A 72,089-nucleotide genomic window follows, 5' to 3' on the forward strand; every position below is an offset into this window, starting at 1 on the left:
TCAATCCCAATAATTCATACCGAGTGACGATAGTGATGACAACTGATTAAAACAGTGAAAAATATTGTGAAAATAGGTAAAAATAGCCAAATATCATGTTTTGGCAAAACTTGTGCTTAACTAGCATTGTTTTGGAAATATTTAGTGTTGGATTGTGTGGCCAAATAGCCCACAATATAAATGTTGAATTGCGTGGTTAAATAACCCACAATGTGTATGTGTGTAATTCTCAAAAGAAATTACCTTTCACAGTATTGTACATGAGATGATTATTATTAATAAAATTGTTTGAATAATGGAATTGCATGTTTTGGCCATGATTGGCTATGTGGGGTTTGACATGGTCAAATATGCAGTTGAGATTTCTTAGGGATATTGAGTTGTGAATAGGAGCAATGAGATGGATAAGACATCTGATTTTAACGTTTAAATAAACATTAGAGACTTGAACGTTCATGTCCTAATTTGTAGGAATTGAAATGAATTTTGGCAACTTTTGTGAGTCTTTAAATATCCCACTTTAGATCTCTAGATAAGATAACCACACAAAAATCTTGTAGAGTAAAAAAACCCACTGCAACCCAAATACTATTTGACTCTTATCTCTTCCATTTGAATATATGTTTAAGATATCTACTCTCTTAGTGTCTTAGTACGTTTCAGATATAAGTGTTTTAGTTGAATAAGAGTTCTATTTCAATTTTGCTTCATTGGAATCAGAGCTTTGAAGCAAGTCTACTTTCCTAGTAAAGCCGTGCAACTCTTTTTCTGATTGGGTGGGACTCTTGCTACGTGGTGGAAGGCAATTCAAATTACCCCAACATACAAAGGATTTCTTCATTTTAACGTGAAAGCTTGGCTGAGCCAAAAAGGGAGTGTTGGAGCAAACATCAGTACAAATTTGGTACACACAAATTTATTTTTTGGGTTTCTCCATCACGGTCAGCTTTCTAAACTAAAATCCTTTTAATTCTTATTGATTGATCATGACTAGTAAAGCTGTTAGTCAAGAATTAAGCAAAATTGAAAATCAAATGGGGCTAAACATTCTGTTTGGAAACATCGTATCCGTCACATAGTCTTTCAAGACAAGGTTGAGTATGTTATTGATATCGACATTCCAACTCCACCACCTGAAAATTCTAATGCTGCTGCAAAAAGAATGTATGAAAAACATGTAGAAGATAAAACTGCTAGAAATATTTTGCTTACATTCATGGAACCTAACATTGAAATTCTTTTTGAAGAATATACACATGCTAAAACCATGTTTGATGCTATTACTGAAGCATATCGTGCATCTTTTGAAACATACATTCAACTTTTAATTGAGAGATTTAATGGAACCATGATGAATGAAAGTGATATTGTCATTGAACATGTCAATAAAATGTTAGTAATTGCAAAAGAGTTAGCTGTCTTAGGAAATCTAATTCCTGATAAGATGCAAATGTCTACTATTTTGCATAGTTTGTCTGACTCATGAGATTCTGTAGTGGTAGCTCTAAACTATTTTGCAACCCCTGTAAACATGAAAAACTTACCAACTCTTTTGGGGATAGAAGCAAAAAGAAGAAATAAAAAAGAATACATCTAAATCTCTCTTTACCATTGCTTCCACTAGTCAACCCCAAAAAATGAAACTCCTAAAAATGACAAGAAAAACTTTTCTAAAAATTTCAAAGGCAAAGGAAAGAATTTCAAGAACAATGATAAGAATAAAAGGGGTAAGGGAAAGTGTTTTAAGCGTGGAAAAATTGGCCATTATCAAGCTAATTGTCTTGAAAATAAAAACAACTAGTCGCTAATCCGTACGATGTATAGGAAAGTTCTTAGAAATGCTAAATAATTTTTTTTAATCAAATTAAATGCATTTTTTGTCGGGTTGAGAGAAATTTAGTCAACTTAAATGAACCTTTTCGCTTTGGATTTTAAGGAATAACTCACACAAAAGGGAATATACAAATTTCATAAGGATTTGAGTTGGTCAAACAAGGTAGGTGTATGTGTGTGTCTCTCTCTCTATATATATATATAGTGACCTTGTCAAATATTTCTTAATTTGCCAACAAAGCAAATTATTGCTCATTTGAAGCAATTTACAATGTTCATTCTAGGCAGAAGCTTACATAATTTTTGTTGTTGTGATTTACAATTTGAGTAGATGAAAAATAGTATGATGTTCTGTCACTAGTTATTGCCTTCACAACAAAAAGGGTAAAATTTCAAATCAAAAGATTACATATCACATTTAAAATAAATACTAACAGAAAGTAAAATATATGACATGCACTAATAACAAATGATCATAATATTCAAAGAGTTTTGTAAATCAACAACAAAATCTTATTAAATTACTGGGGGCAGCTTCACTAACTATATTTTTATCAATAAAAATAATTTTCTTCATAAGACATGTTTAAGTTATCATATTAAATATGAGAAAACAGATGCAAGCATATTGTTGTTGACTCTACACTGTATCACAAAGAGTCTCTCTTGGATTGCTTCATTCTTCTCTCTACTCTACAACTAAAGCTCCCCCATCATAAGCTTCCTACCTTGCAAAACTATGCAGACAAAAGCATAATTCTAGAATTTTCTTCCATGCCTTTATTATTAAAATTCTCAATATATACACCATTAGCATAGATACAAATTGATTCAAAAGTAGCCTTTCTTTTAAAAACACCATAATGCATAAATATCACCAACAAATAATCGTAATATTTGAAGAGAGATGAATGAAGCAAAATAAAAATAATTAAAATTCACAAAGTGAAGAACCAAATATCAAGAACATAGAGGAAGATTGTTGGAAGCAGAATTAACAAACCTAGCATAAATTGTTAAGATTTTAGACTTGATTGGAAAGGAAGTAACTCTAAAAGTTTTAGCTTACCAAGCTTTCTTGCGTTGTTTTATACCTCCTGGAGCAAGGATATCAAGGGAGTTACAGGATGAGCGGATAACAGACCAAACAAATCGGCATGTATATCAACCATCAATAACACACCCAAAATTATAAAAATCTAAATAGATTAAAATGTTAGATTGAGAAAGAACTTAATTGTTTATTTATAACTACCAAAAATGTTTAAGGACTTCCAAAACTACTAAAGTTTGTCAGGGTTAACAAATTTTATACACCTATGGGAATCTAATTCTTTTCAATCCAGTCAAAGAATTAGATAAACAAACAAAAAGAATAGAAAGATATAATACCTGTTTTCAAAGTTTTCAAGGGCTTTAACTAATTCCTCATACTTATATTTCTTTCTCTCCACGTCTACCTCTACTTTCTCCACCACTCCTTTACCTTTTGGAATGCCAAAATAACCCAACGACGTCGTTTAATGCAATATCTTTTAAATTAAAGCATGGACACAATAAAAATGAGTGAAAAAGATCATAAATTTATCTAAACATTCAAAAATTTGGGAATTTTGATTCAGATTCTGTAATAAGAACAAAACAGTCAGGTATATTTTCTTAAAGGTGTTGTCTAACAAAACAGATTGGGTTGCCGAGTTGTTTGGTTTTTCCTTTGCAGATGATGTACGGTAGCTGTTTTTCCTTTCTTTCCCACTAACAAAAGTAGTGTTGTTTATGAGAAAAAGTTTGAGTTGAAGCCAAGAGAAGAATTTTTATAGATACAAAATATTCAAGGGCAGGTTGTATGATTGAAATCAAATATTTTACCTTCCAACCATTTAAAAGAAATATTTTACCTTCTCACAATGAATTATTGGAAAAACAACTAAAAACAATTATAATGAGTATAACAATCGCAATAAACAATATGTTCTAACCGTTTAAAAGAAATATTTCTTTTATTTTGTATAACAACTTAGTTGAGTTAAATATACTTTTAAAAAAATTTTAAAATGAAAATAGTCTAAAAACAAAAGAGTCTTTTTTTTGTTTCTCTTTTTTCTTTTATTTAGCAAGTAAACAAAATAATGAACAAATATAGATTCCATAAACAAAACTATCTACATCAGACAAATAGTGCAATACATGTATTAGTGGCAAAGCAGTAAATGATTTGATTAATGGTTTTATATTGACTATTTATATATAACTTTTATGCAACAGGAACTTTTTAAAAAAAAATTTTTACAAAAATTGTTAACAAACCTTGAGTCGATGCAGAACCTGCAAAATAAGTATTTTTTTAGTTTTTTTAATTAAAATAATTTGTAAAAAACAAAATAACGAAGATCAATAATAGTGCAATAAATGAACACCTAAATCAAGTTAATACCTACTCACAAAAGCAACAGCGAGAGAATTAACTCCTACATCCTTTGCAACTCCAAGCACGCAAAAAAGAAAGTAACATAATATATATTTCTAAACCTAGACATGGATCAATGTAGGTTTGTTTGTTTGTGTGTAGTACCAAAATGTTCAGTTTCTCAGAGAAAAGAAGTACTGGCTTTGCAATCTTTAATAGTTGGAAACTGATTCACATGCTCAGGTGCATTATGATTTTAGAGGTACAGAACTACAGAGATTGCAATCTTTAGGAGGTAGCAAACAAATGTGCAAGATCTGGAAGACAACATCAAAAACAGGTCATTCTAAGCTTTAGTAGTTGGAAACAGATTCACATGCTCAGTAGCTAATGTGATATTAGAACTAAAATCAAAAGTCATATCAAGCATAATTTAACATGAAATAAAAATTGCAAAGTGGAAACAACATTAGAAATTAAGATACCATAAACAAAAATATAATCAAAAGAAATCATAATACCATCACTTAACTGGGAAGAAGCCCAAGTTTGAAAAACCCCACTAAAGTATTCGATTTGTACCACAATAAGACAAAAACAATAAATATATTAGTAAGTATATGAAAATTGATAATCACAATCAAATTCAAAAATCAAATGGAAAGACATGTCAATCTCACTGTCCATAGGACTGTTTTTGTAAAGAGAAATGCATGTTTTAATTTGCTGTGTAGTTTTAGAGAAACAAAAAAGAAAAAAAAATAGTTCTAGACAATATTAGAGGACCTTAAACAATCATATATTATGAACATTCTCTGTTAACAAAAAGAATTTTTCTTTCAAAAAATCACATGCCCAAACATAAGCCTAAATTTTTGATAAATCCAAACATAAGTCTAAATTAAAACAAATTCAAATAAAAAATGATATTAAAAACTCCAGCAACCCGAAACTGAAACAAACCCTAGCAGCAACCCAAAATAAATTAATTAAACAAACCCCAGCAGCAACCCATAACTATTTGCAACACACAGCCTATACATAATTGAAGACATATAATTAAAACATAACTTTGAGGCTCTGTTCCATTTAAATCAATTTCAATATTAATTTTAACCCATATCAATCAAATAAAATTGAAACTTGAAAAAGATCAGATTGGAATTCTTCATACCTGAAAAATCGTCCAACATCAGAAACAAAAAAGGATCCAAATTCGTCCAACATTAGAAACGGAAAAGGATCCAAATTCTTCAAGTCAGTCCTGAAAATCAAATGCCCAGAAAAGGGGCCAAAAAATAATCAATGCCCAAATGATAAAAACTCAAGAACAAAATAACCATGAATCAAAATTGACATCAGCCAGAGGAGTTGTGGCTGAGAAAAGGAGGGAGCTGCATTGAATGAGAGAGTTAAAGAAGAAGAAGGAGATGGGAGTGAGTTTGAAATAGAGAGAGTTTGATCAAGGGTTTTGTTAGGGCTGAGTTTGCGTTTGAGAGATAGGTTTAAGATAGTTGCGGTTGAAACTTGCATTTAGGCTCCTCTTGTAGTTGGGTTTTAATAAGAATCGGGTTTGTAATTTGTATTTGGTGAGAAAAAAAAAGATTTATTATTATTTATATAAGTATTGCTAACATGGAAAATTGTGGGAGTTTCAAAAGTTTCGGATATATATATATATATAGCAAACCTAATTATGGAGGTTCCAAGGATATTAATTTGTGTGGTATCTGAATCTCTGTTAACTGATGTTGACTCCGGAGCAAGGTGGGTAGACTCTGCATCGTCACGCCATGTGGCAAAGATGAGAGATTTCTTTGTTGACATGAAAAGGTTAAAGCCGGTGATCATCGTTTGTACATGGGAAATAACAAATATTGTGATGTGTTAGGTATTGGAACTGTGAAGATCATGATACCTGGAGAAAGAAACCTCTATCTGTCAGATTTACTTTTTGCACCCACCATGAGACGTAATCTCATTTCTATCCCTTGCTTGGATGAAAAAGGTTTTGAGATTCGTTTTTGTTCTGGAAAAGTGTCAATTGGAAAACATGGTAGAATCTTAATGTGGGGAAATAAGATGGATGGTTTGTACTATCTTAATGACATTTCTTTTGCTAAAAATAATGCAATAGTTGGTTCTTTTGCTTACTTTGATACGCCTATTAATCATTCTTATGCTTATGATGATGCTTGTTTATGTATGGATGATCCTTATATATGGCATATGAGATTAGGACACATTAATAAAAATAAAATGAAAAGGAAGATTAATATGGGGTTAATTCCAAACATGAACATTGTTTTTCCTTCTTGTGAACCTTGCATATCTAGTAAAATGGCTAAACTTCCTTTTCCTAAGGGACAAAGATCCAATGAATTATTAGCTATTGTACATTTTGATGTATGTGGTCCATTAAATATTAAAACTCATAGGGGTATGTTATATTTTGTCACATTCATTAATGATTTTTCTCGATATGGACACATATACTTGATGCATAAAAAATATGAAGTTTTTGAAAAATTTCAAGAGTACAAAAAGGAAGTTAAAAATCAATTAGGAAGAAATATTAAGATACTAAGATTAGATCGTGGGGGAGAGTATATGTCAGATCTATTTAGTGATTTTTTGAAAGAAAATGGAATAATACATCAACTTACAATGAGCTATACATCACAACAAAATGTTGCTGCTGAAAGACGTAATAGAACCTTGTTGGATATGGTAAGGTCTATGTTAAGCCATTCTTCATTAGGTTCTATTTTTTGGGGAGAAGCTATTGTAACTGCTATGTTCTTGCTTAATCTAGTTCCTACAAAAATTCATAGTAGAACACTACATGAATTATGGATTGGAAGAAAACCCAATCTACAAAATTTAAAGGTTTGGGGTTCTTCAGCTCATATATTAATCCCATCACATTTAAGAAGTAAGTTAGATAGTAAAACTATCAAAGGTACATTTATTGGATATCCTGAAAATTCTAAGGGGTATAGATTTTTTGTTCACCATAGTGGTGGAACTATTAGTGTAACTGAAAGTAGAGATGCAAGATTCTTAGAAGAAGAAATTGATACAAGAGATCCCAATAAATTAGTAGAATTATTTGAAATTTCTAAGGAGAAGGAAGTGGTTAATAATGAATATGTTATTGTTCCTAATAGTGAAAATCCTCATGATACACTTAGTAGGATTCAAAGAGAAAGAAATCCCCCTACTAAATTAAAAGATTATTTCACTTTTAAAAGTGAAGGGGATGTTGAAGACCCTTTAACAATTGAAGAAGCTTTGTCTGCCCCAGATTCATTGAAATGGAAAGAAGCCATTAAGGAAGAATTAGATTCAATAATTAAAAATAATGTGTGAGAATTAGTGGAATTGCCTACAAATAGGAAAGCAATTGGTAGTAAATGGATATTAAAGAGAAAGTTTAAGTGTGATGGTAGTATTGAAAAATATAAAGCTAGATTAGTGGCAAAAGGATTCACACAAAAACCTAGTATAGACTATGAGGAAACATATTCTCCTGTTGCTAAATTCACTTCCATTAGAATTTTAATGTCCATTATTGCTGCCTTAGATTTAGAATTATATCAAATGGATGTTAAAATTGCATTTCTAAATAGAGACCTAAAGGAAGAAATTTTTATGCAACAACCTGATGGTTATAAAGTTAAGGGTCAAGAAAACAAAGTGTATAGGCTTAAGAAATCATTGTATGGTTTGAAACAAGCATCAAGACAATGGTATTACACTTTTCATAATGCAATTGGTAAATTTGGTTTTAGAGCTAATGATTATGATCATTGTGTATATCATTGGAATAGTGGGAGTGATTTTATAATTTTATCTTTGTATGTTGATGATATTTTGATTGTTGGTAATCATGTTGAATTTATATGTGAAGTTAAAGATTTTCTAAAATCCCAATTTGAAATGAAAGATTTGGGTGAAGTTTCCTATGTGTTAGGAATTCAAATTATTAGAGATAGAAAATCAAGAATACTTCAATTATCTCAAGAACAATATATTGATAAAATTTTAAAAAGATTTTATATGGATAGTTCAAATCCAATTGATACTCCTATCCATAAACAAACCAAATTGTCTAAGAAAATGTGTCCTATAAATGATGAAGTGAAAAGAAAAATGGAGCACAGACCTTATGCTCAAGTTGTTGGTAGCATAATGTATGCTATGCTATGTACTAGACCTGACCTACGCTTTGCTATAAGACGTGTGAGTAGATTTCAAAGGAATCCAGGTGAGGCCCATTGGGTAGCTGTTGAAAGAATTTTGAGATATATTAAGGGTACAAAAAGTCATAAAATGACTTATAGTGGGAAACATTTGAAAGTTATTGGAAATTGAAATTCTGATTTCTCTGGTGACACAGATGATGGGAAATGCACATCAGGTTATGTATTCCTCCTTGGAGGAGGAGCTATTTCCTAGTGTAGTAAAAAACAAAGTTGTGTAGCTAAAAGGACTATGGAAGCAGAATATATAGCATGTAGTAGTGTTATATCAGAAGCTGTTTGGATAAAATGCTTTCTTAAAAGTTTAAATATAAAAGAAATACTAGATGAGCCTATAAAAGTTATGTGTGATAACCAAGCTGCAATATGCACCATAAAAACCGGTGAGCTTGGTACAAGAGGTAAACATATTGAACGTCAGTATTATTATATTTTTGATGTGGTACTGAAAAATGAAATTCTTGTAGAATATGCATCATCAAAGGAGATAGTGGCGGATCCGTTGACAAAGGCAGCTGCTGCAAAGAGTTTCAAGGGACATGTCCGTACTATGGGAGTTATTGAATAATTATTGTACATCTCAAATTATTTGGCCAAGTGGGAGATGTTGGATTGTGTGGCCAAATAGCCCACAATATGGATGTTGAACAGTGTGGTTAAATAACCCACAATGTGTATGTGTGTAATTCTCAAAAGAAATTATCTTACATGATATTGTACATGAGATGATTATTATTAATAAAATTGTTTGAATAATGGAATTGCATGTTTTGGCCATGATTGGCTGTGTGGGGTTTGACATGGTCAAATATAAAGTTGAGATTTCTCAGGGATAATGAGTTGTGAATGGAGGCAATGAGGTGGATAAGAAATCTGATTTTAATGTTTAAATAAACGTTAGAGACTTTAACGTTGATGTCCTAATTTGTAGGAACTGAAATGAACATTGGCAGCTTTTGTGGGTCTTTAAATATCTCACTTGTGATCTCTAGATAAGATAACCACACAAAAATCTTGCAGAGTGAAAAAACCCACTACAACCCAAACACTATTTCACTCTTATCTCTCAATTTGAATATATGTTTTAGATATTTACTCTCTTAGTGTCTTAGTACGTTTCAAATATCTCTTAGTGTTTTAGTTGAATAGGAGTTTTATTTCAATTTGAGTTCTATTTCAATTTTTCTTCGTTTAGTAAACTAACACTTTTTTAGTACTCGAATTCAGTGAACTCGAGTTCCTAGTGAGTCGCTAGCGTGACACTCGATATTATTGAAATCAAGTACTTCTTTATAGTACTCGAGCTTCATACAGTCAAGTACCTTGTTTTTTTTTTTTTTTTTAATCTCTCGTAGGAACTCACTCTCACATCTTCTCTCAAATTCACCAACTATTTATGGCCAAAGTTCAGCCGAAATATCAATAGTTACACCGACATGAAACTTGTCAAGTCAAAGAAAATGGCAAGCATTTATGGCCAAAGTGTCATCCATTTCGGCCAAAAAAGAAGAAGCATGAATTTGGTTTGCATGTCAGGTGTTGGTCCTGGCCATCTTCTTTGACAATTCATGAAGAAGATTTAATGCAAGCTCTTGCATTTCTTCACACAAGAAACTTCTTGAATATCATGCATCTTCCTGACATGGGCATGCAAGCCATTTAATGGTTTGTTGGCTAATGTCAAGCCACTAAGTTTGATTATTTAAGCCATTCCAATAGAAATAAAAAGTAGAAAAAAAAAAAAAAAAAAAAAAAAAAAAAAAAAAAAAAAAAACAAGATACTCGACTGCACTAAGCTCAAGTACTATAAAGAGATACTCGATTTTGCTAATATCGAGTACTATATTTTTTTTTTAATTCTAGGTCAGTAGTTCCACGTTGGCGACTCACTAGGAACTTGAGTATTATTTAGAACTCAATTTTGTGGAACTCGAGTATTAAAAAAGTGGTAAATTTCTAAATATTTTCGAAATAGTGTTAGTTTGCCACAAATTTTGCCAAAACGTAGTATTGGGCTATTTTCACCTTGAAAATGTGTAACCAACACAAAAGGTTCAAAAAGAATGTTAGCTACTTTGAGGTACTCTTACTTATTATCAGTCTTATATTCTATATTTATATTTATATAGTCTGTCATCAATCCCAATAATTCATATCAAGTGACGTCAGTGATGACAACCGATTAAAACAGTGAAAAATATTCTGAAAATGTGTAACCAACACAAATGGTTCAAAAATTGCATATTACGTCCAAAAGTTTTGTGTTTGTTTTTCAAATTTTACTTTTTAATTCCCCACCTTTTCCAAACCAGCTTACCCCCACCATTAAATATAAATATATATATATATATATATTTATATATATCTTTTTTGATAAGTATAACCAAACCTTTCATAAAAAAAAATAAAAAAATAAAATAACCAAACCTTGCCAAAGGACAAAGTTTAACTACAAAACCAGTTGTAGCCTATGGCTACAAACTGCTCTAATAAACTCACATGTGTACAAAATGGCATGTGCATTGTACAAGATTACTTAAGTAAACTTAACCCAACTAACCCTAATTAACTACACCACCTATTAAAAAAATAAAAAAATAAAGACTAAAAAACTAAAACACCTTTCTCTCTCTCTTCGACTTCTCTGTAAACCCAAAAACACAATCCCTCTTCTTTATAAACCAAAAACCCAGTCCCTCTCTCTTTCATCGACTTCTCACCACCGATCATCCTAATGCCTCTTCTCCCTCCACCGCCGGTCACACCAATCCATATATTTTAAATAGATGAGACTTACTATTGTGCAATCATCAGAGAAAAAAAATGTCAGTAAGAATTATTAAACCAAAGCACTGATTTCCATACCTTAAAAATGAACTGTTGTTTGTACCTCATCAAAATCTTTGTTTGGTTGGTTGTAGGTTCTACACTCTTCTTAAGGTGGTGATTATATTTGATGGGTTGAAGCTTGTAATTGAATTAGTTTGGTCACAACAGCGAGTATGCCATAGAACCTGATTACTTTAATACTGATTTGAAATTTTATTGGAATTCTTGAAAGCAGTTCCACGTGTGATGGAGGATTTAACAAATAAACTACATGGGCATTCTTTATCGTAAGGATTTCAGTGCCATTGTCTCTTTTCTTCTATTTCGTCCACCATAAGCACTAATATTGAAACAATTTCAGGGCTGATCTAAATTGATGACAAAAACAAATATCTAAAGAAAATTAATTTAGATATTCAAATTTATCCCAATTATAATTTAAACAAGTACCTTTTCTTTTATTTAAGACCTACTACCATTCAAATTTTTCTGAATGGCGAAATAGGGTTCATGCAGCTCACTCAAAATTGTTTGGATCTTAGTTTCCCTTTCAATCTTCCTTCGATAATAATAGTTGTAGAATGGTGACTACAAAATTCCACATTTTTGGACTACTTTAGAATGGTATTACCGTATTATTGCATTGGAGGGAGGAGGGATTAAGGTGACCAGTGGTGAGAAGTTGATGAAAAAGAGAGGGATTCGGTTTTTGGGTTATAGAGAAGAGGGATTGTGTTTCTAGGTTTAGAGAGAGAGAGAGAGAGAGAGAGAGAGAGAGAGAGAGAGAGAGAGAGAGAGAGAGAGAGTACGTATAGGTGTTTTAGTTTTTATTTTTTATTTTTTTAATAGGTGGTGTAGTTAACTAGGGTTAGTTGGGTTAAGTTTACTTAAGTAATCATGTGCAATGCACATGTCAATTTTTACACGTCATTTTATTAGAGCAGTTTGTAGCCTTAGGCTACAACTAGTTTTGTAGTTAAACTTTGTCCCTTACCAAATGCAAATCTGTCAACAACAATAATAGAGGTGGATATCCAAGTATCCAACTATAGTTTGTTATTATATAAATGCTTCTTTCTAAATTTGTGAAGTAAAATGTTACTCTTGCATACCTTATTATATAAAACCGAATCCTTTAACTTTTGGTTGACCTTTCCACAATTTTCCACATCAGCATTTTTTATTTATATTTTTTAATTTGATTTAGTCCTTTCGATTTTATAGCACCAAATTGTAGAAAATTAATTAAATTTCTTTAAAAAAAATTAAATTTAGTTATTTGGTGTCATACAATCACTATACTTAAAGGAGACCTAAATTATCACCTAATTGGGGAATTTTTAGATAATTCTAACAAACTATATAATAACTCCATTAATATAAAATCTATCCTAAAAAATGGAATATATCTCTATTATTTTGATAATTTCTACATTGATAACATTTTTTTTTTTTTTTTAAATCTATCATATTTCCTTATATCTATCAATCACGTTTTCTTTCTCTTCTTTTTCATTTTTTTATATTAACATTCATTATTATAATTTCAATAGGATTTAAACTCTAGAATTATATCAAATGAGACTCAACAAATATATATCATTTTTAATTTCAATAGGATTTAAATTTTATATCAAAAGGACTCTACCAACATATTCATCCTTTAAAAAATAAATTATATAACCAAATTTGATTAGGAATCCATAACCCTATATTATATTATAAATAGTTTTCTTTTAGGGATTATTTGTTACAATTTCAACTCGGCTTTTCATTCCTATATTATATTTTAAATAGTTTTTTTTTTTTTTTTGGGATTATTCTTCCAACACCACTCTGATGTTGCATTGATTTTGGTTCTTGGATCGCCTTCAAAACAAAAGGTATGTAAATTTTTCTTATTAGGTTTAATGTTAACATATATGAGAGATATTTTGGTCAATTATAAAAAGTTTGATGAAATTAGGCAAAGACTTTTGGAGATCATTGATTTTTTTTGTGGGGGGGGGGGGGGGGGGGGGGGGTGGGGGGATTCTTTACATTCATGTATATATATATATGTGTTGGGTTTAATTAAATTGGAATTATCTTTGAAACTTTGGTTTTGATTGAATAATGAAAATGACAAAAGAAGTATGTTCCAATATTTGGAGTCTTATATATATATATATATATATATATGTGTGTGTGTGTGTGTGTGTGTGTGTGTGTGTTTTTGTAGTTTAAACTTGGTATTTGAATTGTTAAATTGTTAATTCACAGTTTCATTATTCATCTATTAATCATGAATAATAACATTGCTATTTGCAACCATCATGATATGGTATCAATGATGTGATCATTCTGAATGCTTTCCTTTAGAGTTTAGATAGAGTCTATTTTATGATTAAAAAAATTTACAATTAAAAGACTTTTGAAATTACATTTTTTTAAAGAAAATTTATTGGATATGTTGGATCTTAAATGACTTCTATTAAACTTCATCTTTTATGGCATTATTAAAAAGAAAACTCATATAGATAGGTATTAGGATATTATTTGGAACTATCAATGGACTAACGTATTGCACATGGTATAGATCTAACTGTAACATCCTATGCTATAAAATAAAAATTGGGCCTATGGTTATCTTCTCTTTGCCAAAAATGGTTAAATTCTCATTAATTGTGATAGTTCACTTTTAGGTAAAATAGAAACTTTATTAACTAAATTTTAAGAAAATTAAAATTATGTTTCAAAAAATTTCCAGAACATTAGATTTTATTTTAATTATTTTAATAATTTTGTATTGTAAAAGAATAAAATTTATACATTATATACAATCATTACTTCAGTTACTTTCTAAATGATAGAGTATATGAGAATGCAATTTGTAGATCTACTATCAAGATAATATAGATTAGATTGGTGGTGGTTAGTAGATTTAATTGCAATTGAGTATTGTGTGAAGTCATTACTATAAAATAGCACACGCCAAGATGTGTTATGTGGAATCAATAATATGAAAAAAAAAAAAAAAAAAAAAAAAAAAAAAAAAAAAATTTCTAAACCATTATATTGAACAAAAAATTACTTATTTTCATTCATTTTCAAGTTATACATTTTTTTAAGTCAAGTTGTAGACACTTGATTTTGCACCCATAATTTAATCTTGGAAGATGACTAGAGTGACCAATGTGGTTGCACCTCCTACACATGATTCTTCAAATTTTGTTCCCTATAATCCCCCTCCAAAGAAGAATCTTGAGGACACTTTGCAACAATTCATGCAGACTCAATCCACTATTAATAATTAGACCTCACAAGCCATAAATGACATTAGGAGCACTCTTACTAAATTGACAACATCCTTGAGCACAATAGAAAAGGGTAAGTTTCCATCTCAACCACAACCAAACCCCCAAGGTCAATTTTGTGTTGATGATTGTACTTCCTCTAAAAATAAAGTGAGTCAAGTTAAATCTGTAACTACTCTTCGTAGTGGGAAAATCATTGAAAAAAATATTCCTAAAAGCAATACACATGATGAGTCTTCCAAAATAAAGAGTAATGATGAAGTCCTTGAGCCTAAATCTAATGAAATTGAAAGGTGTCCTATCCCTGCTCCTTTTCCCCAAAGGTTGATTCCCCCTCAAAAAGTAAATCAAAATTTTGAAATCCTTGAAGTGCTTAAGCAAGTTAAAGTGAGCATTCCTCTTTTGGATGCCATAAAGCAAATTCCATCATATGCTAAATTTTTGAAAGATTTGTGTACTGTTAAGCGTAAGCTTAATATACATAAGAAGGCATTTTTTACTGAACAAGTTAGTGCAATCATTCAAAACAATAGACCTCTAAAGTTTAAAGATCCAAGTTGTCCCACTATTTCATGTGTGATTGGTAATTCAAAAATAGAGAGAGTTTTGCTTGATCTTGGGGCAAGTGTGAATCTTTTGTCATATTTAGTGTATGAGCAATTAGGTCTAGGCGAGTTAAAACCCACTTCCATAATTTTACAACTTGCCGATCGATCTGTGATTGTTCCAAAGGGTGTTGTTAAGGATGTTTTGGTTCAAGTGGACAAATTTTATTTTCTTGTTGACTTTATTATTTTGGACATGCATCCTGCTTCGAATGCTAATTCTCAAATATTTGTGATTTTAGGATGCCCATTTCTTGCAACTTCTAATGCATTGATAAATTGTAGAAGTGGAATCTTAAAATTATCTTTTGGCAATATGACCTTTGAGCTTAATATTTTTAATACTTGTGAGCAACCTAGAGATGAAGAGGATGTGCATGAAGTTGACTTAATTGAAACACTTTTTCAAGAATAATTCAACAAAACATGTTTTTTAGATCCATTAGAAGCTTGTCTAGTCAATTCATGTGATTTTAATTTTGATGAGAATTCTGAAATTGCATACATTCACTGTCTTTTGGAATCTACGCAGGAATTGGAAGTGAGCAATTGGAAATTGAAATATGAGGAGTTGCCACCTCATGAGATAAAGTTGTCGCCATCTAGTGAGCAAGTACCAAAATTGGAGTTGAAGCCCTTGCCCGTTGAACTCAAGTATGCTTTTCTAGGAACTGTCATGACTTTTCCTGTGGTAATTTCTTCTAAACTTGACTCTTTGCAAGAAGGTAAGTTATTAAATGTTTTGAGAATACATAAGAGTGCCATAGGAAGGAACATAGCTGACATTAAAGGAATTAGCCCATTGGTTTGTACTCACAAGATTTATTTAGAGGACAATGCTAAACCATCTAGGGAGATGCAACATAGGTTAAACCCTACAATGAAAGAGGTAGTTAGGACTGAAGTGCTGAAATTGTTAGATGTGGGTATCATATACCCCATCGCAGATAGTAAATGGGTAAGTCCTACTCAAGTGGTGCCTAAGAAATCTGGAATAACTGTGGTAAAAAATGAGAACAATGAGTTAATTCCAACTCATATCACCACAAGTTGGCGCATGTGTATTGATTATAGAAAATTGAATGCAGTCACTAGGAAAGATCACTTCCCTTTACCTTTCTTGGATCAAGTTTTAGAGAGAGTATCAGATCATGAGTACTATTTCTTTTTAGATGGGTATTCTGGGTACTATCAAATTGAAATTGCATTTGAAGATCAAGAGAAAACCACATTTACTTGTCCTTTTGGAGGATGCCATTTGGTTTATGTAATGCACCTACCACTTTTCAAAGATGCGTGATAAGTATTTTTAGTGACATGGTTGAACATTATTTAGAGGTTTTCATGGATGATTTTTCTGTGTTTGGTGACTCTTTTGATGAATGCCTTTCTAATTTGCAAAAAGTCTTAACTAGGTGTGAAGAAAAAATTTACTACTAAATTGGGAAAAGTGTCATTCCATGGTCACAAAAGGGATTGTATTAGGCCACATTGTTTCTTCAAAAGGCATTGAGGTGGATAAAGCAAAGATTGAGTTGATTGCTAATTTGCCTACACCTAAGACTGTTAAAGATGTGAGATCATTCCTAGGACATGCTAGATTTCTATGTGTAACCTCTTAACAAATAACACTCCCTTTGAATGGACCCAAGCTTGCCAAGAAGCTTTTGATAAGCTAAAAGGCATGCTTACCACTGCACCTATCATGCAACCACCAAATTGGACTTTACCTTTTGAAATTACGTGTGATGCAAGTGATTATGCGATTGGAGCTGTTTTAGGGCAAAGAAAGGATAAAAAATCTCATGTAATTTATTATGCAAGTAAGACTTTGAATAAAGCTCAAATGAATTATTCTACAATTGAAAAAGAGTTACTTGCTGTGGTATTTGCCTTAGATAAATTCCGTTCATATATTCTTAGCTCTCTTGTTGTTGTTTTCACTGACCATGCAACTTTAAAATATCTTCTTTCAAAGAAGGATGCAAAGCCAAGGTTGATTAGATGGATTCTTCCACTACAAGAATTTAATGTCACCATTAAAGATAAAAAGGGAGTAGAAAATATGGTGGCAGACCATCTGTCGCGCCTCACTTTTAATGAATCCATGGATGCATTGCCCATTAGGGATTCATTCCCTGATGAACAATTGTTTTCCATCTCTACTTTGCCTTGGTATGCTGATATTGTCAATTTTCTTGTCACAGGCCAAACACCATCACACTGGAGTGCTCAAGATAAGAAACGCTTCATGGTTGAGGTACGCAATTTTTTCTATGATGATCCTTATTCATTTAAGTATTGTCCAGATCAAATCATTAGGAGATGTCTCCCTGATAATGAAATGTTTAGTGTCATCTCCTTTTGTCTTAATGAAGCTTGTGGAGGCCACTTTTCTTCAAGGAAAACTATTGCAAAGATTTTGCAATGTGGTTTTTATTGGCCTAATATGTTTAAAGACACTCATCATTTTTGCAAATCTTGTGAGTCTTGTCAAAAGTTGGGAGGAATAACTCATAGAAATATGATGCCTTTAAACCCAATTTTAGTTGTTGAAATTTTTTATTGTTGGGGCATAAATTTCATGGGTCCATTCCCTCCTTTTGGATATCTTTACATTCTAGTGGCTGTAGCTTATGTTTCAAAATGGGTTGAGGCTATTCCTTGCAAAAAGAATGATCACAAAATTGTTTTGAAATTTTTAAAGGAAAATGTTTTGTCAAGGTTTGGCATCCCTAGGGCAATTATTAGTGATGGGGGCTTACACTTTTGCAACCGACCTTTTGAGGCATTAATGAGAAAATATTTCATAACACACAAGGCTGCCACCCCATATCACCCACAAATAAGTGGACAAGTTGAGCTTACCAATAGGGAGATTAAAAAAAATTTGGAGAAGACGGTTAACCCAAATCGTAAAGATTGGTCTTTGAGGTTGAATGATGCACTTTGGGCATATCGCACTGCCTATAAAAATATTCTTGGTATGTCTCCCTATAGACTTGTTTATGGTAAAGCTTGTCACTTGCCTATGGAATTGGAACATAAATCATATTGGGCAATAAAGATGTTTAACTTTAACTTAGACAAGGCTAGTTCATTGAGAAAATTGCAATTGAATGAGTTGGAAGAAATTCGGCGTGATGCATATGAGAATTCTAGGATTTCTAAAGAAAGAATGAAGATTTTTCATGACCAAAAAATTTTAAGGAAATCATTTGAACCATCTCAAAAAGTTCTCTTGTATAATTCTAGGTTACATTTGTTTCCCGGAAAACTGGACCTTTCATTGTTAAAAATGTTTTCCCCCATGGTGCCATAGAAATTGAAAATCCTAAGAATGGTAACATATTTAAGGTGAATGGACAATGTCTTAAGCCATTTCTTGAGAATTTTTCGCAAGAGAAGGAATCCATTAATTTGGAGGATCCCATTTATGAAGACTTGCCAAGCAATTAGCATAAGAGTTTGTGTCATAGTTTATATTGTGTTTTTTTCTTTTTCTTTTTCTTTTTTTTTTTTTTTTTGTTTTCTAACCCCTTTTGTAGGTGTTAAAAGTTTTTTTTTTTTTTCATTTATGTTCATCTCTTCAAGGTACTCTCTGTAATCTCTACTCTTTATTGTTTTTCCTTGTTAACATTGAGGACAATGTAAGTTTTAGGTTAGGGGGAGGAACTTGAGATGATTTGAATTTGGTTTTATTTTATGTTAAAAAATTTTTTTTTTTGGGTTGTTTTTAGTGATTTTTGTTTCTGTTTTTGTTTTTAGTCCAATTTTCAAAACAAAAAAAAAAAGTGTTGCTTTAGCAAGAGTTTTAAGTCAAAGTTCTTTATGCTATTTCTATCTAAAGAATTCCACTATTTTTCATGCTCAACTAGTATGCACATGCACTTTAGCCACATGAACAAGTTTCTTGGATGAGAGATAGAGATGACTTTGAAAATCTTGAAAATAAAATGTAGAGACTATAACCCAAGTGATTTCTTGAGCCATTCATTTTTTTAGAGGGTTATTTTCTTTTGACCTCATTTTTCATTTGGAAGAACATAACTTTTTTGTTGTTTAGTCTCATTATCATTTGATTTGGTCAAATGATAAGAATTCATCAAATTTTATGCCACACCTAAATATGTTAAAGTTGTGGATTTTGAAAAACTATCCCAATCCTTAAGAGATGATTTTAGGCCATCTTTGTTAATTTTGAGCCTTTATTATTTTCTTTCTTGATACATTACCTCTAGTCACCCATTTGAGCCTATTATTTTAGTCGTTCTTTCTCAAACCCTTTCCTAAGGTGTTCCAAGAATGAATGAAATCAAATTGTTTGATTACGATAAATTTGTGGTGAAATATTCAGAAGAAAATGAGGACTCACTCAAAAAAAAAAAAAAAAAAGAGTCATAAACAAAAAAGGAAAAATGTTGAAAAAAAAAAACGAATGTGAAAGTGGAAGAAATAGAGAATGAATTTGTTGATGAAATTTTGAAGAAAAAAGAAAAAAAAAAAAGTGAAAGTGCGATATTCAAGAAACTTGAGAGAATAAATTAATTGGCATATATTCAAAAGAAGTTGTCTCTCTAATTATTCTTTGGAACACTTTTTATTTTTACCTATACCCTTTGTTCTAAATTCCTCCTCTTTACCCTACATTACATCCCAATGAAAGTCCTATTTGATCTTAAGAAAGGAATGGTTTGGATCTTGACATGACTAATCAATGTGTGTGGTGTAATATTCTTAGTGTTTGGCATCCTTTCATGAGACTATAAATATCCTTTATTTTGCTTCACCGTTCTTCATCTTATTTATATGTGAGATATTAGTCTTTGTTCTATATTATTTTGCTCACATATGTTTGAGAGTGTTACACCCTTTTCGGAATGATTTTATTTGTTGAGTGTTAACAACTGTGAGATTTGAGTTGAAGCATAACTTTGGATAGAAATTCAAGCCATATTTATCTCAAGACTAAGGTTGTGTTTGTGTTGGCTAAACTATTCACACACTAAGTATTGATGGCATGTGGAATATCTTTGATGGTTGTTAGTGTTTTGACCTTTGATTAACTATTTCTACTAAAGTAATAATTTTTTGTTATTTTGTGTCTTTGTCTCGAGTCGCTTAAATTGCTAGAGGCTGGCAATGAGCTGGTTGGGGAGTGTGATAATAGCTTAATTTTGCACATTTATATCATTATTAGAAATCATTATCATACTTATTTTGAGTTAATTCATGCATTTTATAGTTGATTTTGGAATAATGCTGAATAATCAATTTTGTGCTTAGTTGAATTTTAATGCGTGAATTTGTCTTTTGTAGGATAATCAAATTAAATAAGTGGATTTGTGCAAAGAAAAAAGCTAATAGACTTTAATTTTACAAGGGCCATGATAAAGTCAAAGAAAGCCAACCCAATTAAATTCAAGTCCAATTGGAGGAAGGAATCAAAGAAAATTTGCACCTAATCCAAGTCCAATTCAAATTAGGATTCCAGCTTGCGCACCAGTTAGTATTTGGAGCATAACTTTCAGCTCAGATGTCTAATCGAAATGATTCAAGTTATGCTGGAAAGATAACTTAAAGGGCTACAACTTTTTAGTTTACCCAAAGTCCGAATTCTGAAGTTAAATGGGCCACAAACGTCAGTTAATTGAAGCCTAAAAACCTGGGATTTCCTCCAAATGGGAATTCAACTTGTAATAGGATTCCTTAACCTATTTAAAGGCTCTTTAGGGCAACATTCAGAGGGGAGCTCCTGTAGAAGATAATTAAGGGTATTTTTGGTACACTGAATAGAGATTACGACATGAATTGTAATATTTATTACTAGTAATAAAATGTGTTGTAATGTAATAACTAAACATATTCATTAGTTTGGTTGTAAGTTATAACATTAAAATGAAACTTAACATTTATTTTAGGAAATATCTTACTCATACAATTATATCTCCTTAAAAATTATTATTTTTGAATTTAAGAGAGATATGTGTTATTTTTTATGATTTTTTATTTTTATAATTGTTAGATGTATATAGAAAGTTTGTTTATTTGGAAATATATTAAGTTTTGAAATTATTACTGTGGGGCTAGAGAACTTGTGACCCCGGCCCACTTTACGTTAGGGCCCAAGGCCCGAGCTAAGGAGGGACATTGCGAGGACATACAATGAAAATCCAAATGGCCTAGAGATATGACCGAGGACGATTCTGTCATCGGCATCCCAAAGCGCTCTTGGAAGAAAGGGCAAGTACGGTATAGGAACCCTCCGCATTGATGGAGAAAGGACCCCTAAACAGTGTGGCGATGAAGGACAAGGGACAGGCTGCCATTACTGCAATTAAATACTCTGTGCCTGACAGAGCAATGCTTTTCAGTTTTTGCAACCACCCCCAACCACTTTGGGTATGGGCTGATAGGACAAGTATCAGCCCTAGAAAACTGAACTTACACGTGGACGTTAGAGAGAGGGTAAAGGTTAGTATAAAAAGAGAAGGAAGCAGTCCAGAACAGGGGACGGGGAGGAGGGCCAAGAACTAGAGCCTCCCAGGCCGTGCCGAGGAGAAAACCTTCTTGGGCAAGCACGGTTCATCCTTGTGCAATTACCATGAACGCCATGACTAACCACTGTCTGGTGACCAAGACCTAACCTTTTAGCCCACTCTCTACAAATTTATTATTTGGGCCTTAAACGTTCGAACCCAATAAAACCAATTTGGGGTCGTTACAAATTGAGTCCTTACAATTACACTTACTAAGGAATAGCTAATACAACCTTTTAAAGAGGAATAGTTATTCCTCATTTTGAAGAATAGCTATTCATAAAAAATGCTTATTCCTTGTAATAAAAACATAACCAAACTAAAGAATAACTAAACGATAGGAATAACTATTACATTACAGCGCTTATTACAGTCTACCAAACATGCCCTTAGGTTTTCTTAAAGTTTCTATACAATTTTTAGAGTTTTATTTATGTTATGGCTTGCTAAAAGCCTTGCTAAGGTAAGGGGTGAAACCCAACCGTTTATTGGTATGTTCTTAACAATTATTTATTATTTTTAATACTTATGTTTTTATGTTTTTGATTGTTTTACTCATCTAGAAAAGAGTTTAGTTCTATATAATCCTCAGTGGCGGCCCCAAGATTTTTTTCTAGGGGGGTCAATAAGAAGATACATCTTAGGTAAAATATGAATCTTACGGTTTACACGATTTCTTTATTACAAATTTGTCTATAGTACATACTAGTAGTAGAATAAAAAATATATTACAGGTTTAATTGACATATTTTTTCTTAATATAATGAACATGTTAATTATGTTAAGTAAATTTTAATTATTAATACTTAAAATACTTTTATTTATTAGTTTAGGACAACTATATGTTCACATTGTACTATCAATGTAAAATTTACATTGCAAACAATTATACTTACACGTTTGTTTAGAATCAATGTAAGATTTACATTATAGATAATGATACTATATACATTTGCAAAAAATATACAATATTGTACACATTTGTTTAGAAACACTATAAATATACAAGGTAAACTATGTATTTTCTATTAGTTTATTTCAAATTTGTTAAGATCTAAATGATTTATTTTATTTAAGATTTAAGATTTTTAAAAAAATTACTTTTGTTGTTGGGCTTACTATTTCTCCCAAATTTTAGATAAAATTGGTTTATTGTTAGGCCTTTTTTGTGTTTAAAAAGATCAAAACATTATTAAGAGAATCATAATTAAACTTATTTCAAGTGGGTTTTAAAAAATTTAGTGTCATAGTGTTCAAATTTTTATTTTAGGAGGGTAAACTAACAAAAAAAAAATTATATATATTAAAAAAAAAAATCTCATGGGGTTCATTTGAACCCCCTAAACTATGCATGGCGCCGCCCATGATAATCCTTTGATTTATCGTAGACTCCTAGTACGTTAAATGCTTAGTATTCCCTGTGAACTAGCTAGTTTTGTTTTGCCTAAAATCAATCAATTGCATGAAACTACCTTAGACAATTAATTCTTGAGTTTTTTTTTTGTTAAATCATCCTACTAAAATCATCCTTCGTATGAATTTTAGTTGAGTTACAAAATAAATATTGTTAAGACTACTAATAAAATGTGTTGTGTGTGGATCCGTAAACCTTAGCGCCATAATATATTGATATTTTCACTCAATTTAAATTACTTTCACTAAAGAATTAAAAATCTCTTCAATTAAACTTTATTAATTTAGTTTTATTCTCTTGTGGTTTGCTAATCAATTCATTTTTCCTGTGGATTCGACCTCGGACTTACCGAGTTATTACTTCGCAACAATCCTGCACTTGGGAGCATTATTTAAGTTGCAGCATGGTGACCTTGCCACGCTGTGGTGGCAGTGGTGGCCTGTTTCTCTTGCCATTGCTAGAGCTGATGCAGGACCCACCATTGTCGAAGAGAAGACTGAGTTCAACGTGGTTATCGAGGATGTCCCCAGCAGTTTGAGGATTTCGGTGATTAACGTGGTGAAGGCGTTGACGAGCTTGGCTTTGAAGGAGGCTAAGGATTTGATTGAAGGGTTGCCTAAGAAGTTTAAGGAAGGGGTTTTTAAAGATGAGGTTGAAGAGGCCAAGAAGCAGCTTGAGGAAGCCAGAGCTAAGATTGCTATTGTGTAATTTGAATTTGATTTTGGGGTTTGTAATGGTTAATTTGTGTTTTTGGGTTTAGTTTATAGTTGGATTTTGGTGGTACAGTGAAATGTGATTGATGTTCATGAATGAATTTTGCAAATTTAGTGGGGTTTTTTTTTTTTTTTTTTTTTTTTTTTGCACTCCTTGTGTTTGTTGTAATGCCACAAAGAATGTGATAGACAAAATAGACTTGTGTTGTGGTTTTACACTTTTTTATGGTAGTGTTCATTGAATTGGATAAGACTTAAAAAAGTTAGCAATTTGTGATTAGTTGAGTTGGGAGGGATTTCATGAGTGAATTTTGTGACTTGGTTGTCCCTATTTTGAAGGGAATGCTTATTGTTACTTGTTTTAGTTGTTTTTAGTTGCACCTATTTTGTTTGTTTTATTACAACAGAGGAGGATGTTGAATAGGTGAGGTTTGTGGAATGAGCTGCATCTCTAGATTGTTAGTTTTTTATGTGTGCTTTAGTTGTGTTCATTGAATTGGACAATGAGGAAAATCTAAAAAAGTGCAATCTCTTTTTTATATGTAAGAAAATGGTTGAATATGCCTTTTCCAATCTAATTCATATATGAAAACAATAGCACTTCTATAAGGAGAGAGAGAGAGAGAGAGAGAGAGAGAGAGAGAGAGAGAGAGAGAGAGAGAGAGAGAGAGAGAGAGAGAGAGAGAGAGAGAGAGAGAGAGAGAGAGAGAGAGAGAGAGAGAGAGAGAATCAGAAGCTGTTTGGATAGCCAATTCTCATAACTCAATTCTCTATTTCCATAATTCATTACTTAAAAATGGTGGGACCCATAGCAAAAAGATTGTTTGGCAAATGATAACTCTGTTTCTATCACTTAATTCTCTGATTTTTGAATTATGAGTTATGGAAACTGAAAACAGCCTTCCATAACTCATAACTCAATGACAATATTGTAATTAAACACACATAGGGGACCCACAGCTGCAACTTTTGACCACCTTTTGACTTTTTTTTTTTCACTTGTTCAATCTTCAGTTCTGGTTTTTTTTTTTTTTTTTTTTTTTTAGCTTCGGTGAGTTTGGGTACTGAAAACAAAAAAAAAAAAAAAAAAAAAAAAAAAAAAGAGAGAAAAAGCTGCACCGACTGACAGGTATGGGCCCACAAATAGTGTGAAAAATATTGAGTGATGGAAATTGAGTGATGATGCCAAACGGGTGTGAAAAATTGAGTGATGAGTGATAAGTGATGGAAATTGAGTGATCAAAAAAATGAATCCAAACACCCCCTCATTTTTCTAGGAAATACTTTTGTGGGAGATGTGAAATGTTCTTCGTTCTGATGGTGGTAGCAGGTGGTTGTAGAGGTGATTTGAGTTTTGGGTTTTGGGTTTTTGTTTTTATTTGGGTTTTGGGATATATTATTTTATTGTGTAGAAATATTATTTTAATATGTTGTATTGTAAAATAAAAATTGGGATGCTGAAGTATTGTAAAATGATATGGTATAATTGATAAAATAATTTTTTAAAATGGTAAAATAAGATAGAATACAATTTTCGGATGGGGATGCTCTAACAACTACTATCTTAACTGCCAAAAAAAAAAAAAAAAAAAAAAAAAAAAAAAGGAGCCCCCTCTGGACAGAAACACGAATTCAATGAATAGTGCACTCCCCCAATTCTTCCCGTTTGTTTTATTTGGAAGCCTCTCTTTTTTTTCTTTTTTGTTAAAAAATTCTCCTACAACCTTATATTTAAGTAGAGGTAAAAATATAACTCTAACTGCCACTAAAATATTGCCTAAAAAATAAAACCACTCTCCTATTAATTTTCAAATTGTTTTATCCAGTTATAAATTAGATTCTCAAAATAAAATTTATATATGTAAAATAAAAACATAGGTTTTTTTTTTTTTTTTTTTTTTTTTTTTTTTAAAGAAAGCCTCATCGCACACGTGTGTAATGAGGCTAGTACATACTTATGCTAAGTAATACCACAAAAAATGTAAATATATAGTTTTTTTTAAAAGAGTATTTTAGAAATTTTAACAAAAATATAATGTCATACCCCTCACTTATCAAATATTACAAAAATATTGAATACAAATTCAGCCTGAGTTATCACTAAACGTTGAATAGGAATACTTATTACATGAAGGCTTTGTACTCCCTGTAATATAGATTCTTAATCCAATATAACCTTTACAGTGATTCAAAACATTCCCTAGGTTTCTCTCTTTCTGAATTGGTTAAGTAGATGAGTTTTGCCAATTTTTGTGTCCCATGCGAGTTGGACGGCTTGGATGGCAAAGCAACAAGAGTAATTTAGCACATATTTGAAGTTTAAGAAATAAATTGACTAAAATAAAAGTACAAAAAATATAAGTACAAATACCCTCAAAATCTAATCTATTATCTATGTTAGAGTTTTTTAACTTCAAGCTCAGAATTATCACATTTCAATTTTAGCCCATTTGTTGTCAACTTAGAAGTAAATAAAAGATGAACCGCAAGTTTATTATTATTTATTGTAATTATTTAACAAATTTTTTTTCTTAGAAAAGCAGCTTGTTGGATGTTAATATTAAAGAAACTATTTTGGCCACCAAAAACTTTTAAGCAAAATTTTTGTGTGTAGTATATATATATATACACACACACCCCAAGCTTGTTAATATCCTAGAAAAGAATGATTTCCACCCCACTCCCCACCCCCTACCCCCCCAAAAAAGAGAGTATTTAAGGGGGAATTTGTGCAATGTTATTTGTAATAATTATATGATTGAAATGTTGAACAAAGAAATTTCTTGAGAAAAATGTTTGCAACTGTCCTTATAGAAAAATACATGAGATGAAATTTTTCATTCCATTCGTGAAAGAACAATGCATATATTGTGAATGATCCTACGTTTTAATAATATTAAAATTGTATGAAACAACCATCCCAAAGATCCTGTGTAGTTTTTTTTTTTTTTTTAATAAAAAAAATTAAAAAAATAAAAACACTTTTTTTAATCATTGAAACAACCATCCCAAAGTTTTGAAACTAAGGTTTGGTTGTTGTAGTTGAAAGAAACAAGTACGTGCCACCAAAACTAGTTTTTGAAGAAATAGAATAAGAAAAGTAGCATATGATCGCTTGCAAAAATAGCTGTTTGATCACAAAGCCAGCATGTCTCTCCCCTGTTCGGCTCCACTAGTCATTTTTCAAAGACAAGCCAAGCTAAAAAATGAACAAGCAAAAGAAAGATTTAAATATTGCACCATGCTCGTACAGTCTGAAATATGAGTACATAACAGGCTATGAATTTTGGTGCCAGCATTCACATAAAAGTTCCCATTAATAAAACACTATAATTTCCATTCATTGGTAAGTGAAGAAAAAATAGAGAGAGAGCATGCCTTTGCAATGACATATCAAAAGCATTTAAAAGATGATTAGGTTGTTACAATTGTGATGGCATTTGAGTACCCCCAACCAAGCATATAGGTTTATTCATATTATCTTCTAAATTCACAATCCAGCTGACTCTTCCTTATCAACATATGTCCTCTAAAGTTATCAATTTGGAGTTTCAATTCTGACCCCTCACCACACACACACAGACCTTAAACCAGTTTAAGGAATTCATAGAAAGAATAAGATGTGTTAACATATTAGAAAGTTTTTTTAACTTAACAAAAAACAATAATATATATATGATCCATTAGACGATTGAAAGATTTGCTTGAACTGAGAAAAAAAGCAATCAGAGAACTTTGAAAGCCAATATGAAATAGGGTTCTACATCATATTCGGATATAATAACCTCGTCATATTGATTTGCTTCTTGCCAGAATAGCTTTATCTTCAGAAATTAATAATCAAGAAATCACATTGATACCTTAAAAGGCATCGAAAACAAAGTTTGTAAAGACCCACTAAGAGACATCAATATATGTTGAAAATAAGAATCAGATCATAATTTTAACTATAATATACATAATGACCCTTTATATAAGTACTCAAAAATAGGCAGTTTACTACCATACACAATCTAATGTAGCAAAGCAATCAGAGAACTTTGAAGGCAAATACATAATATATGTTCCACATCAAATTCAGAGCATAGAACTTCATCATTTTGCTTTGCCAACTTTAAAAATAAAAAACATAAACATAAATATATAACCAATAAAATGCACAAAAATGTGATTCCATTATTTTTGGCATAACAGAGTTGTGCAAAGGAATTTTTTTTTAAATTTTTTCACAGCATAAAAATGTTAGTGCCAAAGTGTCAATTTAGCACCCTTAAACCCTTTTCTCTATGTTTCCTTGCCACTGAACTTGAAGAAGCAAGGGGCTATTTGGTGCATAATAATAAATAATACTGGGTTATATTTCCAAACCCAAAAAAAAAAAAAAAAAAAAAAAAAAAAAAAGAGATGGGTGACCGTGGAGGTAGTGGTTGTATACCTGATTCCAGAATCAACAGCTTAAAGAGTGCCGATCGCTCTTTTGTTCAGAGACGGCGGCTCTCTTTTTCTCTTTTCCATTTGGGATTTCCTTTCAAAGGCTAAAGAGATTAGGTGACTTTTATAGGTGATATCTGATAGATTGGAGGTTGGAATTAGGGTTTAGCGGTTCAGGTAGACCGCACAGTAGTGTCTAAGGCAGTACACCCATGACCCAACCAATTAATAAAGACCAGGTGTTAACCTATAACTAGGTTTGTTTTACTTAGGTGGTTTGGTTGAAGGAGTAAAAAAAGTAGAAAATTAAAGGATAAAAAAAATTTTATTTTTTCTCATTTTTATTTGGTTGAAAATGAAAAATAATCACAAAAAAAGAGTAACCACCCAAATTTATTAAAAAAATAAAAATCATGTCAAAAAAAATCACGTCTAGTTAAAAAAAAAAAAAAAAAAAAAGCAACGATACTGGCCAAAAGAGGAGGAAAAAAAAAAAAAAGAAAGGAGAGCAACGTTGCCCAGGAAAAAATAAAAACAACACGGCAACGTTGCGGCCCAGTGCCCAGGGAGAAGAAAAAAAAGAATAAAAGCTACTTGAAGAAGCCCATGTGTATGTGTACATTGGCATTTTTGTCGATCAAAAAAAAATTTATCCCCATTCAATTCTCTCTTCATTTTAAGGAGAAAATATTTTGGTGAGCCTGGAGAAAAAACATCTGGGTCTCACCATTTATTTTCCTTCATTCCTACCCAACTAAACACACTTCAAAAAAGTTTTTCTTTCTAATTTCTCTCCAAAGTTTTCCATCCATCCTGTTTCACCTCCAAACAAACACACCCTTAATAACCTCAGGATTTTTCTATTTCATCTTCAATTTTTGGCGTACCAAAATACCCTAGTACAAATTTTGAAATAACATATCCTTTAGTTTAATTTTTTTTTTCCTACAAAAAAGAAAAAAAAATGTTAAAAATAGTAATATTATCTCACGTACCAAAAAAAAAAAAAACCGTTATTCTCACTTCCTATTTGTATTCAAATGTCTGATTCCTATTAGTATTTGTTATCTATTTGAATTCAAAAACATCAATTATCTTTATAAAAATAATACAAAATTACTTTTCCAAAAAATGTTAAAAGAGTAATAATATCTCACATACCAAAAAAAAACAATTATTCTCACCACCTTAATATATTTAAATGTCTTATTCCTATCTATATATGTCAGGGCCTGATTAGTAGTAGAATTTTTATTTTTGTTTTCAAAACAGTATAAAAACAATTTTTAAAAAAAAAAATTGAACATGAAACTAGTTTTTAGATAATAATTTTTATAATTTATGTGTTTGGCTCCCACTTTTAAGTAATTTTCAAAATACTAAAAATAAAAATAATTGTTTAGGAGACCATTTCTATTTTTGAGATTTAAAAAAAAAAATTTTATTTACAAAAAGTAATGTGTAGAATCTATAGATTACTTTTTTTTTTTTTTTTTTTTTTTTTGTAGATAATGATAAAGGAATAGAGCTCATCATGTTTTTTTATTAATGATAAGTTTCAAATTTGAAGTGTGAGAATCCTTTTTGTGATAAAGAGATAAAAGAGTTTGGACAAATAAGTGGAGTCCACTATTTTTAATTTATTTACAACTATGTCATTAAAAACATTTTCTGTGTCCTAAAAACACCCCCTTTAGCCGTTTTCAAAATCTCATTTTAAATCAGGAAAATAGGACACAGTTTTTTGAAAACTGTATTTTGAAAATATTAGCCAAACAATAAATTCAAGTGTGGAACTCACCATTTTATGGATTGCAAAACAAAAAACTAAATTTAAATATTCTTACCAAATAACCATTATCTATTTGTATTCAAATACTTTAATTATATTTATAAAAAAAAAACTACAAAATTACTTTTTCAAAAAAAAAAAAAAAAACCACTACCTCACGTAAAAACTATTAATTCTTATCCCAAAATTTCTATGTTTTTTTTTTAATAAATTCTTTAAATTTCAAAATTTCTGTTATCCAAATTTTATACAATTATTACAAATTCCCATCCATCCACACTACCGTATATCATCTTTCTATGATACAATGCTGATATGTGGGAGGCACGTGAGATGCACTGGTAGTGTGGGAGTTGCTGCAGAGGGGTGAGTGATTTGCTGAGGCAGGGGCGTGGGTTGCTACTGAGAGGGGCAAGTCAAGGCTGCTGATGTGGGACCTCAAGAGGCAGTTATTCTGTTAGGTAGTTACAAGGAAGCCATGTGAGTGGTTAGTAGTTAGTTATGCCATTTATTGATTAATCAATGATTAGTACGTTGTAATGATAGATTAGGGAATTAGTTAGTTACATGAAGGGGAGTATAAAACAGATATGGAAGTGTACTGTGAACACTATGAATGAATCAGCTGAGTCCATTGTTTCTTGAATACTTGTTCTTCTATTCCTTCCTAACTCTCTCTCTCTCTCTCTCTATTGTTCTTGGAGGTTAACTGTCCTCGAAATCAGTTAGATCATTTCGGATTCTTATCAATTGGTATCAGAGCAGGCTTGTCCTGTGATTACAAGTTCAACCATGGCGGAAACTCGATCAACCGCAATTCTCAATGAAACCATAGCTTCACTAAAATCCACCACCGATCACCACAACAAAGAGATCCAAGAAATTCATAAAATCACTAGTATCCATACTCGCACCTTGAATGAGATGAGTCGACAATTGGCTGCCATTTTACAGAAGTTGAATGGAACTGAGATTGCTGATTACAATCTTGAGAATCCACATAGGTCAGAGGATCGTAACGGCCATCAATCTGTCTCAGGATTTTCCAGGCCAGTGAGATTGGATTTTCCCAGATTCAGTGGTGAGGAACCAACTTCTTGGATCTACAAAGCAAACCAGTATTTCAAATACTACAAGATTCTAGAATCAGAGAAGTTAATGATGGCTTCTTTTCATATGGAAGGTGAAGCATTGGTTTGGTTTCAAGAAGGAGAAGAAGCTGGGGTGTTTGGCAATTGGGAGGCCTTGATTCAAGCAATGTTGATTAGATTTGGATCTACGGCCTATGATGATCCAATGGAAGCTCTAACTAGATTGAGGCAAACTTCCACTGTGGCTTTATACAAAGGTGAATTCGAAGGGTTGGCTAATCGGATTAGAGGCTTATCTCCCCAGCATAAACTGAGCTGCTTCTTGAGTGGCTTGAAGGATGAAGTGAGGTTGCCTGTGAGAATGTTGAATCCTCCTACTCTCATCGCAGCATTTGGATTGGCCAAAATCCAAGAAGAGTACTTATTGAGTTGTAGGAGGAGTTATAAGGGGACACATGAGCAAACTAGATCTCCATTGCTTGGTGTACCTAAACCTTCATTGTTGGGAGCTGCTCCAATGGAAAATAGGTCCACCAGAATTCCTGTTAAGAAGATCAGTGCTGCTCAAATGGAGGAAAGGAAAAAGAAAGGACTTTGCTATAATTGTGATGATAAGTGGGCACCGGGGCATAAGTGCAAACAGGCCACTTTGTTCTTGATGGAAGGAGTGGAAGTAACCTCAGATTCTTGTTGCAATGATCAGTATGTTGAGGTTGACAATGGAGTTTGCATGGGAAGAAGGCAAGATGAAGAGGCAGAACCAGAGATTACCTTGTATGCCTTGGTGGGCAGCCCTACTCCAGGGACAATGAGGGTTAAGGGTAAGGTTAATTCTGTCTCATTGGTTATCTTGGTAGATTCTGGAAGTACACATAACTTCATTGATGCAGTTGTAGTTTCAGTTCTCCATGTGCCTGTGGATGAATCACAAATTCTTGAGGTTAAGGTTGCTAATGGTGATATCATCAAGACTCAAGGCTTGTGCAAAGATATTCATGTAGGTTTACAAGGGCAGATTTTTCTGGTTCAGTTACATGTGCTGCCTTTAGGAGGTTGTGATATGGTTTTCGGCACACAGTGGCTTAGCACTTTAGGAGTTATCAATTGGGATTTCATGAAATTAACAATGGGGTTTAAATATGGAGGTCAACAGGTGCTGTTACATGGTCTTAACACCCCAAGGGGTTTTGAAGTGCAAGATGAGGTTCAATTTTTCAAAGAACCTACAAGAAAGGGGCTGATCCTACAGATTATAGCTGAGAGCACAACTGAGAAGCAGTCTGCCCTGCCACCTGAGATCACATCCTTGTTGCAGGAATTTCATGGTGTATTCTCTACCCCAGGGGATCTGCCACCAGTGAGGGGTCATGAACACCAAATCAACCTTAAGGAGGGCACGCAACCCATTTGTCAAAGGCCATACAGGTATCCCTATTACCAGAAAAATGAAATTGAAAAAATTGTGAAGGATTTATTAGAAGTAGGCTTTATTCAAAACAGTCAAAGCCCCTTTGCCTCACCTGTTCTTTTGGTTAGAAAATCTGATGGTTCTTGGCGTATGTGTATCGATTATAGAGCATTAAACCAAGCCACTATTAAAGATAAGTACCCTATCCCTGTTATTGATGAATTATTGGATGAATTACATGGAGCTTGCATTTTTTCTAAGCTTGATTTGAGGTCGGGCTACCACCAAATTAGGATGAGGAAGGAGGATATTCCAAAAACAGCCTTTAGGACACATGAAGGACACTATGAATTCCTTGTCATGCCCTTTGGGTTGACAAATGCCCCCTCTACCTTCCAATCCTTAATGAATCAAGTCTTTAAGCCATTCCTTCGGAGGTTTATTCTTGTTTTCTTTGATGATATTCTGGTTTATAGTAAGAACATGCCTGACCATATTGAGCATCTAAGAATTGTTTTGGGAGTGTTGGCTAAGAACCAATTGTATGCTAAGATGTCTAAATGCATGTTTGCTTGCTTGGAAGTAGAATACTTAGGCCATATCATATCCGGAGTTGGTGTTAAGACTGACCCAAAGAAGATTTTGGCTATGCAAGAGTGGCCTGTGCCTAAAGATGTCAAGTCCTTGAGAGGGTTTTTAGGCCTTACCGGTTACTACAGAAAATTTGTAAGGGGTTATGGTCACATTGCAGCCCCATTAACTGCACTTTTGAGGAAAAATTCCTTTTCTTGGAGTGCTGAAGCTGAAGCAGCCTTCCATCAATTGAAGTTAGCCGTATCCAGTCCACCTGTTTTGGCATTACCTGATTTCACTAAGACCTTTACTGTGGAATGTGATGCTTCTGGTAGTGGCATCGGGGCTGTTCTGATGCAGGAGCATCAGCCTATTGCATTTCACAGTCAAGTTTTGAAGGGTACTGCTTTGGCACTTTCAACTTATGAAAAAGAATTTCTGGCCTTAATCTCTGCAGTGAAGAAATGGAGACCCTATTTGGTAGGGAGACCTTTTGTCATCAAAACTGATCAACAAAGTCTCAAGTATTTGCTGTATCAGAGGATTGGTACCCCACTTCAACAGAAATGGTTGTCTAAGTTGCTAGGATATGCATTTGTGGTGGAGTATAAGAAGGGTTCTGAGAATGTAGTGGCGGATGCCTTGTCTAGGAGAGGTGAGGTAACTGTTACTGAAGTTCATAGCAGCCAAGAGGAGCTTGAAGGTACTGCTGCTCTGAATATGTTGAGGGCTAGTCAGAATAATGGGGAAGGGGATTGTGAAATGGCTGCATCAGTTCCTGCATCAGTTGCTTTGTATATCATCTCATTTCCTACTCCAACTTGGGTAGCCGAGCTCAAAGCTAGTTATGAAACAGATCCTGCCATTCAAACTATTTTTTCTGCATTTCAGAAGGATGGCAACCCACCAAAAGGCTTCTCTTTAGTGGATGGCCTGCTGTTTTTCAAGGGCAGAATCTATTTAGGGGCGAATAGTTCTCTTAAGTCTTCTATTTTGCACCATGTTCACAATGGACCTTTAGGTGGACACTCAGGTTATGTGAAGACCTTACACAGGGTTAAACAAGATTTCTATTGGCCGGGTATGAAGAAGGACTTGATGCAATACATCAAAGAGTGTGATGTGTGTCAACGGGTGAAGCATGAGACTTGTAGGCCAGCTGGTTTACTCCAACCCTTACCCATCCCTTCCAAGCCATGGTTAGCTGTGAGTATGGATTTCATTGAAGGACTGCCTAAAGCTCAATTAAAGTCTGTCATATTGGTGGTTGTGGATAGGTTGACTAAGTATGTTCACTTCATGGCATTAGCACATCCTTACACTGCATCCAAAGTTGCTTCTGTTTATATGCAGTTTGTGTTCAAACTTCATGGAATGCCTGCTTCTGTGGTGAGTGACAGAGATCCAATCTTTACTTCTCGTTTTTGGAAGGAGTTAATGAAGCTTCAAGGAGTAGATTTAGCCATGTCATCAGCTTATCATCCCCAAACAGATGGGCAAACGGAGGTGGTCAACAGAAGTTTAGAGCAATACTTAAGAGCTTTTGCAGCAGCTAAACCCACTGCCTGGGTGGATTGGTTACCTTTGGCAGAGTTCTGGTTTAATACCAATTTTCATTCCTCAACCAAGGTAACCCCCTTTGAAGCATTGTATGGCTATCCCCCTCCTAGGCTGTTGGATTACATTCCTGGCACTACTTTGGTAGAGGCTGTTGATGATCATTTGCAAAAAAGGCAGCAGGTTATGTCCTTACTTAAACAGAATTTGTTGTTGGCTCAAGAGAGAATGAAACTTCAAGCAGATAAGCATAGGGTAGAGAGGAGTTTTGCGGATGGTGAGTGGGTGTATGTGAAGTTAGAACCTTATAGGCAGCGGTCCTTAAAGCCTAATGCTCTTGGTAAGCTCTCTCCAAAATTTTATGGACCCTTCCAGGTGCTGCATAAGGTTGGGGAAGTAGCTTACAAATTGGCTTTACCAGTTGACTCCAAAATCCATCCTGTTTTTCATGTCTCACGTCTTAAAGCCAAGTTAGGACAGCAGGTCACTCCTATTTCTCAATTGCCATCTGTCTCACCTGAAGGCATTCTTACGCTTGAACCTGAGGCCATTTTGAAGAGTAGGTCCGTCAAGCTGCGAAGCAGGACCATTACTCAGGTCTTGATCCAATGGCAAGGCTGTACCAGTGATGATGCTAGTTGGGAAGACTTATATCAGCTTCAACTGAAATTCCCTCACCTTGTGGGCAAGGTGCTTTGAGGGGGAAAGTATTGATACAATGCTGATATGTGGGAGGCACGTGAGATGCACTGGTAGTGTGGGAGTTGCTGCAGAGGGGTGAGTGATTTGCTGAGGCAGGGGCGTGGGTTGCTACTGAGAGGGGCAAGTCAAGGCTGCTGATGTGGGACCTCAAGAGGCAGTTATTCTGTTAGGTAGTTACAAGGAAGCCATGTGAGTGGTTAGTAGTTAGTTATGCCATTTATTGATTAATCAATGATTAGTACGTTGTAATGATAGATTAGGGAATTAGTTAGTTACATGAAGGGGAGTATAAAACAGAGATGGAAGTGTACTGTGAACACTATGAATGAATCAGCTGAGTCCATTGTTTCTTGAATACTTGTTCTTCTATTCCTTCCTAACTCTCTCTCTCTCTCTCTCTCTCTATTGTTCTTGGAGGTTAACTGTCCTCGAAATCAGTTAGATCATTTCGGATTCTTATCATTCTACTATTTAAATCTCAAATTTTTTTACTTATCACAATTCTAATCCCAATCAATAATTTCAAATTTCCCATTTGGTTTCAACTTCTTACGGTTCTCTATCTCATTTTTAAACATTATTCTACGTTAACTTACCTCTTTCTTTATAAAATAAATAAATAATACACACAATTATTTATATATCACTCTTAAACATTAAACACTAAACCAAAAAACAAATAAATAAAGAAGAGCATTATTGCACGCGCAAAGCGTGTATGATAAGTCTAGTTAGTTGAATAATTAGATTCTAACACCATATCTTACCCCCCCCCCCCAAAATATATATATATACTAACACAGTAACACCATACCAAAATCCTCTGCCAGTATTTCCTAGTTAATATTCTCTATCCAGTTTACCAAAAAAAAAAAACCCATACCAAAAACATATACAGCGGGAAAATTTTACAAAATAATACTTCTTTAACAATATTAATTATTTATTGAAACTGACATTATTTTGAAATTATTCAAGAACCTAGGCCTTTTTTAAATCATGTAATTCGTTTCAAGGCAATGCCAATTTAAATCAATAATATTATATACACACATACACACACATTATTTAGCAAATTTTACCCCAATTAACCCCATCTAAATGAAAATTAAGACTAGTTGAAAACATTTCGAAAAAGAAAAAGTCAAATATCATAAAGGTAACCTCAATTAATTATAATATGGTCTCTCTCTACAGCATCACTATTGAGTGTGAATTAACTTCTTAATCTCGAATCACGTTTGGTTTACCATGATGTGTATCACATCAAGACCAGACCACTGTAATGTGATCATTATGATATTTAGTTCATCTTTTTGTTACAAGATTACAATAATCTAAGATTGTAAAATATTTCACATCACCTTAATCTCATCACCACCTTATTAAATAGGTGTAATTTTACATTAATTATGGTGGGTTATAATAATTTATAAAATTAAAAATATTGCTCATACCAAAAAAATTTATTTTACTCAAGAGAATGACAAATTTTTTTTTTTTTTTTTTAAACCTCTAAAATACCCCAAAATCTCTAAAAAGATCAAAATACCATTGGAACCACCAAAAATTACTAAAATATTCTCCAAATCTCTAAAATACCCTTAAAACCTCAAAAATGACCAAAATTCCCACAAATTCCTAGAACCACTAAAATAACATTATAAAAAAATAAAATAAAATAAAAACCTTAAACCTCTAAAATGACCTAAAATACCTAAAAATCTCTAAAACAACCAAAATACCCTTGAAACCATTAAAATGATTAAAATGGCCCTAGACCAAAAAAAATTACCAAAATAACCTCGAAAACCTCTAAAATGACCAAAATACCCCTAGACATCAAAAATTACCAAAATACCCTTGGAACTTCAAAAATTACCAAAATACACCAAACCTCTAAGATGACCAAAAATGACTTTTTTTTTTCCTTTTTTTTTCAAAGCCAAACCAAAAATGACTTGAAATCTCAAAAATGATCAAAATACTTCTGAAACCACTACAATGACCTTACTTGAATCCTCCAAAATGACCAAACTACCCCTAAACCCCTAAAATTACCAAAATAATATTGAAACCTTTAAAATGACCAAAATGCCCCCAAAACCTCTAAAATGACCAAAATACCCCTTAACCAATAAAATGATCAAAATATTCTCAAAGCCTCTAAAATGACCTATCCTTGAAACCTCCAGAAGAAAACCTCTAAAATGACCAAAATATCCCTAAGACCTCTAGAATAAAACCTCTAAAATGATGAAAAATGCTCTGAAACTATTAAAATGACCAAAATACCTCTTAACTAGTAAAATGATCAAAGTACTCTTAGAACTTCTAAAATGACCAAGATATCCTCAAAACCTCTAGAATAAACAAAAGTACCCCGAAAACTTTAAAATGTCCAAAATATCTAAAAGCCTCTAAAATGATTAAAATGGTAAACAATTGCCTCCACACATTTGTAATTTTTTCTATTTAAATACAAAGAGAGGGGACAAAAAATAAAAAACATTGGATAAAGCTTAAAGATGTAAACACAATTATATATTTATTATGTTTTTTTAAGAAGAATATTAATTATGTTTACTAATTCTTTTATAATACTTATTAAACCAAATATAAGACCACGTTATGATTACTATAAATATCACTTTATAATATTTGTCTATTTCTTATCTTTTTCGGCCTATCTCATCCTGTTTTGGCGAAAAATAATGCCGGAAACACGTTTTTTAATTTTTTTGAATTTTTTGCTATTTTTTCCAAAATTAAATAAGTTAATTCCGGCATTATTTCTATCCAAAATGGGTTGAGAGTGGCCGAGAAAGCGAGAAAAAAATTTTAGTCACGAATTCCATACATACTCGACCTGGGCAAGAAAATTCCGAAAAAAAGAGCAAAAAAATGCAAAAAATTAAAAAACCGCTTTCTGGTATTATTTTTAGCCAAAATGGGATGAGTTAGGCCGAGAAAGAGAGAAAAAAATTTTAGTCCCGAATTCTCATACTCGATCTAGGCAAGAAAATTCCGAAAAAAAATAGCAAAAAAATTCAAAAAATTACAAAACCTCTTTCTGGCATTATTTGTAGCGAAAACGGGATGAGATAGGCTTAGAAAGAGAGAAAAAAATTTTAGTCCCGAATTCCGTTCAAAGAAGACCCGGGTAAAAAAATTTTGGAAAAAATAGCAAAAAAATGAAAAAAATTTTAGTCCCAAATTCCGTTCATACTCGGCTCGGGGAAAAAATTCTGATCAAAATAGCAAAAAAATTCAAAAAATTAAAAAACCTCTTTCCGACATTATTTTTAGCCAAAACGAGATGAGATAGGCTGAGAAAGAGGGAAAAAGAATTTAGTCCTGAATTCCGTTCATACTCGGCTCGGGGAAGAAAATTCTGAGAAAAATCTCATCCCGTTTCGGCTAAAAATAATGCCGAAAAGTGGTTTTTTAATTTTTTGAATTTTTTTGCTATTTTTTTCAGAATTTTCTTCCCCGAGCCGAGTGCTATTTTTTTCGGAATTTTCCTGCCCAGGTCGAGTATGAACGGAATTCGAGACTAAAATTTTTTTTCCTCTTTATCAACCTATCTCATCACGTTTTTGCTAAATATAATGCCGGAAAGAGGTTTTCTAATTTTTTGCTATTTTTTTTGTAATTTTCCTGCTCAGGTCGAGTATGAACGGAATTCGGGACTAAAATTTTTTTCTCCCTTTTTCGGCCTATCTCATCACGTTTTTGCTAAATATAATGCCGTAAAGAGGTTTTTAATTTTTCATTTTTTTTTCTATTTTTCTCGGAATTTTCTTGCCCGGGTAATTTTAAAAATTAAAAAACATCATCCAGGCTTCATTTCAAGACGAAACGGGTCAGGACAGGCCGAAAAATAGAGAACAAAAAAATTTCCTTCCTATCCGTTCGAACCTGACCCGAGTTAGAAAATTCAAAAATAAATGCAAAAAAATTTTAAAAATTAAAAAAATCATCCAGACTTCATTTCAAGACGAAACGGGTCAGGACAGGCCGAAAAATAGAGAACAAAAAAAATTTCCTACCAATCCGTTCGAACCCGACCCGAGTTAGAAAATTCAAATATAAATGCAAAAAAATTTAAAAAATTAAAAAACATCATCCAGGCTTCCTTTCAAGACGAAACGGGCCAAGACAGGCCGAAAAATAGAGAACAAAAATAATTTCCTTCCTATCCGTTCGAACCCGACCCGAGTTAGAAAATTCAAAAATAAATGCAAAAACATTATAAAAATTAAAAAACATCATCCAGGTTTCATTTCAAGATGAAACGGGTGAAGATTGGCCGAAAAATAGAGAACAAAAAAAATTTTCTTCCTATCCGTTCGAACCCGACCCAAGTTAGAAAATTCAAATATAATTGCAAAAAAATTCTAAAAATTAAAAAACATCAGCCAGGCTTCATTTCAAGATGAAATGGGTCAGGACAGGCTGAAAAATAGAGACAAAAATAATTTCTTTCCTATCCGTTCGAACCAGACCTGAGTTAGAAAATTCAAAACTAAATGCAAAAAAATTCTAAAAATTAGAAAACATCATCCAGGGTTCATTTCAAGATGAAACGGGTCAGGACAGGGCGAAAAATTGAGAACAAAAAAAAATTCTTTCCTATCCGTTTGATCCCGACTCGAGTTAGAAAATTCAAAAATAAATGTAAAAAAATTCTAAAATTTAAAAAACATCATCCAAGTTTCATTTCAAGACGAAACGGGTGAAGACAGGCCGAAAAATAGAGAATAAAAAGAATTTCGTTCCTATCCATTCGAACCCGACCCGAGTTAGAAAATTCAAAAAGAAATGCAAAAAAATTTTAAAAATTAAAAAACATCATCCAAGTTTCATTTCAATACGAAACGGGTCAGGATGGGCCAAAAAATAGGGAGGGAAAAAAATTTCATTCCTATCCGTTCGAACCCGTCCCGAGTTAGAAAATTCAAAAATAAATGCAAAACAATTTTAAAAATTAAAAAACATCATCCAGGCTTCATTTCAAAAAGAAACGGGTCAGGACAGGCCAAAAAATAGAGAACAAAAAAAATTTTCATCATATCCGTTCGAACCAGACCCGAGTTAAAAATTCAAAAATAAATGCAAAAAAATTGTAAAAATTAAAAAACATCATACACACTACATTTCAAGATGAAACGGGTCAGAACAGGCCAAAAAATAGATAACAAAAATAATTTCTTTCCTATCCGTTCGAACCAGACCCGAGTTAGAAAATTCAAAAGTAAATGCAAAAAAATTCTAAAAATTAAAAAACATTATCCAGGGTTCATTTCAAGACGAAACGGGTCAGGACAGGGCGAAAAATAAAGAACAAATAAAATTTCTTTCCTATCCGTTCGAACCCGACCCGAGTTAGAAAATTCAAAAATAAATGTAAAAAAATTCTAAAATTTGAAAAACATCATCCAGGTTTCATTTCAAGACGAAACGGGCCAGGACAGGCCGAAAAATAGAGAACAAAAATAATTTCCTTACTATCCGTTCGAACCCGAACCGAGTAAGAAAATTCAAAAATAAATGCAAAAAAAATTTCAAAAATTAAAAAACATCATCCAGGCTTCATTTCAAGACGAAACGAGCAAGGACAGGCCAAAAAATAGAGAACAAGAAAAATTTCCTTCCTATCCGTTCGAACCCGACCCGAGTTAGAAAAATAAAAAATAAATGTAAAAAAATTTTTAAAATTAAAAAACATCATCCAAGCTTCATTTCAAGACAACACGGGTCAGGACAGGCCGAAAAATAGAGAGCAAAAAAAATTTCCTTCCTATCCGTTTGAACCCGACCCGAGTTAGAAAATTCAAAAATAAATGCAAAAAAATTCAAAAAATTAAAAAACATCATCTAGGTTTCATTTCAAGACGAAACGGGTGAAGACCGGCCGAAAAATAGAGAACAAAAACAGCTTCCTTCCCATCCGTTCGAACCCAACCCGAGTTAGAAAATTCAAAAATAAATGTAAAAAAATTCTAAAATTTAAAAAACATCATCCAAGTTTCATTTCAAGACGAAACGGGTGAAGACAGGCCGAAAAATAGAGAATAAAAAGAATTTCTTTCCTATCCATTCGAACCCGACCCGAGTTAGAAAATTCAAAAAGAAATGCAAAAAATTTTAAAAATTAAAAAACATCATCCAAGCTTCATTTCAATACGAAACGGGTCAGGATGGGCCGAAAAATAGGGAGGAAAAAAAATTTCATTCCTATCCGTTCGAACCCGTCCCGAGTTAGAAAATTCAAAAATAAATGCAAAACAATTTTAAAAATTAAAAAACATCATCCAGGCTTCATTTCAAAAAGAAACGGGTCAGGACAGGCCAAAAAATAGAGAACAAAAAAAATTTTCATCATATCCGTTCGAACCAGACCCGAGTTAAAAATTAAAAAATAAATGCAAAAAAATTGTAAAAATTAAAAAACATCATACACGCTACATTTCAAGATGAAACGGGTCAGAACAGGCTAAAAAATAGATAACAAAAATAATTTCTTTCCTATCCGTTCGAACCAGACCCGAGTTAGAAAATTCAAAAGTAAATGCAAAAAAATTCTAAAAATTAAAAAACATTATCCAGGGTTCATTTCAAGACGAAACGGGTCAGGACAGGGCGAAAAATAAAGAACAAATAAAATTTCTTTCCTATCCGTTCGAACCCGACCCGAGTTAGAAAATTCAAAAATAAATGTAAAAAAATTCTAAAATTTAAAAAACATAATCCAGGTTTCATTTCAAGACGAAACGGGCCAGGACAGGCTGAAAAATAGAGAACAAAAATAATTTCCTTACTATCCGTTCGAACCCGAACCGAGTAAGAAAATTCAAAAATAAATGCAAAAAAAATTTCAAAAATTAAAAAACATCATCCAGGCTTCATTTCAAGACGAAACGAGCAAGGACAGGCCAAAAAATAGAGAACAAGAAAAATTTCCTTCCTATCCGTTCGAACCCGACCCGAGTTAGAAAATTCAAAAATAAATGTAAAAAAAATTTTAAAATTAAAAAACATCATCCAAGCTTCATTTCAAGACAACACGGGTCAGGACAGGCCGAAAAATAGAGAGCAAAAAAAATTTCCTTCCTATCCGTTCGAACCTGACCCGAGTTAGAAAATTCAAAAATAAATGCAAAAAAATTCAAAAAATTAAAAAACATCATCTAGGTTACATTTCAAGACGAAACGGGTGAAGACCGGTCGAAAAATAGAGAACAAAAACAGCTTCCTTCCCATCCGTTCGAACCCAACCCGAGTTAGAAAATTCAAAAATAAATGTAAAAAAATTCTAAAATTTAAAAAACATCATCCAGGTTTCATTTCAAGACGAAACGGGCTAGGACAGGCCGAAAAATAGAGAACAAAAATAATTTCCTTACTGTCCGTTCGAACCCGAACCGAGTTAAAAAATTCAAATATAAATAAAATTTTAAAAATTATAAAACATCATCCAGGCTTCATTTCAAGACGAAACGGGCAAAGACAGGCCGAAAAAAAAAAAGAGAACAAAAATAATTTCCTTCCTATCCGTTCGAACCCGACCCGAGTTAGAAAATTCAAAAGTAAATGCAAAAAAATTCAAAAACATCATCCAGGTTTCATTTCAAGACGAAACGGGTGAAGACCGGCCGAAAAATAGAGAACAAAAATAATTTCCTTCCCATCCGTTCAAACCCGACCCGAGTTAGAAAATTCAAAAATAAATGGAAAAAAATTCTAAAAATTAAAAAACATCATCCAGGCTTCATTTCTAGACGAAACGGGTCAGGACAGGCCGAAAAATAAAGAAGAAAAAAAAATTCCTACTTATCCGTTCGAACCCGACATGAGTTAGAAAATTCAAATATAAATGCAAAAAAATTTTAAAAATTAAAAAACATCATTCAGGCTTCATTTCAAGACGAAACGGGCCAAGACAGGCCGAAAAAAAGAGTACGAAAATAATTTCCTTCCTATCTGTTCGAACCCGACCCGTGTTAGAAAATTCAAAAATAAATGCAAAACAATTTTAAAAATTAAAATACACCATCAAGGCTTCATTTCAAGACGAAACGGGTCAGGATTGGCTGAAAAATAGAGAACAAAAAAAATTTCCTACCTATCCGTTCGAACCCGACCCGAGTTAGAAAATTGAAATGTAAATGCACAAAAATTATAAAAATTAAAAAACATAATCCAGGCCTCATTCCAAGACGAAACGGGCCAAGACAGGCCAAAAAAAAGAGAACAAAAATAATTTCCTTCCTATCCGTTCAAACCCGACCCGAGTTAGAAAATTAAAAAATAAATGCAAAAAAATTCTAAAAATACAAAAACATCATCCAGGCTTCATTTCAAGACGAAACGGGTCAGGACAGCCGAAAAATAGAGAACAAAAAAAATTTCCTAACTATACGTTCGAACCCGACCCGAGTTAGAAAATTCAAATATAAATGTAAAAAAATTTTAAAAATTAAAAAACATCATCCAGGCTTCATTTCAAGACGAAACAGGCCAAGACAGGCCAAAAAAAAGAGGAAAAAAATATTTTTCTTCCAATCCGTTCCAACCCGACCCGATTTAGAAAATTCAAATATAAATGCAAAAAAATTTTACAAATGAAAAAACATCATCCAGGCTTCATTTCAAGACGAAACGGACCAAGACAGGCTGAAAATTAGAGAAAAAAAATAATTTCCTTCCTATCCGTTCGAACCCAACCTGAGTTAGAAAATTCAAAAATAAATGGAAAAAATTCTAAAAATTGAAAAACATCGTCCAGGCTTCATTTGTAGACGAAACGGGTCAGGACAGGCCGAAAAATAGAGAACAAAAAAAATTTCCTACCTATCCGTTCGAACCCGACCCTAGTTAGAAAATTTAAATATAAATGCAAAAAAATTTTAAAAATTATAAAACATCATCCAGGCTTCATTTCAAGACGAAACGGGCCAAGACAGGCCGAAGAAAAATAGAACAAAAATAATTTCCTTCCTATCCGTTCGAACCCGACCCGAGTTAGAAAATTAAAAAATAAATGCAAAAAAATTCTAAAAATTAAAAAACATAATCCGGGCTTCATTTCAAGACGAAACGGGTTAGGACAGGCCGAAAAATAGATAACAAAAAAAATTTCTTACCTATACGTTCGAACACGAACCAAGTTAGAAAATTGAAATATAAATGTAAAAAAATTTTAAAAATTAAAAAATATCATCCCGGCTTCATTTCAAGACGAAACGGGTCAAGACAGGCCGAAATATAGAGAACAAAAATAATTTCCTTCCTTTCCGTTCAAACCCGACCCGAGTTAGAAAAATCAAAAATAAATGTAAAAAAAATTTTGAAATTAAAAAACATGACCCAAGCTTCATTTCAAGACGACACGGGTCAAGACAGGCCGAAAACTAGAGAGCAAAAAAAATTTCCTTCCTATTCGTTCGAACCCGACGCAAGTTAGAAAATTCAAAAATAAATGGAAAAAAATTCTAATAATTAAAAAACATCATCCAGGCTTCATTTTTAGACGAAACGGGTCAGGACAGGCCGAAAAATAAAGAACAAAAAAAATTTCCTACATATCCGTTCGAACCCGACACGAGATAGAAAATTCAAATAAAAACGCAAACAAATTTTAAAATTTAAAAAACATCATCCAGGCTTCATTTCAAGACGAAACGGGCCAAGACAGGCCGAAAAAAAGTGTATGAAAATAATTTCCGTCCTATCCGTTCGAACCCGACCGAGTTAAAAAATTCAAATATAAATGCAAAAAAATTTTAAAAATTATAAAACATCATCCAGGCTTCATTTCAAGACGAAACGGGCCAAGACAGGCCGAAAAAAAAAAAGAGAACAAAAATAATTTCCTTCCTATCCGTTCGAACCCGACCCGAGTTAGAAAATTCAAAAGTAAATGCAAAAAAATTCTAAAAATTAAAAAACATTATCCAGGGTTCATTTCAAGACGAAACGGGTCAGTACAGGGCGAAAAATAAAGAACAAATAAAATTTCTTTCCTATCCGTTCGAACCCGACCCGAGATAGAAAATTCAAAAATAAATGTAAAAAAATTCTAAAATTTAAAAAACATCATCCAGGTTTCATTTCAAGACGAAACGGGCTAGGACAGGCCGAAAAATAGAGAACAAAAATAATTTCCTTACTATCCGTTCGAACCCGAACCGAGTTAGAAAATTCAAAAATAAAAGCAAAAAAATTTCAAAAATTAAAAAACATCATCCAGGCTTCATTTCAAGACGAAACGGGAAAGGACAGGCCAAAAAATAGAGAAAAGGAAAATTTCCTTCCTATCCGTTCGAACCCGACCCGAGTTAGAAAATTCAAATATAAATGCAAAAAAATTTTAATAATTAATAAACATCGTCCAGGCTTCATATCAAGACGAAATGGACCAAGACAGCCCGAAAAATAGAGAAAAAAAATAATTTCCTTCCGATACGTTCGAACCCGACGCGAGTTAGAAAATTCAAAAATAAATGGAAAAAAATTCTAAAAATTAAAAAACATCATCCAGGCTTCATTTCTAGAAGAAATAGGTCAGGACAGGCCGAAAAATAAAGAACAAAAAAAATTTCCTACCCATCCGTTCGAACCCGACACGAGTTAGAAAATTCAAATATAAACGCAAAAAAATTTTAAAAATTAAAAAACATCATCCAGGCTTCATTTCAAGACGAAACGGGCCAAGACAGGCCGAAAAAAAGAGTGCGAAAATAATTTCCTTCCTATCCGTTCGAACCCGACCCGAGTTAGAAAATTCAAAAATAAATGCAAAAAAATTTTAAAAATTAAAAAACACCATCAAGGCTTCATTTCAAGACGAAACGGGTCCGGACTGGCCGAAAAATAGTCAACAAAAAAAATTTCCTACCTATCCGTTCGAACCCGACCCGAGTTAGAAAATTCAAATATAAATGCAAAAAAAATATAAAAATTAAAAAACATCATCCAGGCCTCATTCCAAGACGAAACGGGCCAAGACAGGCCAAAAAAAGAGAACAAAAATAATTTCCTTCCTATTCGTTCGAACCCGACCCGAGTTAGAAAATTCAAAAATAAATGCAAAAAAATTTTAAAAATTAAAAAACACCATCAAGGCTTCATTTCAAGACGAAACAGGTCCGGACTGGCCAAAAAATAGAGAACAAAAAAAATTTCCTACCTATCCGTTCGAACCCGACCCGAGTTAGAAAATTCAAATATAAATGCAAAAAAAATATAAAAATTAAAAAACATCATCCAGGCCTCATTCCAAGACGAAACGGGCCAAGACAGGCAAAAAAAAGAGAACAAAAAAAATTTCCTTCCTATCCGTTCGAACCCGACCCGAGTTAGAAAATTCAAAAATAAATGCAAAAAAATTTTAAAAATTAAAAAACACCATCAAGGCTTCATTTCAAGACGAAACGGGTCCGGACTGGCCGAAAAATAGAGAACAAAAAAAATTTCCTACCTATCCATTCGAACCCGACCCGAGTTAGAAAATTCAAATATAAATGCAAAAAAAATATAAAAATTAAAAAACATCATCCAGGCCTCATTCCAAGACGAAACGGGCCAAGACAGGCCGAAAAAAAGAGTGCGAAAATAATTTCCTTCCTATCCGTTCGAACCCGACCCGAGTTAGAAAATTCAAAAATAAATGCAAAAAAATTTTAAAAATTAAAAAACACCATCAAGGCTTCATTTCAAGACGAAACGGGTCCGGACTGGCCGAAAAATAGAGAAAAAAAAAATTTCCTACCTATCCGTTCGAACCCGACCCGAGTTAGAAAATTCAAATATAAATGCAAAAAAAATATAAAAATTAAAAAACATCATCCAGGCCTCATTCCAAGACGAAACGGGCCAAGACAGGCCAAAAAAAGAATACAAAAATAATTTCCTTCCTATCCGTTCGAACCCGACCCGAGTTAGAAAATTCAAATATAAATGTAAAAAAATTTTAAAAATTAAAAAATATCATCCAGGGTTCATTTCAAGACGAAAAGGGCCAAGATAGGCCGAAATATAGAGAACAAAAATAATTTCCTTACTATCCGTTCGAACTCGACCCGAGTTAGAAAATTCAAAAATAAATGCAAAAAAATTTCAAAAACTAAAAAACATCATCCAGGATTCATTTCAAGACGAAACGGGCAAGGACAGGCCAAAAAATGGAGAACAAGAAAAATTTACTTTCTATCCGTTCGAACCCAACCTGAGTTAAAAAAATCGAAAATAAATGTAAAAAAATTTTTAAAATTAAAAAACATCATCCAAGTTTCATTTCAAGACGACACGGGTCAGGACAGGCCGAAAAATAGAGAGCAAAAAAAATTTCCCTCCTATCCGTTCGAACCCGACCCGAGTTAGAAAATTCAAAAATAAATGCAAAAAAATTCAAAAAATTAAAAAACATCATCCAGGTTCCATTTCAAGACGAAACGGGTGAAGACCGGAAGAAAAATAGAGAAAAAAATAATTTCCTTCCCATCCGTTCAAACCCGACCCGAGTTAAAAAATTCAAAAATAAATGTAAAAAAATTTTTAAAATTAAAAAACATCATCCAGGCTTCATTTCAAGAAGACACGGGTGAAGACAGACCGAAAAAAAGAGAACAAAAATAATTTCCTTCCTATCCGTTCGAACCCGACCCGAGTTAGAAAATTCAAATGTAAATGCAAAAAAATTTTAATAATTAAAAAACATCGTCCAGGCTTCATATCAAGACCAAACGGACCAAGACAGCTTGAAAAATAGGGAAAAAAAATAATTTCCTTCCTATCCGTTCGAACCCGACCCGAGATAGAAAATTCATAAATAAATGGAAAAAAATTCTAAAAATTAAAAAACATCATCCAGGCTTCATTTCTAGACGAAACGGGTTAGGACAGGCCGAAAAATAAAGAACAAAAAAAATTTCCTACCAATCCGTTCGAACCCGACACGAGTTAGAAAATTCAAATATAAATGCAAAAAAATTTTAAAAATTAAAAAACAACATCCTGGCTTCATTTCAAGACAAAACGGGCCAAGACAGGCCGAAAAAAAGAGTACGAAAATAATTTCCTTCCTATCCGTTCGAACCCGAACCGAGTTAGAAAATTCAAAAATAAATGCAAAAAAATTTCGAAAATTAAAAAACATCATCCAGGCCTCATTTCAAGACGAAACGGGCAAGGACAGGCCAAAAAATAGAGAAAAGGAAAATTTCCTTCCTATCCGTTCGAACCCGACCCGAGTTAGAAAATTCAAATATAAATGCAAAAAAAATATAAAAATTAAAAAACATCATTCAGGCCTCATTCCAAGACGAAACGGGCCAAGACAGGCCAAAAAAAGAGAACAAAAATAATTTCCTTACTATCCGTTCGAACTCGACCCGAGTTAGAAAATTCAAAAATAAATGCAAAAAAATTTCAAAAACTAAAAAACATCATCCAGGATTCATTTCAAGACGAAACGGGCAAGGACAGGCCAAAAAATGGAGAACAAGAAAAATTTACTTTCTATCCGTTCGAACCCAACCTGAGTTAAAAAAATCGAAAATAAATGTAAAAAAATTTTTAAAATTAAAAAACATCATCCAAGTTTCATTTCAAGACGACACGGGTCAGGACAGGCCGAAAAATAGAGAGCAAAAAAAATTTCCCTCCTATCCGTTCGAACCCGACCCGAGTTAGAAAATTCAAAAATAAATGCAAAAAAATTCAAAAAATTAAAAAACATCATCCAGGTTCCATTTCAAGACGAAACGGGTGAAGACCGGAAGAAAAATAGAGAAAAAAATAATTTCCTTCCCATCCGTTCAAACCCGACCCGAGTTAAAAAATTCAAAAATAAATGTAAAAAAATTTTTAAAATTAAAAAACATCATCCAGGCTTCATTTCAAGAAGACACGGGTGAAGACAGACCGAAAAAAAGAGAACAAAAATAATTTCCTTCCTATCCGTTCGAACCCGACCCGAGTTAGAAAATTCAAATGTAAATGCAAAAAAATTTTAATAATTAAAAAACATCGTCCAGGCTTCATATCAAGACCAAACGGACCAAGACAGCTTGAAAAATAGGGAAAAAAAATAATTTCCTTCCTATCCGTTCGAACCCGACCCGAGATAGAAAATTCATAAATAAATGGAAAAAAATTCTAAAAATTAAAAAACATCATCCAGGCTTCATTTCTAGACGAAACGGGTTAGGACAGGCCGAAAAATAAAGAACAAAAAAAATTTCCTACCAATCCGTTCGAACCCGACACGAGTTAGAAAATTCAAATATAAATGCAAAAAAATTTTAAAAATTAAAAAACAACATCCTGGCTTCATTTCAAGACAAAACGGGCCAAGACAGGCCGAAAAAAAGAGTACGAAAATAATTTCCTTCCTATCCGTTCGAACCCGAACCGAGTTAGAAAATTCAAAAATAAATGCAAAAAAATTTCGAAAATTAAAAAACATCATCCAGGCCTCATTTCAAGACGAAACGGGCAAGGACAGGCCAAAAAATAGAGAAAAGGAAAATTTCCTTCCTATCCGTTCGAACCCGACCCGAGTTAGAAAATTCAAATATAAATGCAAAAAAATTTTAATAATTAATAAACATCGTTCAGGCTTCATATCAAGACGAAATGGACCAAGACAGCCCGAAAAATAGAGAAAAAAAATAATTTCCTTCCTATCCGTTCGAACCCGACGCGAGTTAGAAAATTCAAAAATAAATGGAAAAAAATTCTAAAAATTAAAAAACATCATACAGGCTTCATTTCTAGATGAAACGGGTCAGGACAGGCCGAAAAATAAAGAACAAAAAAAATTTCCTACCCATCCGTTCGAACCCGAAACGAGTTAGAAAATTCAAATATAAACGCAAAAAAATTTTTAAAATGAAAAAACATCATCCAGGCTTCATTTCAAGACGAAACGGGCCAAGACAGGCCGAAAAAAAGAGTGCGAAAATAATTTCCTTCCTATCCGTTCGAACCCGACCCGAGCTAGAAAATTCAAATATAAATGCAAAAAAAATATAAAAATTAAAAAACATCATCCAGGCCTCATTCCAAGACGAAACGGGCCAAGACAGGCCAAAAAAAGAGAACAAAAATAATTTCCTTCCGATCCGTTCGAACCCGACCCGAGTTAGAAAATTCAAAAATAAATGCAAAAAAATTTTAAAAATTAAAAAACCCCATCAAGGCTTCATTTCAAGACGAAACGGGTCCGGACTGGCCGAAAAATAGAGAACAAAAAAAATTTCCTACCTATCCATTCGAACCCGACCCGAGTTAGAAAATTCAAATATAAATGCAAAAAAAATATAAAAATTAAAAAATATCATCCAGGCCTCATTCCAAGACGAAACGGGCCAAGACAGGCCGAAAAAAAGAGTGCGAAAATAATTTCCTTCCTATCCGTTCGAACCCGACCCGAGTTAGAAAATTCAAAAATAAATGCAAAAAAATTTTAAAAATTAAAAAACACCATCAAGGCTTCATTTCAAGACGAAACGGGTCCGGACTGGCCGAAAAATAGAGAACAAAAAAAATTTCCTACCTATCCGTTCGAACCCGACCCGAGTTAGAAAATTCAAATATAAATGCAAAAAAAATATAAAAATTAAAAAACATCATTCAGGCCTCATTCCAAGACGAAACGGGCCAAGACAGGCCAAAAAAAGAGCACAAAAATAATTTCCTTCCTATCCGTTCGAACCCGACCCGAGTTAAAAAATTCAAATATAAATGTAAAAAAATTTTAAAAATTAAAAAATATCATCCAAGCTTCATTTCAAGACGAAACGGGCCAAGACAGGCCGAAATATAGAGAATAAAAATAATTTCCTTACTATCCGTTGGAACTCGACCCGAGTTAGAAAATTCAAAAATAAATGCAAAAAAATTTCAAAAATTAATAAACATCATCCAGGATTCATTTCAAGACGAAACGGGCAAGGACAGGCCAAAAAATGGAGAACAAGAAAAATTTACTTTCTATCCGTTCGAACCCGACCCGAGTTAGAAAAATCGAAAATAAATGTAAAAAAAATTTTAAAATTAAAAAACATCATCCAAGTTTCATTTCAAGACGACACGGGTCAGGACAGGCCGAAAAATAGAGAGCAAAAAAAATTTCCTTCCTATCCGTTCGAACCCGACCCGAGTTAGAAAATTCAAAAATAAATGCAAAAAAATTCAAAAAATTAAAAAACATCATCCAGGTTTCATTTAAAGACGAAACGGGTGAAGACCGGAAGAAAAATAGAGAAAAAAATAATTTCCTTCCCATCCGTTCAAACCCGACCCGAGTTAAAAAATTCAAAAATAAATGTAAAAAAATTTTTAAAATTAAAAAACATCATCCAGGCTTCATTTCAAGAAGACACGGGTGAAGACAGGCCGAAAAAAAGAGAACAAAAATAATTTCTTTCCTATCCGTTCGAACCCGACCCGAGTTAGAAAATTCAAATGTAAATGCAAAAAAATTTTAATAATTAAAAAACATCGTCCAGGCTTCATATCAAGACGAAACGGACCAAGACAGCTTGAAAAATAGGGAAAAATAATAATTTCCTTCCTATCCGTTCGAACCCGACCCGAGATAGAAAATTCATAAATAAATGGAAAAAAATTCTAAAAATTAAAAAACATCATCCAGGCTTCATTTCTAGACGAAACGGGTTAGGACAGGCCGAAAAATAATGAACAAAAAAAATTTCCTACCAATCCGTTCGAACCCGACACGAGTAAGAAAATTCAAATATAAATGCGAAAAAATTTTAAAAATTAAAAAACATCATCCTGGCTTCATTTCAAGACAAAACGGGCCAAGACAGGCCGAAAAAAAGAGTACGAAAATAATTTCCTTCCTATCCGTTCGAACCCGACCCGAGTTAGAAAATTCAAAAATAAATGCAAAAAAATTTTAAAAATTAAAAAACACCATCAAGGCTTCATTTCAAGACGAAACAGGTCGGGACTGGCTGAAAAATAGTGAACAAAAAAAATTTCCTACGTACCCGTTCGAACCTGACCCGAGTTAGAAAAGTGAAATATAAATGCAAAAAAATTATAAAAATTAAAAAACATCATCCGGGCTTCATTTCAAGACGAAACGGGTCAGGACAGGCCGAAAAATAGAGAACAAAAAAAACTTCCTAACTATACGTTCGAACCCGACCCGAGTTAGAAAATTCAAATATAAATGTAATAAAATTTTAAAAATTAAAAAACATCATCCAGGCTTCATTTCAAGACGAAACGGGCCAAGACAGGGCGAAAAAAAGACAACAAAAATAATTTCCTCCATATCCGTTCGAACCCGACCCGAGTTAGAAAATTAAAAAATAAATGCAAAAAAATTCAAAACATTAAAAAACATCATCCAGGTTTCATTTCAAGACGAAACGGGTGAAGACCGGCCGAAAAATAGAAAACAAAAATAATTTCCTTCCCATCCGTTCAAACCCGACCCGAGTTAGAAAATTCAAAAATAGATGTAAAAAAAATTTTAAAATTAAAAAACATCATCCAGGCTTCATTTCAAAACGACCCGGGTGAAGAAAGGCCGAAAAAAAGAGAACAAAAATAATTTCCTTCCTATCCGTTCGAACACGACCCGAGTTAGAAAATTCAAATATAAATGCAAAAAAATTTTCATAATTAAAAAACATCGTCCAGGCTTCATATCAAGACGAAACGGACCAAGACAGCCCGAAAAATAGAGAAAAAAAATAATTTCCTTCCTATCCGTTCGAACCCGACCCGAGTTAGAAAATTCAAAAATAAATGGAAAAAAATTCTAAAAATTAAAAAACATCATCCAGGCTTCATTTCTAGACGAAACGGGTCAGGACAGGCCGAAAAATAAAGAACAAAAAAAAATTCCTACCTATCCGTTCGAACTCGACACGAGTTAGAAAATTCAAATATAAATGCAAAAAAATTTTAAAAATTAAAAAACATCATCCAGGCTACATTTGAAGACGAAACGGGCCAAGACAGGCCGAAAAAAAGAGTACGAAAATAATTTCCTTCCTATCTGTTCGAACCCGACCCGTGTTAGAAAACTCAAAAATAAATGCAAAAAAATTTTAAAAATTAAATTACACCATCAAGGCTTCATTTCAAGACGAAACGGGTCAGGACTGGCCGAAAAATAGAGAACAAAAAAAATTTCCTAACTATATGTTCGAACCCAACCCGAGTTAAAAAATTGAAATATAAATGCACAAAAATTATAAAAATTAAAAAACATCATCCAGGCCTCATTCCAAGACGAAACGGGCCAAGACAGGCCGAAAAAAAAAGAACAAAAATAATTTCCTTCCTATCCGTTCAAACCCGACCCGAGTTAGAAAATTAAAAAATAAATGCAAAAAAATTGTAGAAATACAAAAACATCATCCGGGCTTCATTTCAAGACGAAACGGGTCAGGACAGCCGAAAAATAGAGAACAAAAAAAATTTCCTAACTATACGTTCGAACCCGACCCGAGTTAGAAAATTAAAATATAAATGTAATAAAATTTTAAAAATTAAAAAACATCATCCAGGCTTCATTTCAAGACGAAACGGGCCAAGACAGGGCGTAAAAAAGACAACAAAAATAACTTCCTCCATATCCGTTCGAACCCGACCCGAGTTAGAAAATTAAAAAATAAATGCAAAAAAATTCAAAACATTAAAAAACATCATCCAGGTTTCATTTCAAGACGAAACGGGTGAAGACCGGCCGAAAAATAGAAAACAAAAATAATTTCCTTCCCATCCGTTCAAACCCGACCCGAGTTAGAAAATTCAAAAATAAATGTAAAAAAAATTTTAAAATTAAAAAACATCATCCAGGCTTCATTTCAAAACGACCCGGGTGAAGAAAGGCCGAAAAAAAGAGAACAAAAATAATTTCCTTCCTATCCGTTCGAACACGACCCGAGTTAGAAAATTCAAATATAAATGCAAAAAAATTTTCATAATTAAAAAACATCGTCCAGGCTTCATATCAAGACGAAACGGACCAAGACAGCCCGAAAATAGAGAAAAAAAATAATTTCCTTCCTATCCGTTCGAACCCGACCCGAGTTAGAAAATTCAAAAATAAATGGAAAAAAATTCTAAAAATTAAAAAACATCATCCAGGCTTCATTTCTAGACGAAACGGGTCAGGACAGGCCGAAAAATAAAGAACAAAAAAAAATTCCTACCTATCCGTTCGAACTCGACACGAGTTAGAAAATTCAAATATAAATGCAAAAAAATTTTAAAAATTAAAAAACATCATCCAGGCTACATTTGAAGACGAAACGGGCCAAGACAGGCCGAAAAAAAGAGTACGAAAATAATTTCCTTCCTATCTGTTCGAACCCGACCCGTGTTAGAAAACTCAAAAATAAATGCAAAAAAAATTTAAAAATTAAATTACACCATCAAGGCTTCATTTCAAGACGAAACGGGTCAGGACTGGCCGAAAAATAGAGAACAAAAAAAAATTTCCTAACTATATGTTCGAACCCAACCCGAGTTAAAAAATTGAAATATAAATGCACAAAAATTATAAAAATTAAAAAACATCATCCAGGCCTCATTCCAAGACGAAACGGGCCAAGACAGGCCGAAAAAAAAAGAACAAAAATAATTTCCTTCCTATCCGTTCAAACCCGACCCGAGTTAGAAAATTAAAAAATAAATGCAAAAAAATTGTAGAAATACAAAAACATCATCCGGGCTTCATTTCAAGACGAAACGGGTCAGGACAGCCGAAAAATAGAGAACAAAAAAAATTTCCTAACTATACGTTCGAACCCGACCCGAGTTAGAAAATTCAAATATAAATGTAAAAAAATTTTAAAAATTAAAAAAATCATCCAGGCTTCATTTCAAGACGAAACAGGCCAAGACAGGCCAAAAAATAGAGGAAAAAAATAATTTTCTTCCTATCCGTTCCAACCCGACCCGATTTAGAAAATTCAAATATAAATGCAAAAAAATTTTACAAATTAAAAAACATCATCCAGGCTTCATTTCAAGACGAAACGGACCAAGACAGGTTGAAAATTAGAGAAAAAAAATAATTTCCTTCCTATCCGTTCGAACCCAACCTGAGTTAGAAAATTCAAAAATAAATGGAAAAAATTCTAAAAATTGAAAAACATCGTCCAGGCTTCATTTGTAGACGAAACGGGTCAGGACAGGCCGAAAAATAGAGAACAAAAAAAATTTCCTACCTATCCGTTCGAACCCGACCCTAGTTAGAAAATTTAAATATAAATGCAAAAAAATTTTAAAAATTATAAAACATCATCCAAGCTTCAATTTAAAGACGAAACGGGCCAAGACAGGCCGAAGAAAAATAGAACAAAAATAATTTCCTTCCTATCCGTTCGAACCCGACCCGAGTTAGAAAATTAAAAAATAAATGCAAAAAAATTCTAAAAATTAAAAAACATCATCCGGGCTTAATTTCAAGACGAAACGGGTCAGGACAGGCCGAAAAATAGAGAACAAAAAAAATTTCTTACCTATACGTTCGAACCCGACCCGAGTTAGAAAATTGAAATATAAATGTAAAAAAATTTTAAAAATTAAAAAACATCATCCAGGACTCATTCCAAGACGAAACGGGCCAAGACTGGCTGAAAAAAAGAGAACAAAAATAATTTCCTTCCTATCCGTTCAAACCCGACCCGAGTTAGAAAATTTAAAAATAAATGCAAAAAAATTCTAAAAATTAAAAAACATCATCCGGGCTTCATTTCAAGACGAAACGGGTCAGGACAGGCCGAAAAATAGAGAACAAAAAAAATTTCTTACCTATACGTTCGAACCCGACCCGAGTTAGAAAATTGAAATATAAATGTAAAAAAATTTTAAAAATTAAAAAATATCATCCAGGCTTCATTTCAAGACGAAACGGGCCAAGACAAGCCGAAATATAGAGAACAAAAATAATTTCCTTCCTATCCGTTCGAACCCGACCCGAGTTAGAAAAATAAAAAATAAATGTAAAAAATTTTTTGAAATTAAAAAACATCACCCAAGCTTCATTTCAAGACGACACGGGTCAGGACAGGCCGAAAAATAGAGGAAAAAAATAATTTTCTTCCTATCCGTTCCAACCCGACCCGATTTAGAAAATTCAAATATAAATGCAAAAAAATTTTACAAATGAAAAAACATCATCCAGGCTTCATTTCAAGACGAAACGGACCAAGACAGGTTGAAAATTAGAGAAAAAAAATAATTTCCTTCCTATCCGTTCGAACCCAACCTGAGTTAGAAAATTCAAAAATAAATGGAAAAAATTCTAAAAATTGAAAAACATCGTCCAGGCTTCATTTGTAGACGAAACGGGTCAGGACAGGCCGAAAAATAGAGAACAAAAAAAATTTCCTACCTATCCGTTCGAACCCGACCCTAGTTAGAAAATTTAAATATAAATGCAAAAAAATTTTAAAAATTATAAAACATCATCCAAGCTTCAATTTAAAGACAAAACGGGCCAAGACAGGCCGAAGAAAAATAGAACAAAAATAATTTCCTTCCTATCCGTTCGAACCCGACCCGAGTTAGAAAATTAAAAAATAAATGCAAAAAAATTCTAAAAATTAAAAAACATCATCCGGGCTTCATTTCAAGACGAAATGGGTCAGGACAGGCCGAAAAATAGAGAACAAAAAAAATTTCTTACCTAGACGTTCGAACCCGACCCGAGTTAGAAAATTGAAATATAAATGTAAAAAAATTTTAAAAATTAAAAAATATCATCCAGGCTTCATTTCAAGACGAAACGGGCCAAGACAAGCCGAAATATAGAGAACAAAAATAATTTCCTTCCTATCCGTTCGAACCCGACCCGAGTTAGAAAAATCAAAAATAAATGTAAAAAATTTTTTGAAATTAAAAAACATCACCCAAGCTTCATTTCAAGACGACACGGGTCAGGACAGGCCGAAAAATAGAGAGCAAAAAAAATTTCCTTCTTATTCTTTCGAACCCGACGCAAGTTAGAAAATTCAAAAATAAATGGAAAAAAATTCTAAAAATTAAAAAACATCATCTATGCTTCATTTTTAGACGAAACGGGTCAGGACAGGCCGAAAACTAAAGAACAAAATAAATTTCCTACATATCCGTTCGAACCCGACACGAGATAGAAAATTCAAATAAAAACGCAAAAAAATTTTAAAATTTAAAAAACATCATCCAGGCTTCATTTCAAGACGAAACGGGCCAAGACAGGCCGAAAAAAAGTGTAAGAAAATAATTTCCTTCCTATCCGTTCGAACCCGACCGACTTAGAAAATTCAATTATAAATGCAAAAAAATTTTAAAAATTATAAAACATTATCCAGGCTTCATTTCAAGAGGAAACGGGCCAAGACAGGCCGAAAAAAAAAGAGAACAAAAATAATTTCCTTCCTATATGTTCGAACCCGACCCGAGTTAGAAAATTCAAAAGTAAATGCAAAAAAATTCTAAAAATTAAAAAACATTATCCAGGGTTCATTTCAAGACGAAACGGTTCAGTACAGGGCGAACAATAAAGAACAAATAAAATTTCTTTCCTATCTGTTCGAACCCGACCCGAGATAGAAAATTCAAAAATAAATGTAAAAAAATTCTAAAATTTAAAAAACATCACCCAGGTTTCATTTCAAGACGAAACGGGCTAGGACAGGCCGAAAAATAGAGAACAAAAATAATTTCCTTACTATCCGTTCGAACCCGAACCGAGTTAGAAAATTCAAAAATAAATGCAAAAAAATTTCAAAAATTAAAAAACATCATCCAAGCTTCATTTCAAGACGAAACGGGCAAGGACAGGCCAAAAAATAGAGAACAAGAAAAATTTCCTTCCTATCCGTTCGAACCCGACCCGAGTTAGAAAATTCAAATATAAATGCAAAAAAATTTTAAAAATTAAAAAACATCGTCCAGGCTTCATATCAAGACGAAATGGACCAAGAAAGCCCGAAAACTAGAGAAAAAAAATAATTTCCTTCCTATCCGTTCGAACCCGACGCGAGTTAGAAAATTCAAAAATAAATGGAAAAAAATTCTAAAAATTAAAAAACATCATCCAGGCTTCATTTCTAGATGAAACGGGTCAGGACAGGCCGAAAAATAAAGAACAAAAAAAATTTCCTACCCATCCGTTCGAACCCGACACGAGTTAGAAAATTCAAATATAAACGCAAAAAATTTTTAAAAATTAAAAAACATCATCCAGGCTTCATTTCAAGACGAAACGGACCAAGACAGGCCGAAAAAAAGAGTGCGAAAATAATTTCCTTCCTATCCGTTCGAACCCGACCCGAGTTAGAAAATTCAAAAATAAATGCAAAAAAAGTTTAAAAATTAAAAAACACCATCAAGGCTTCATTTCAAGACGAAACGGGTCCGGACTGGCCGACAAATAGACAGCAAAAAAAATTTCCTACCTATCCGTTCGAACCCGACCCGAGTTAGAAAATTCAAATATAAATGCAAAAAAAATATAAAAATTAAAAAACATCATCCAGGCCTCATTCCAAGACGAAACGGGCCAAGACAGGCCAAAAAAAGAGAACAAAAATAATTTCCTTCCTATCCGTTCGAACCCGACCCGAGTTAGAAAATTCAAATATAAACGCTAAAAAATTTTAAAAATTAAAAAACATCATCCAGGCTTCATTTGAAGACGAAACAGGCCAAGACAGGCCGCAAAAAAGAGTACGAAAATAATTTCCTTCCTATCTGTTCGAACCCGACCTGTGTTAGAAAATTCAAAAATAAATGCAAAAAAATTTAAAAAATTAAATTACACCATCAAGGCTTCATTTCAAGACGAAACGGGTCAGGACTGGCCAAAAAATAGAGAACAAAAAAAATTTCCTAACTATATGTTCGAACCCAACCCGAGTTAGAAAATTGAAATATAAATGCACAAAAATTATAAAAATTAAAAAACATCATCCAGGCCTCATTCCAGGACGAAACGGGCCAAGACAGGCCGAAAAAAAGAGAACAAAAATAATTTCCTTCCTATCCGTTCAAACCCGACTCGAGTTAGAAAATTCAAATATAAATGTAAAAAAATTTTAAAAATTAAAAAAATCATCCAGGCTTCATTTCCAGACGAAACAGGCCAAGACAGGCCAAAAAATAGAGGAAAAAAATAATTTTCTTCCTTTCCGTTCCAACCCGACCCGATTTTGAAAATTCAAATATAAATGCAAAAAAAATTTTACAAATGAAAAAACTTCATCCAAGCTTCATTTCAAGTCGAAACGGACCAAGACAGGTTGAAAATTAGAGAAAAAAAATAATTTCCTTCCTATCCGTTCGAACCCAACCTGAGTTAGAATATTCAAAAATAAATGGAAAAAATTCTAAAAATTGAAAAACGTCGTCCAGGCTTCATTTGTAGACGAAACGGGTCGGGACAGGCCGAAAAATAGAGAACAAAAAAAATTTCCTACCTATCCGTTCGAACCCGACCCTAGTTAGAAAATTTAAATATAAATGCAAAAAAATTTTAAAAATTATAAAACATCATCCAAGCTTCATTTCAAGACGAAACGGGCCAAGACAGGCCGAAGAAAAATAGAACAAAAATAATTTCCTTCCTATCCGTTCGAACCCGACCCGAGTTAGAAAATTAAAAAATAAATGCAAAAAAATCCTAAAAATTAAAAAACATCATCCGGGCTTCATTTCAAGACGAAACGGGTCAGGACAGGCTGAAAAATAGAGAACAAAAAAAATTTCTTACCTATATGTTCGAACCCGACCCGAGTTAGAAAATTGAAATATAAATGTAAAAAAATTTTAAAAATTAAAAAATATCATCCAGGCTTCATTTCAAGACGAAACGGGCCAAGACAAGCCGAAATATAGAGAACAAAAATAATTTCCTTCCTATCCGTTCGAACCCGACCCGAGTTAGAAAAATCAAAAATAAATGTAAAAATTTTTTTGAAATTAAAAAACATCACCCAAGCTTCATTTCAAGACGACACGGGTCAGGACAGGCCGAAAAATAGAGAGCAAAAAAAATTTCCTTCCTATTCGTTCGAACCCGACGCAAGTTAGAAAATTCAAAAATAAATGGAAAAAAATTCTAAAAATTAAAAAACATCATCCATGCTTCATTTTTAGACGAAACGGGTCAGGACAGGCCGAAAAATAAAGAACAAAATAAATTTCCTACATATCCGTTCGAACCCGACACGAGATAGAAAATTCAAAAAAAAACGCAAAAAAATTTTAAAATTTAAAAAACATCATCCAGGCTTCATTTCAAGACGAAACGGGCCAAGACAGGCCGAAAAAAAGTGTACGAAAATAATTTCCTTCCTATCCGTTCGAACCCGACCGACTTAGAAAATTCAAATATAAATGCAAAAAAATTTTAAAAATTATAAAACATCATCCAGGCTTCATTTCAAGACGAAACGGGCCAAGACAGGCCGAAAAAAAAAAGAGAACAAAAATAATTTCCTTCCTATCCGTTCGAAACCGACCCGAGTTAGAAAATTCAAAAGTAAATGCAAAAAAATTCTAAAAATTAAAAAACATTATCCAGGGTTCATTTCAAGACGAAACGGGTCAGTACAGGGCGAAAAATAAAGAACAAATAAAATTTCTTTCCTATCCGTTCGAACCCGACCCGAGATAGAAAATTCAAAAACAAATGTAAAAAAATTCTAAAATTTAAAAAACATCATCCAGGTTTCATTTCAAGATGAAACGGGCGAGGACAGGCCGAAAAATAGAGAACAAAAATAATTTCCTTACTATCCGTTCGAACCCGAACCGTGTTAGAAAATTCAAAAATAAATGCAAAAAAATTTCAAAAATTAAAAAACATCATCCAAGCTTCATTTCAAGACGAAACGGGCAAGGACAGGCCAAAAAATAGAGAACAAGAAAAATTTCCTTCCTATCCGTTCGAACCCGACCCGAGTTAGAAAATTCAAATATAAATGCAAAAAAATTTTAATAATTAAAAAACATCGTCCAGGCTTCATATCAAGACGAAATGGACCAAGAAAGCCCGAAAAATAGAGAAAAAAAATAATTTCCTTCCTATCCGTTCGAACCCGACGCGAGTTAGAAAATTCAAACATAAATGGAAAAAAATTCTAAAAATTAAAAAATATCATCCAGGCTTCATTTCTAGACGAAACGGGTGAGGACAGGCCGAAAAATAATGAACAAAAAAAATTTCCTACCAATCCGTTCGAACCCGACACGAGTTAGAAAATTCAAATATAAATGCAAAAAAATTTTAAAAATTAAAAAACATCATCCTGGCTTCATTTCAAGACAAAACGGGCCAAGACAGGCCGAAAAAAAGAGTACGAAAATAATTTCCTTCCTATCCGTTCGAACTCGACCCGAGTTAGAAAATTCAAAAATAAATGCAAAAAAATTTTAAAAATTAAAAAACACCATCAAGGCTTCATTTCAAGACGAAACAGGTCGGGACTGGCTGAAAAATAGTGAACAAAAAAAATTTCCTACCTACCCGTTCGAACCTGACCCGAGTTAGAAAAGTGAAATATAAATGCAAAAAAATTATAAAAATTAAAAAACATCATCCGGGCTTCATTTCAAGACGAAACGGGTCAGGACAGGCCGAAAAATAGAGAACAAAAAAAACTTCCTAACTATACGTTCGAACCCGACCCGAGTTAGAAAATTCAAATATAAATGTAATAAAATTTTAAAAATTAAAAAACATCATCCAGGCTTCATTTCAAGACGAAACGGGCCAAGACAGGGCGAAAAAAAGACAACAAAAATAATTTCCTCCATATCCGTTCGAACCCGACCCGAGTTAGAAAATTAAAAAATAAATGCAAAAAAATTCAAAACATTAAAAAACATCATCCAGGTTTCATTTCAAGACGAAACGGGTGAAGACCGGCCGAAAAATAGAAAACAAAAATAATTTCCTTCCCATCCGTTCAAACCCGACCCGAGTTAGAAAATTAAAAAATAAATGTAAAAAAAATTTTAAAATTAAAAAACATCATCCAGGCTTCATTTCAAAACGACCCGGGTGAAGAAAGGCCGAAAAAAAGAGAACAAAAATAATTTCCTTCCTATCCGTTCGAACACGACCCGAGTTAGAAAATTCAAATATAAATGCAAAAAAATTTTCATAATTAAAAAACATCGTCCAGGCTTCATATCAAGACGAAACGGACCAAGACAGCTCGAAAAATAGAGAAAAAAAATAATTTCCTTCCTATCCATTCGAACCCGACCCGAGTTAGAAAATTCAAAAATAAATGGAAAAAAATTCTAAAAATTAAAAAACATCATCCAGGCTTCATTTCTAGACGAAACGGGTCAGGACAGGCCGAAAAATAAAGAACAAAAAAAAATTCCTACCTATCCGTTCGAACTCGACACGAGTTAGAAAATTCAAATATAAATGCAAAAAAATTTTAAAAATTAAAAAACATCATCCAGGCTACATTTGAAGACGAAACGGGCCAAGACAGGCCGAAAAAAAGAGTACGAAAATAATTTCCTTCCTATCTGTTCGAACCCGACCCGTGTTAGAAAACTCAAAAATAAATGCAAAAAAATTTTAAAAATTAAATTACACCATCAAGGCTTCATTTCAAGACGAAACGGGTCAGGACTGGCCGAAAAATAGAGAACAAAAAAAATTTCCTAACTATATGTTCGAACCCAACCCGAGTTAGAAAATTGAAATATAAATGCACAAAAATTATAAAAATTAAAAAACATCATCCAGGCCTCATTCCAAGACGAAACGGGCCAAGACAGGCCGAAAAAAAAAGAACAAAAATAATTTCCTTCCTATCCGTTCAAACCCGACCCGAGTTAGAAAATTAAAAAATAAATGCAAAAAAATTGTAGAAATACAAAAACATCATCCGGGCTTCATTTCAAGACGAAACGGGTCAGGACAGCCGAAAAATAGAGAACAAAAAAAATTTCCTAACTATACGTTCGAACCCGACCCGAGTTAGAAAATTCAAATATAAATGTAAAAAAATTTTAAAAATTAAAAAAATCATCCAGGCTTCATTTCAAGACGAAACAGGCCAAGACAGGCCAAAAAATAGAGGAAAAAAATAATTTTCTTCCTATCCGTTCCAACCCGACCCGATTTAGAAAATTCAAATATAAATGCAAAAAAATTTTACAAATTAAAAAACATCATCCAGGCTTCATTTCAAGACGAAACGGACCAAGACAGGTTGAAAATTAGAGAAAAAAAATAATTTCCTTCCTATCCGTTCGAACCCAACCTGAGTTAGAAAATTCAAAAATAAATGGAAAAAATTCTAAAAATTGAAAAACATCGTCCAGGCTTCATTTGTAGCCGAAACGGGTCAGGACAGGCCGAAAAATAGAGAACAAAAAAAATTTCCTACCTATCCGTTCGAACCCGACCCTAGTTAGAAAATTTAAATATAAATGCAAAAAAATTTTAAAAATTATAAAACATCATCCAAGCTTCAATTTAAAGACGAAACGGGCCAAGACAGGCCGAAGAAAAATAGAACAAAAATAATTTCCTTCCTATCCGTTCGAACCCGACCCGAGTTAGAAAATTAAAAAATAAATGCAAAAAAATTCTAAAAATTAAAAAACATCATTCGGGCTTCATTTCAAGACGAAACGGGTCAGGACAGGCCGAAAAATAGAGAACAAAAAAAATTTCTTACCTATACGTTCGAACCCGACCCGAGTTAGAAAATTGAAATATAAATGTAAAAAAATTTTAAAAATTAAAAAACATCATCCAGGACTCATTCCAAGACGAAACGGGCCAAGACTGGCTGAAAAAAAGAGAACAAAAATAATTTCCTTCCTATCCGTTCAAACCCGACCCGAGTTAGAAAATTTAAAAATAAATGCAAAAAAATTCTAAAAATTAAAAAACATCATCCGGGCTTCATTTCAAGACGAAACGGGTCAGGACAGGCCGAAAAATAGAGAACAAAAAAAATTTCTTACCTATACGTTCGAACCCGACCCGAGTTAGAAAATTGAAATATAAATGTAAAAAAATTTTAAAAATTAAAAAATATCATCCAGGCTTCATTTCAAGACGAAACGGGCCAAGACAAGCCGAAATATAGAGAACAAAAATAATTTCCTTCCTATCCGTTCGAACCCGACCCGAGTTAGAAAAATAAAAAATAAATGTAAAAAATTTTTTGAAATTAAAAAACATCACCCAAGCTTCATTTCAAGACGACACGGGTCAGGACAGGCCGAAAAATAGAGGAAAAAAATAATTTTCTTCCTATCCGTTCCAACCCGACCCGATTTAGAAAATTCAAATATAAATGCAAAAAAATTTTACAAATGAAAAAACATCATCCAGGCTTCATTTCAAGACGAAACGGACCAAGACAGGTTGAAAATTAGAGAAAAAAAATAATTTCCTTCCTATCCGTTCGAACCCAACCTGAGTTAGAAAATTCAAAAATAAATGGAAAAAATTCTAAAAATTGAAAAACATCGTCCAGGCTTCATTTGTAGACGAAACGGGTCAGGACAGGCCGAAAAATAGAGAACAAAAAAAATTTCCTACCTATCCGTTCGAACCCGACCCTAGTTAGAAAATTTAAATATAAATGCAAAAAAATTTTAAAAATTATAAAACATCATCCAAGCTTCAATTTAAAGACGAAACGGGCCAAGACAGGCCGAAGAAAAATAGAACAAAAATAATTTCCTTCCTATCCGTTCGAACCCGACCCGAGTTAGAAAATTAAAAAATAAATGCAAAAAAATTCTAAAAATTAAAAAACATCATCCGGGCTTCATTTCAAGACGAAATGGGTCAGGACAGGCCGAAAAATAGAGAACAAAAAAAATTTCTTACCTAGACGTTCGAACCCGACCCGAGTTAGAAAATTGAAATATAAATGTAAAAAAATTTTAAAAATTAAAAAATATCATCCAGGCTTCATTTCAAGACGAAACGGGCCAAGACAAGCCGAAATATAGAGAACAAAAATAATTTCCTTCCTATCCGTTCGAACCCGACCCGAGTTAGAAAAATCAAAAATAAATGTAAAAAATTTTTTGAAATTAAAAAACATCACCCAAGCTTCATTTCAAGACGACACGGGTCAGGACAGGCCGAAAAATAGAGAGCAAAAAAAATTTCCTTCTTATTCTTTCGAACCCGACGCAAGTTAGAAAATTCAAAAATAAATGGAAAAAAATTCTAAAAATTAAAAAACATCATCTATGCTTCATTTTTAGACGAAACGGGTCAGGACAGGCCGAAAACTAAAGAACAAAATAAATTTCCTACATATCCGTTCGAACCCGACACGAGATAGAAAATTCAAATAAAAACGCAAAAAAATTTTAAAATTTAAAAAACATCATCCAGGCTTCATTTCAAGACGAAACGGGCCAAGACAGGCCGAAAAAAAGTGTAAGAAAATAATTTCCTTCCTATCCGTTCGAACCCGACCGACTTAGAAAATTCAATTATAAATGCAAAAAAATTTTAAAAATTATAAAACATTATCCAGGCTTCATTTCAAGAGGAAACGGGCCAAGACAGGCCGAAAAAAAAAGAGAACAAAAATAATTTCCTTCCTATATGTTCGAACCCGACCCGAGTTAGAAAATTCAAAAGTAAATGCAAAAAAATTCTAAAAATTAAAAAACATTATCCAGGGTTCATTTCAAGACGAAACGGTTCAGTACAGGGCGAACAATAAAGAACAAATAAAATTTCTTTCCTATCTGTTCGAACCCGACCCGAGATAGAAAATTCAAAAATAAATGTAAAAAAATTCTAAAATTTAAAAAACATCACCCAGGTTTCATTTCAAGACGAAACGGGCTAGGACAGGCCGAAAAATAGAGAACAAAAATAATTTCCTTACTATCCGTTCGAACCCGAACCGAGTTAGAAAATTCAAAAATAAATGCAAAAAAATTTCAAAAATTAAAAAACATCATCCAAGCTTCATTTCAAGACGAAACGGGCAAGGACAGGCCAAAAAATAGAGAACAAGAAAAATTTCCTTCCTATCCGTTCGAACCCGACCCGAGTTAGAAAATTCAAATATAAATGCAAAAAAATTTTAAAAATTAAAAAACATCGTCCAGGCTTCATATCAAGACGAAATGGACCAAGAAAGCCCGAAAACTAGAGAAAAAAAATAATTTCCTTCCTATCCGTTCGAACCCGACGCGAGTTAGAAAATTCAAAAATAAATGGAAAAAAATTCTAAAAATTAAAAAACATCATCCAGGCTTCATTTCTAGATGAAACGGGTCAGGACAGGCCGAAAAATAAAGAACAAAAAAAATTTCCTACCCATCCGTTCGAACCCGACACGAGTTAGAAAATTCAAATATAAACGCAAAAAATTTTTAAAAATTAAAAAACATCATCCAGGCTTCATTTCAAGACGAAACGGACCAAGACAGGCCGAAAAAAAGAGTGCGAAAATAATTTCCTTCCTATCCGTTCGAACCCGACCCGAGTTAGAAAATTCAAAAATAAATGCAAAAAAAGTTTAAAAATTAAAAAACACCATCAAGGCTTCATTTCAAGACGAAACGGGTCCGGACTGGCCGACAAATAGACAGCAAAAAAAATTTCCTACCTATCCGTTCGAACCCGACCCGAGTTAGAAAATTCAAATATAAATGCAAAAAAAATATAAAAATTAAAAAACATCATCCAGGCCTCATTCCAAGACGAAACGGGCCAAGACAGGCCAAAAAAAGAGAACAAAAATAATTTCCTTCCTATCCGTTCGAACCCGACCCGAGTTAGAAAATTCAAATATAAACGCTAAAAAATTTTAAAAATTAAAAAACATCATCCAGGCTTCATTTGAAGACGAAACAGGCCAAGACAGGCCGCAAAAAAGAGTACGAAAATAATTTCCTTCCTATCTGTTCGAACCCGACCTGTGTTAGAAAATTCAAAAATAAATGCAAAAAAATTTAAAAAATTAAATTACACCATCAAGGCTTCATTTCAAGACGAAACGGGTCAGGACTGGCCAAAAAATAGAGAACAAAAAAAATTTCCTAACTATATGTTCGAACCCAACCCGAGTTAGAAAATTGAAATATAAATGCACAAAAATTATAAAAATTAAAAAACATCATCCAGGCCTCATTCCAGGACGAAACGGGCCAAGACAGGCCGAAAAAAAGAGAACAAAAATAATTTCCTTCCTATCCGTTCAAACCCGACTCGAGTTAGAAAATTCAAATATAAATGTAAAAAAATTTTAAAAATTAAAAAAATCATCCAGGCTTCATTTCCAGACGAAACAGGCCAAGACAGGCCAAAAAATAGAGGAAAAAAATAATTTTCTTCCTTTCCGTTCCAACCCGACCCGATTTTGAAAATTCAAATATAAATGCAAAAAAAATTTTACAAATGAAAAAACTTCATCCAAGCTTCATTTCAAGTCGAAACGGACCAAGACAGGTTGAAAATTAGAGAAAAAAAATAATTTCCTTCCTATCCGTTCGAACCCAACCTGAGTTAGAATATTCAAAAATAAATGGAAAAAATTCTAAAAATTGAAAAACGTCGTCCAGGCTTCATTTGTAGACGAAACGGGTCGGGACAGGCCGAAAAATAGAGAACAAAAAAAATTTCCTACCTATCCGTTCGAACCCGACCCTAGTTAGAAAATTTAAATATAAATGCAAAAAAATTTTAAAAATTATAAAACATCATCCAAGCTTCATTTCAAGACGAAACGGGCCAAGACAGGCCGAAGAAAAATAGAACAAAAATAATTTCCTTCCTATCCGTTCGAACCCGACCCGAGTTAGAAAATTAAAAAATAAATGCAAAAAAATCCTAAAAATTAAAAAACATCATCCGGGCTTCATTTCAAGACGAAACGGGTCAGGACAGGCTGAAAAATAGAGAACAAAAAAAATTTCTTACCTATATGTTCGAACCCGACCCGAGTTAGAAAATTGAAATATAAATGTAAAAAAATTTTAAAAATTAAAAAATATCATCCAGGCTTCATTTCAAGACGAAACGGGCCAAGACAAGCCGAAATATAGAGAACAAAAATAATTTCCTTCCTATCCGTTCGAACCCGACCCGAGTTAGAAAAATCAAAAATAAATGTAAAAATTTTTTTGAAATTAAAAAACATCACCCAAGCTTCATTTCAAGACGACACGGGTCAGGACAGGCCGAAAAATAGAGAGCAAAAAAAATTTCCTTCCTATTCGTTCGAACCCGACGCAAGTTAGAAAATTCAAAAATAAATGGAAAAAAATTCTAAAAATTAAAAAACATCATCCATGCTTCATTTTTAGACGAAACGGGTCAGGACAGGCCGAAAAATAAAGAACAAAATAAATTTCCTACATATCCGTTCGAACCCGACACGAGATAGAAAATTCAAAAAAAAACGCAAAAAAATTTTAAAATTTAAAAAACATCATCCAGGCTTCATTTCAAGACGAAACGGGCCAAGACAGGCCGAAAAAAAGTGTACGAAAATAATTTCCTTCCTATCCGTTCGAACCCGACCGACTTAGAAAATTCAAATATAAATGCAAAAAAATTTTAAAAATTATAAAACATCATCCAGGCTTCATTTCAAGACGAAACGGGCCAAGACAGGCCGAAAAAAAAAAGAGAACAAAAATAATTTCCTTCCTATCCGTTCGAAACCGACCCGAGTTAGAAAATTCAAAAGTAAATGCAAAAAAATTCTAAAAATTAAAAAACATTATCCAGGGTTCATTTCAAGACGAAACGGGTCAGTACAGGGCGAAAAATAAAGAACAAATAAAATTTCTTTCCTATCCGTTCGAACCCGACCCGAGATAGAAAATTCAAAAACAAATGTAAAAAAATTCTAAAATTTAAAAAACATCATCCAGGTTTCATTTCAAGATGAAACGGGCGAGGACAGGCCGAAAAATAGAGAACAAAAATAATTTCCTTACTATCCGTTCGAACCCGAACCGTGTTAGAAAATTCAAAAATAAATGCAAAAAAATTTCAAAAATTAAAAAACATCATCCAAGCTTCATTTCAAGACGAAACGGGCAAGGACAGGCCAAAAAATAGAGAACAAGAAAAATTTCCTTCCTATCCGTTCGAACCCGACCCGAGTTAGAAAATTCAAATATAAATGCAAAAAAATTTTAATAATTAAAAAACATCGTCCAGGCTTCATATCAAGACGAAATGGACCAAGAAAGCCCGAAAAATAGAGAAAAAAAATAATTTCCTTCCTATCCGTTCGAACCCGACGCGAGTTAGAAAATTCAAACATAAATGGAAAAAAATTCTAAAAATTAAAAAACATCATCCAGGCTTCATTTCTAGATGAAACGGGTCAGGACAGGCCGAAAAATAAAGAACAAAAAAAATTTCCTACCCATCCGTTCGAACCCGACACGAGTTAGAAAATTCAAATATAAACGCAAAAAAATTTTAAAAATTAAAAAACATCATCCAGGCTTCATTTCAAGACGAAACGGACCAAGACAGGCCAAAAAAAAGAGTGCGAAAATAATTTCCTTCCTATCCGTTCGAACCCGACCCGAGTTAGAAAATTCAAAAATAAATGCAAAAAAATTTTAAAAATTAAAAAACACCATCAAGGCTTCATTTCAAGCCGAAACGGATCCGGACTGGCCGAAAAATAGAGAACAAAAAAAATTTCCTACCTATCCGTTCGAACCCGACCCGAGTTAGAAAATTCAAATATAAATGCAAAAAAAATATAAAAATTAAAAAACATCATCCAGGCCTCATTCCAAGACGAAACGGGCCAAGACAGGCAAAAAAAAAAGAACAAAAATAATTTCCTTCCTATCCGTTCGAACCCGACCCGAGTTAGAAAATTCAAATATAAATATAAAAAAATTTAAAAAACTAAAAAATATCATCCAGGCATCATTTCAAGACGAAACGGGCCAAGACAGGCCGAAATATAGAGAACAAAAATAATTTCCTTACTATCCGTTCGAACTCGACCCGAGTTAGAAAATTCAAAAATAAATGCAAAAAAAATTCAAAAATTAAAAAACATCATCCAGACTTCATTTCAAGATGAAACGGGCAAGGACAGGCCAAAAAATAGAGAACAAGAAAAATTTACTTTCTATCCGTTCGAACCCGACCCGAGTTAGAAAAATCAAAAATAAATGTAAAAAAATTTTTAAAATTAAGAAACATCATCCAAGTTTCATTTCAAGACGACACGGGTCAGGACAGGCCGAAAAATAGAGAGCAAAAAAAATTTCCTTCCTATCCGTTCGAACCCGACCCGAGTTAGAAAATTCAAAAATAAATGCAAAAAAATTAAAAAACATCATCCAGGTTTCATTTCAAGACGAAACGGGTTAAGACCGGAAGAAAAATAGAGAAAAAAATAATTTCCTTCCCATCCGTTCAAACCCGACCCGAGTTAAAAAATTCAAAAATAAATGTAAAAAATTTTTTAAAATTTAAAAACATCATCCAGGCTTCATTTCAAGAAGACACGGGTGAAGACAGGCCGAAAAAAAGAGAACAAAAATAATTTCCTTCCTATCCGTTCGAACCCGACCCGAGTTAGAAAATTCAAATGTAAATGCAAAAAAATTTTAATAATTAAAAAACATCGTCCAGGCTTCATATCAAGACGAAACGGACCAAGACAGCTTGAATAATAGAGAAAAATAATAATTTCCTTCCTATCCGTTCGAACCCGACCCGAGATAGAAAATTCATAAATAAATGGAAAAAAATTCTAAAAATTAAAAAACATCATCCAGGCTTCATTTCTAGACGAAACGGGTTAGGACAGGCCGAAAAATAAAGAACAAAAAAAATTTCCTACCAATCCGTTCGAACCCGACACGAGTTAGAAAATTCAAATATAAATGCAAAAAAAATTTTAAAATTAAAAAACATCATCCAGGCTTCATTTCAGGACGAAACTGGTGAAGACAGGCCGAGAAAAAGAGTACGAAAATAGTTTCCTTCCGATCCGTTCGAACCTGACCCGAGTTAGAAAATTCAAAAATAAATGCAAAAAAATTTTAAAAATTAAAAAACACCATCAAGGCTTCATTTCAAGACGAAACAGGTCGGGACAGGCCGAAAAATAGAGAAAAGGAAAATTTCCTACCTACCCGTTCGAACTTGACCCGAGTTAGAAAAGTGAAATATAAATGCAAAAAAATTATAAAAATTAAAAAACATCATCCAGGACAAATTCCAAGACGAAACGGGCCAAGACTGGCCGAAAAAAAGAGAACAAAAATAATTTCCTTCCTATCCGTTCAAACCCGACCCGAGTTAGAAAATTAAAAAATAAATGCAAAAAAATTCTAAAAGTCAAAAAACATCATCCGGGCTTCATTTCAAGACGAAACGGGTCAGGATAGGCCGAAAAATAGAGAACAAAAAAAATTTCCTAACTATATGTTCGAACCCGACCCGAGTTAGAAAATTCAAATATAAATGTAATAAAATTTTAAAAATTAAAAAACATCATCCAGGCTTCATTTCAAGACGAAACGGGTCAGGACAGGCCGTAAAATAGTGAACAAAAAAATTTTCCTACCTATAAGTTCGAACCCGACCCGAGTTAGAAAATTCAAATATAATTGTAAAAAAATT

General features: G+C 32.9%; 1 protein-coding gene, 1 long non-coding RNA gene, 2 other non-coding genes and 1 pseudogene across 4 annotated transcripts; 2 read left to right on the forward strand and 3 right to left on the reverse strand.

Annotated features, from left to right (window-relative positions):
- The first annotated feature begins 8,737 nt into the window (after nt 1-8,737).
- LOC126719619 (uncharacterized) lies at nt 8,738-18,694 on the forward strand (annotated as a pseudogene).
- A 2,731-nt stretch (nt 18,695-21,425) lies between these two features.
- On the forward strand, nt 21,426-23,896 carry LOC126719620 (50S ribosomal protein L12, chloroplastic-like). Its single transcript, XM_050422153.1, has 2 exons — nt 21,426-21,482; nt 23,621-23,896. The coding sequence occupies exons 1-2, from the start codon at nt 21,426-21,428 to the stop codon at nt 23,894-23,896; spliced, it is 333 nt and encodes a 110-aa protein (XP_050278110.1).
- Nucleotides 23,897-27,039: 3,143 nt separating this feature from the next.
- Nucleotides 27,040-28,613, reverse strand: LOC126718012 (uncharacterized). The gene is made up of 2 exons (XR_007652805.1): nt 28,337-28,613; nt 27,040-27,485 (listed from the first exon to the last, which is right to left on the reverse strand). It is a non-coding gene; the product is annotated as an uncharacterized LOC126718012 (long non-coding RNA).
- Nucleotides 27,622-27,700, reverse strand: LOC126720095 (small nucleolar RNA R160). Its single transcript, XR_007653259.1, has one exon. It is a non-coding gene; the product is annotated as a small nucleolar RNA R160 (small nucleolar RNA).
- LOC126720094 (small nucleolar RNA R160) lies at nt 27,927-28,006 on the reverse strand. The gene has a single exon (XR_007653258.1). It is a non-coding gene; the product is annotated as a small nucleolar RNA R160 (small nucleolar RNA).
- Nucleotides 28,614-72,089: the final 43,476 nt, after the last annotated feature.

Source organism: Quercus robur, chromosome 3, assembly GCF_932294415.1.
Source record: "Quercus robur chromosome 3, dhQueRobu3.1, whole genome shotgun sequence".
Taxonomy (NCBI): Eukaryota; Viridiplantae; Streptophyta; class Magnoliopsida; order Fagales; family Fagaceae; genus Quercus; species Quercus robur.

What these genes read in the sequence shown, in the direction of transcription:
- LOC126719620 (XM_050422153.1), top strand. Translation starts at nt 21,426, where the DNA reads ATGACCGAGGACGATTCTGTCATCGGCATCCCAAAGCGCTCTTGGAAG. An exon ending in GCTCTTGGAAGAAAGGGCAA is followed by an intron (nt 21,483 to 23,620) that starts GTACGGTATAGG and finishes CTGTGGTGGCAG; the next exon opens with TGGTGGCCTGTTTCTCTTGC.